At 33.9% G+C, this 68,429-nt stretch overlaps 1 protein-coding gene and 2 long non-coding RNA genes across 4 annotated transcripts; all 3 read left to right on the forward strand.

The window, feature by feature from the left end:
• The first annotated feature begins 1,327 nt into the window (after positions 1-1,327).
• On the forward strand, positions 1,328-4,196 carry LOC136031525 (uncharacterized). Its single transcript, XR_010618527.1, has 2 exons — positions 1,328-1,480; positions 3,584-4,196. It is a non-coding gene; the product is annotated as an uncharacterized LOC136031525 (long non-coding RNA).
• Positions 4,197-22,476: 18,280 nt separating this feature from the next.
• LOC136031524 (E3 ubiquitin-protein ligase NRDP1-like) lies at positions 22,477-48,202 on the forward strand. 2 transcript variants are annotated; one of them, XM_065711195.1, is made up of 5 exons: positions 22,477-22,665; positions 32,374-32,516; positions 33,583-33,964; positions 41,131-41,241; positions 43,348-48,202. In XM_065711195.1, exons 1-5 carry the CDS (start codon positions 22,576-22,578, stop codon positions 43,684-43,686), a joined length of 1,065 nt encoding a protein of 354 aa, XP_065567267.1. In that variant the 5' UTR covers positions 22,477-22,575; the 3' UTR covers positions 43,687-48,202. The 2 variants fall into 2 exon arrangements, with proteins under 2 accessions (XP_065567267.1, XP_065567268.1); XM_065711196.1 differs by lacking the exon at positions 41,131-41,241.
• Positions 48,203-58,008: 9,806 nt separating this feature from the next.
• On the forward strand, positions 58,009-68,296 carry LOC136031591 (uncharacterized). The gene is made up of 2 exons (XR_010618537.1): positions 58,009-58,198; positions 68,249-68,296. It is a non-coding gene; the product is annotated as an uncharacterized LOC136031591 (long non-coding RNA).
• The last annotated feature ends 133 nt before the right edge of the window (positions 68,297-68,429 follow it).

Raw genomic sequence — 68,429 nt, forward strand, 5'->3', positions numbered from 1 at the left:
TCATTAAAGCAAAAAGGGCATGGTCCCAGCTAATACCTTTTTGGTAACCAAATTGGTGGGGTGTGACATAACATTTAGAAACAATTTTATCTAAAATAACTGAATCAATTAATTTAAAGATAGTACGAGAAACTGTTATTGGTCAGAACGAATTACACGCTGTAAGGTCCTTTTTGCCTTTTTTCGGGATAGGGGTTATTTGACCATTTAAAAATTGATAAGGAACAACTCTATTTTCAATAGACATTTGAAGAAGTAGAGATAAATAGTTAAAAAGAAAACACTTGCATAATCAAAATGTCTGGGAGTAATTCCATCAACTCCCGTGGAGTTTCTTTGCTTCAGTTTTTTACAATAAAACAATACATCACTTGACTTAATTATGAATGTCGAAGTTTTATTGCGTTTTTTCAGACATGTACTTACATCTTTTTCAAATTTTGATTCAGGAATAGGCAGGACAAAAAACTCATGTTTATAATAGTTTATCCACTCAGACTCAGGAATATTATTGGCACAAATGTATTCACAAGGGCGTTCAAAATTTTTTCCAGAGCTTTGAAGGGTTCTCTGCAATTTTATGAGCGTTTTTCTCAATAAGATCAGCCTTATGTTTTCTTAACATTTTAGCAAAAAACATTTAGAATGTAGCCGCAAACTATGAACAGTCTCAGACTTTGGCCTACCACAATCCCTCCAAATATTCAGCCGATTTTTTAAAATACTCGCACGTGGATATAAGGGAAGGGTTTTTTGACCAACCTTGAACTTGACAGCCTTACCTAACCCGCTTGCACGGGACAACTGAAGCTTCAGCACACTTTAATGCATGGTTAATTTCTGCAAGATAGGTGGTAAGTCCAAGGGCTATTTCTTTTTCACTAAGGCCTCAGTGTGTGCACAGCAAATGAAAGGATACTTTTTTTTATTTAATATTCTGTCGCATTCAAAACGAAAGCTCTCGTGGCTAACTTTTTTCCAGTCTTATACATGTACTGTATACTTACGTATATGTTATATTATATTATACTATGTTATATACTATGTTTTATTATACTTATATATATATATATACAGTAAACACTTTTTATCTGGCTGTTTAGAGGTATTAAACGAAGCATCTATTTTCAACTTTATTGGAAGGTGAACCGTATAAAAGCCGTCACTATTTACCTCAACAGTTTGATATATATATATATATATATATATATATATATATATATATATATATATATATATATATATATATATATATATATATATATATATATATATATATATATATATATATATACTTGTAAACACTCGTGGACGAATATTACTTAATAAGCAGCTAATATTTTTATGTTTTCAGGGGACAGTACTTCCAGATAGCAGATGGTTAACAAAATTTAAGACTGTTCAGGGGTTGAACTGGTTTCAGAGTGGTATCTGGCACCATCATCGACTTGGTATCAACGCTTCCGATAAGATTTTAGAGGTAATTTTACTTCTTGTATATGCCAGCCACGTTTCTAAATTGTCAAAGTTGTCTTCCTCAGAAATCTCACATGCAAAACTCACTCATATGAAGTGCAATTACTTCCAATAAGGGAAATTTTGAAGATTATTATCCCAAAGATTGCTTTTCTAACCAAAGTCTTTAAAGAGCTGTCTCATTATTCCTGAGAACTCTAATAGAAGGAATAGTTTCAGCCAACCGCAACAGTCATATATATTGTGCAAATTTGAATTTTCTAATTGCACTGAAGTTTAGATATTAGCTTGAATTAAGCTTCTTAAATGAGAGCGTATTTATTTTGCTCAATAACATATTGTCATAACAAAAAATTTAGAGAATTAAGATATATCCTTTCGGTATGTCATTCTGAGTTGTTTTGAATTAATGCAATGTAAGGGCAATAATGATGACTTTGAACTACCAGCCGAATAAACTATGGGAATTTGACATTGAACAAAAAGTTACAGGAATTGAAAAATCAACCACTCATTATATTAGTCTCTGGCCAAATCCTCTGGCAAATTTGTGAAAGACCAACACCATCCACAAATTGTGAATAATGTTGTTACTATGTTTGTGTTCCTTGCTGTTTATAATGTAAGCCCCATGGTTAATATTGTATATATTCCACTTTTCTTTAATTATTTTCTTGTTATTGATAACATATGTTTTGAATTTTAATTGTTTCTATCCTAGTACCAAGGACTGTGAAAACAAAAAATTATTGGACCAAGTAGCTCAAGAAGGTTAATTTTGCTTTGAAGTATAGATGTCTTTAAATACTAGCCCCCAACAGAGAGCAGAGCTTTTAAAGTTGGATATATTAAATAAGAGTCAATAGAAAACACAAAATAAATGGAACGTCCCACCTCTTGATTGTAAGGGAATAGAGAGACTGTCAATATTTGAGTTTTTAATGTATATAAACTGTTGTAGAGTTTAAATGATTAATTCTGCCTATTTTCATGGCCTAATCTGGTAACACTGACAAAAGTGTAGCATTCTTCTAAAATTTTAGTAATTTTCAATAACTTGAAAGAAAAATTGTTGCAAATAGCACTTTTCATGTGCGAATATACCTAAGGAATAGAGTATATAATACTATATATTTAATATATTTAAACAAAATTATACAAAATAAAATATATTGTATTTTGATAGCCTCGGTAGTTACGTGCTCGCCTTTAAGTATTCATATTTTATTACAGCTTTGAGTTCTATGGTGTAGACATTGATGCTTAATAATCACTCCTTAGGAGCAACAAACAAGTAAATATAGGGCTTAAGTAAAATGCCTACATAAATGTTTCTGCTAGTATCAAGGGAATCTATGATTGAAATTTATGCCACAGTGTTTATTAGAGGTGAGAAAGAGCTGTAATACAGTGTGCCACAAAGCTTAAAGAAATAACATAACTTTTAATATCATTGGTTTTCATGTTTCCCTTGTTAACTCACAATTCATGGAATATACAACTTTTGGAGTATGGGTTAGAATTTTCCGCTATTAAATTGATTTATTCCTTCATTGACCTTCAGTGATGCTAATTTAAAAAACATAAAATTCATTAGGTTATAGGTTACCTATCAAATGTTACCTATCACCCCCAAAAACTCGAGGGATCTTAATGAAAATGTAACTAACAGTTTCAGCATAATATAGAACTTTACAAATATTATAGGCCAACTAGCCCCCCATCCAGACCCCTTTTTTCCGAAATAAGTACTTCAGAAATGAGAAAATTGTACCCCCCCCCACCCAAAAAATACCTTAAAACTGTTGATACTATTTTGTAACATACTCTGCAACAATATAAGGGACAGAGCGACGCTCGGTTTCTTTGTACTATTTTTATTCTTTATCAATTTTTAATGCTGTCTTTTTTTTTTCTTTGAGTGGACTCATCCCAATCAGTCAGGGGCGTGATTTGCCAGGACTTGGAGACAACTGCCCCTCCCTGAATTTGGTTTAAGTATAAGTTGGTTAGACTGAGCTTTTTGCAAATAGTGAGATTTGCTTCAGCCGAGTTTTATTTTGTTAAATATTGTTCTAAGAATCTCAACGGATTTTTCTTTTTGAAGCGAGTGAAAGAGCAGCTATCCGGTTCAGGATGTCCTTTTGAGATGGTTTAGACTCTGATTGAGAATTCAAATGAAAGTCGATGGCCTCTTGGCCTACGCTCTCATGAAGCTCGAAGAGCAAACTGGAATCGATTAAAGGACTATGGCCGTCGTGATGGGGACCTTGTTACTGTACCGCAATGTTGCTATAAAGCAAATCGTCGTGTTGGGGACAATGTTACTATACGGAATGTTCCTAGACTGAAAGCAGGAATTAATCTTATAATGGCATCAGATAATGCTCACATGGACCAAGACTTATTTGTAATTAATCCTGGATTTTTAGTCTTAAGCATGGTGCACAATTCAAACAGTTCCTGGTAAAGGTGTAACGCACAGTTTAGTTGAAACAATTTGACACAGTTTTGTGACAATGAACTGTTTGATAGTCACTGACAAAAATGAAAGGTTTTTGATAACAAGTATTACATCAAGATAATCTGCGTTTTAACCTAATTCCAAATATATAAGAGTCAATAAGTTTTAAGTTCGAGCCTGAGAAAATGTGTTTGATCTTTTCGTGTTGGTATAGTTTCATATTTGCGTTTGAAGATAATAAAATTGATCACTTCAAGTGCTTACCTCGAATTTTTAGTATTCCCGCTTTGTTTGTGTTTCATACTTGCATTTGAGGATAGTAAAGTTCATCTCTTCAAGTGTTTACCTCAAATTTTTAAAGTGTTGAAACGGACTTTAAAGCGTGTTTGGACTTCTGTGCATTTTATGTCCTAACCAATAAAACTAAGCGCAAAGAATTTTCAGTTTCTCCAATTAGTTTCAGCAAATATTCATAGTTATTCTGTTTTTTTTTTACAGAATTACATAAAAAAAAACTAGTTTTTTTAACTGAAAGTAAGGAGCGACATTAAAACTTAAATCGAACAGAAATTACTCCGTATATGAAATGGGTTGTCCCCTCCGCAATCCCTCGCTCTTTACGCTAAAGCTTTTAATTGTATTAAAAAGCAGAATTGTGGCAAAGAGTCAAACTTTAGCGTAAAGAGCGAGGGATTGCGGAGGGGACAACCCATTTCATATACGGAGTAATTTCTGTTCGTTTTAAGTTTTAATGTCGTTCCTTACTTTCAGTTAAAAAAACTAGTTTTTTTTATGTAATTTCTGAACGTTTTTGAATTAATGCATGTTTGATTTTGGCTCTCCACACATAAATTATTAAAATGAAATTTGCATATTAATTCCTTTTTTGGCTAAATGGCTTTCTCTTAGTTTTGATCAGACGATTTTGAGAAATAAGGGATGGGAAAGGAGGCCTAGTTGCCATGCAATTTTTCGGTTACATAAAAAGGCAACTATAAATTTTTATTTTTAACGAATTTTTCTATTAGTAAAAAATATACGTAACTTAAGAATTATCTTACGTAACAAACTTTTATATTCTTTAATTTTTATTATGTATATGAGAGGGTTTGTACCCTCGTTAATACCTCGTTCTTTACACTAAATCGCAAGTTTTGTCCCAATTCTTTAAGAATGACCCCTGAATCAGAAAGGCCGTAGAATGAATAGTTGAAATTACTAAAAATACTATAGCATAAAGAGCGAGGTATTTATCTCCTCCTAAATACCTCGCTCTTTATGCTAAAGTATTTTTAGAACCCCTCACATGCGTAATAATCTCTGTTCGTTTTAAGTTTCAATGCTACTCTTTACTTTCAATTGAAAAAAAAAATTTCCATGTTTATTTTTTCATTGTTTTTTTATAGTAATTTTAGAAAATCCTGCGCCCTTTTCATTGAATTTCTGTTCCCCCATGACACATTTCTCCATGGAAAGATCCTCCCACATAGCCCCCTCCCCTCAACCCCTCCCCCAAAACCAAAAAAAATCCCCTGAAACCGACTGTACACTTCCCAATAACCATTATTATATGTAAACACTGGTCGAAGTTTGTAAGTTGCAGCCCCACCCCCAGGGACTTTGGGGGAGTAAGTCATTCCCAAAGACATAGTTATTATGGTTTTTGACTATGCGGAACAAAATGGCTATCTCAAAATTTTGATCTGTTGACTTTGGAGAAAAAATGAGCGTGGGAGGGGGCCTAGGTGCCCTCCAATTTTTTTGGTCACTTAAAAAGGGCACTAGAACTTTTCATTTCCGTTAGAATGAGCCCTCTTGCGACATTCTAGGACCACTTGGTCGATACGATGACCCCTGGGAAAAAAAAAAAAAAAAAAAAAAAAAAAAAAAAAAACAAACAAACAAATAAACACGCACCCGTGATTTGTCTTCTGGCAAAAAATTCAAAATTCCACATTTTTGTAGATAGGAGCTTGAAACTTCTACAGTAGGGTTCTCTGATACGCTGAATCTGATGGTGTCATTTTCGTTAAGATCCTACGACTTTTAGGGGGCGTTTCCCCCTATTTTCCTAAATAAGGCAAATTTTCTCAGGCTCGTAACTTTTGATGGGTAAGACTAAACTTGATGAAACTTATATATTTAAAATCAGCATTAAAATGCGATTCTTTTGATGTAGCTATTGATATCAAAATTCAATTTTTTAGAGTTTTGGTTACTATTGAGCCGGATCGCTCCTTACTACAGTTCGTTACCACGAACTGTTTGATAGATAGATGGATAAGTGTATTTCAAAAACCCATGGGCCATATACACACAAAAATATAAATAAATAACAAACAAGCAAGGAAATAAACAACAGTACGAACACGCACAAAAAACAGAATTCAACGCAAAAAGTGCCTAATCTAACAACAAAATAAATTAGTCATATAAGAATTTTTCTTCTTATAAGGATTTATCTATATATGGTCCCACTTGAAATATTGTGGTTGGGTTACTATTTTGTACAATGCCCAGAAGCATCCAATTAATCCCATGCAAATAAATTTCCCGTAAATTCAAGAGCACCGGGCATTTCTGGAGAAAATGATCCAAGTCTTCATCATCATCTTTACAAAGGGGACAAACATACCGCCTATCAGGACCAACTATCATTTTATTTTTGTCGAACGTTTTTTGCCTGTTCTGGATTGGAAGACAATTCGCCCTAAGCTGAATCTAACGACGTAGAATCATAGCCGGTAAATTAAATCTAAAATAAACTTACTCTCCAAAACTAGGTTTTGCCTGATTATAATGTTGTAGGGTTGTAGAATCTAAAACCAGCCCTTGTCAATGCTGAATTTCCTGACTCTCTAATATAAATCGTACCTGGCTTTCTAAATTTGTTGGTACATCACAAGAGCAAAGACCATTATTCCATAAATAAGGCATTCCTACTTTTTCTAGTAATGATTTAATTTGGGATGGCCGCGAGGTTTTTAAACCACATTTCAACATCTCTTCATATGCCGCTCTTACTAGTCTATCTTCATTACTCTTAGTTAATATCAGCCAGAATCTAAACATTAAAATATACCTACGTAGATTTAAAGAAAACAGGCCCATATGCCCTTTCAGAATCTGTGAATGAGTTGTCTGATGTAGACCAAACACTCTTATATAATACTGGAGCTGAAGGGACTCCAGTTGCTGCACCGTTTCTCCACCCCATATCTCTGCTCCATATTCTATCACGGGTAAAATTTTTGTATTAAATATTCTTTTATGCATTTTTAGGTTGTTAATCCCCATTATCGTCGGGTTTCTAAATATTGCTGACATGGCCATTTTACCTCTCTTAATTATTTCATCAACATGGCTCCTTAGGCTTCCATTTTCCGATAAGATAAAGCCTAAATATTTTATTCTTTTACTTATAAATAGTTCCTTATTATTAAATTTAAATGTATATGAATAATTTATTCACCAATATGATTGTTTACACATAAATATCTGTAATTTATCATTTATTTATTATTATTATTTAATAATAATAAATAAACGACCAGATGACCTTCAATGACCAGAAGTAGGTTTACCGTGTACTTTATACCTGTAACATGTTTGCTAGAAAAGTATTTATCTCTATTTGTTAGAGGTATTTATCTCTAACATATCAAACATATGCAACATTCGACTTGTTGCACATGTTTTTCTTATGTAAATGGGGTTTTCATTCTGCAAACCTATTTACAAGTTCGTATCCATTTTCTTAAATTTGCATAAATAATTTTTATGAATAAAACACTATAAACATTTTTGATACAAATCAATTTACAGAACACTATGCTAAACTTCATGTAACTAAATGGTAGCTTTTAGCCTCTTTAATGAGTAGAACCACAATTTCAGTCCTTTTGTAAGCCTTTTAAAGTAAACAGAAAATATATTTAAACACATATTTAATATTAAAGAGATTGCCTAGCGTCTCTGGCAGCTTTCTTCTGTTTAAGCAACTATAGAATCCTAAACTTTGACATTACTTTAACAAGATTATATCAAAGTAGTTAGCAATACCTGAAAAACATCTATAAAGTCGGACCTTCAAGGGTAAGTTACGGTAGACCCTGATCTAACAAGAAGGCACTATATATATTTAATGCTAACAATACGGTTACTGGAACTAATGACGCTAAGGATATTGAGGTGAAACTTTTTGGGGGAGTTTCAAAAAGAAAAAACTATATGCATGCAGGTTTTCAAAAGAGTATATAAGGACAAAGAGTTGGAACAAAATTCTAACATTGCGTAAAAGTGAGGTATTGACGAGGGGGCGAACCCCCTCATATATGTAAAAGCATTATCATAAGGCAGTGTCCCTCTTCAATAGCTAGAGATATCATTGACTTTTGAATGAATTAGTTCGATTGGAAATTAAAAAATTCAGTACTCTTTGAGAGTCAAGAGATCGAAGGGTAAGCAGCCTTCCTCAGAGGCCCATTCATTTTTCATACAGATCCAGTCAAAAGATTTAGAGAGCCATTTTGTTCAGTATATTAGAACAGTCCAGTAACTATGTCTTTAGAGATGCTAAATATGTCCCCCACACAATTAAGCAATTAGTCCATAATGTTCTAACATTAAATGTTGCTTAACAATTAATCAAAAGGAACTGCGTGTATGGCTGTCAATAAGACACCACAGCAACATATCGAAAATTACTCTTACGTTGAAACTTTCGAGGCTACTGCTATTACCAATTCTGCTCTTACAATTTAAATATTTAAAAAGTTGTAATTGTATCCAGTTTGTCAAAGAGCATAGATAGAATTTTTTGGGAATGGTATTAAGCTTTGTTTTTCAGGTCAAGTTGAGGAGACATAAAATTAGATGACACAATACTATTTGTGTCAGGATTAAAAATGGTTGAAAAATATTCTCCAACACACAAACAGCAAGGCAAACTATGAATTCTTATAGAAAAAAAACAAAGATATAAAATATTTATCTTTCCAAAAAAAAGGCAATGCCATTAAAATGGAACAGAAATTAATTTTAAACCTTTTTTCAAAAAACAATATTTTCAAAGAAAAGTAAAGAGATGCCTTAAGCCAAAAAATAAATTCAAAGTTTTTCCAAGCGTAAAACTTCTACAAATTGCCATGAATAAATAAATGAAACCCAGAATTAACAGAAATTAAATAGCCAAATCAACCTCAAAACCGGCAAAAATGAACATGAATAGGGCTGAAAACCTCCATTACTTCTCTAAACAATGAGATAATTTGCACTTTACTAAAAAACGAAAACGGAATACATTTTAAATGTTTTTACTTTGTTAACTTAATAAATTAAAAATTATAAGGATAAAATATCGGTAAATGTATATTGAATAAACAACTCACGTTTAAATGTTTTTTGTTTTTTTTTTTTGCAATGTAATGTTAGTTAATACGATGTTAGGTTGTTCAAAATGATGATTATTTTCGTGTGGAAACTGGGAAGGGTTTCCATAAGATATTTTGTTGGGGTTATTGGGAGGAATTCTTTGAGTTTCTTTGTCACCTTTCTATTATGTATCTCTCTTTCTCGTTTGTCACTTTATCTTGCTCTATACTCCTCTTAATACTTTTTGTATCTATAGAGGGTTCAAATATGTTATATCTATTTGGCTTATAAGTAATATTTTGAGGTCGTATGCCTGAAACATAATTTTCACGAGGTAAGTTCATCGCAATTAAATATGACTTGTAAAGGAATGGCTTACTAGCAGTTTTACTTTTCAAAAAAAAATATTTTTATAATATTCAGATCAATACTGCTATTTAAAATGACACCCAAATTACAAAAAAAAACACTAAAATTAAACTCGAGTAATCGATAAAAATTACATGCAGAGTGATTCCTTATCGGAAATTACGGACCCTGAGGGTAATGACAGTTTACATCTATAAGTATATTTGTTGATTTGTATAATCGCGGGCATGATTGTAAATGTTCAGATTGGCGAGTCCGGCTCAAACCCACAACAAAGTGATATTCATAGTTTAAATTTGTCAAAGATTTTTAGTTGTTTTCTTTTTCAACTTCTGCACTGTAAATTATCAGTTTGCATATGATTGGTGGTTTTGGCAATAAGCTATTTGAATGCTCCAAAATGTTTTGTTATTCAGACCAAGGTCTTCAAACACATTTTTTTTTTATAAATGGCTAAACAGTTTGAAATTTCAGAGTATAACCCTTTGACGGGATACTGTGGGCCAGAGAGGTGTCATTTGTCAGCCATAGATTACCATGGAGGCAGCCGTATACAAAATCTTGGAATTTGGAGTGGAATTGACGGGATCAGAATTGTGGTATCGGAGGGTAGAAGTGGGAAATCTGGAACTGATGTAACCAGAGCCATATTTGGAGTTGGTATCGGGAGGGGCATTGTGGGAACTGGAATTGGTTGAACCGGGGATGGAAGCCAGTGGAATCGAAGGGAGAACGTATGTAACCAGTGTCAGAAATGGTTGAAGTTGAATTGACATCACGATATTAAAAAAAATATCTAAAAATGTCGTAGGAGTGAAGAGGGGTGCAAAAGGGGCAATAATGCTTTACGGTGACACATTCGTTTCTAACGGTGCAAATAATCCTACAAAATAAACGGTTATTATAGATATTTATTTTGGCCGAAAAGACTGTTCCATAGCAAAGTGGCATTTTTCAAGCATTTTGTGGTGAAAACAACGATTCAAGCCAAAAAGCTATTGTGTGAAAATTCTGAGATAGTCAATTGATTTAGAATTGCCGAAAAAATATACGCGTATTGAGCCTCCTATTTCAGAGGCAGTAATGACGTACTTATTGGTTTCAAAAAAAGTACTGTTAGTCCTACAAAAAATGGTTAAAATAGACATTTATATTTTTCAGAGTAAGGTGTTATTTGGTGCTGTATTCATGAATTTGCAAATATATTCTATGTTTTTCCATTATTTAGGATAAATATATTCCTATATTTATCTGAAGGCGCATTGAGAATCGGGCAATTAAATTTGCTCTTTTAGAAAAGTATTTTGTACTTTCTTTTAAGCTTTACTGGCTCTTTACGAATATAATAATCGCTTCTATCGCAGATTCAAATTTAAGGGCTTTTTTACCTAACCCAACCTATCCTAACCTAACTATCATTAATTTTGGCACTGAGAAAACGTAGTATTATTTTGTCGAAAACGACTGAGAAAACGTAGTATTATTTTGTCGGAAACGATCAATACAACAACTAGAACTACTAATGACTCACTTCAGCACCAAGCCACCTGAGGCCAACATAGCTACGCACGCTTCTCTTCCAACATAATCTATTAAGGCCTCCCTCTTTACACCCTCACAGGAAGTTCCTATTTCCTTTAAATCTTTATTTATGACATCCTTTCAACCCAGACGAGGACGACCTGCTTTCCGTGTAGCCCCAGACGGTTGGTCAAAAATGACAATCTTCGGCAATCTTTCATCCTTCATCCACAAAACGACCGATAACTCATACTTTAACTGAAAATGTTTCATTTTGAATAGATCAAAAAGGGCTTAAATTTGAATTTGCGATAGAAGCGATTATTATATTCATGGTACGTTCACTTTATTGTACGTTCATTATATAGTGGTACGTTCACTTTATTGGTAAGTCGATTATATGAGCTCTGAAATATTTACCCAGTGAAAATGACACCTGATTGTCTGAATCGGTAAGGTGGTGCCAGTGGTAGTTCTGACTTTTTGCATCCGGGGTAAAAAATATTGATTAGCTCCTATCTCGTCTACCAAAAACTTATAGGCCAAATTTCAATAAATTTTTTTGATCTATTTAAATCTGACTTTTTTTTACTCTAGCCTCGGCAAAGTCATTGATTATTTCCTCGCAATTGATTGCTTATAATTATTCAAATCTGTCCACTTACGTTTTGCTTGAAATTTAATTTAAAATTGCATACATTCGGTCTACTTTCTGTTATTTCCAAAGAATGGTGATGAAGATATGGGAATACTGAAAACGTCGAAATCAATTTGCTGACATAACCAATACACCCTCTACTTTACTTTAATAAAAATCCAAAAACTAAAAAATGGTTGTCTTTTCAGAAGAGAATCAAATGCCTAAGTTATATCGGAACGGGCATAAACTATCGGAACGGGCATAAACTATCGGACGGGCATAAAAAGAAACGCATGCTCTCCAACGAGAGGGAAAGCTACTGACTGGATACAAAGAAATACTCGCTTTGCTATTGGCGCCCGCTATATAACGCCGGGTTATCATTTTCAGATTAGTGAAAAGATTTACTTGTTATATGATGAATATGCGAAACATGCGTAAATAAAAAAAAAACACTTAATCTCCTACAATAAGGGAAAGGTACTGATTAAATGATAAGAAATACTCGCTTGGTTTCAGGTACTCGATGAGTTTTCATCGTTGATAAGTTTATTTCTTCTTGTCTTAGGTTCAATTGTTTAACCCTTTCTTAATAAAACAATCAAATCCAAGAAATTTTGCCGAATATATTAGACAGTATTTATTCATATTTTCGGAAAAACCTACATGTATTCCCAACCCTTCGTTTTTGTATAACTTTTGTATTTTATTTGCTGCAAATCTATCGTTTTTTATGTTTTTTTTTTTTGACAAATGGCGCACTTTCACTGGATAGTTGACACAAGTCCGTTTCACAAAGAAATTTTGTCTTCCTTCAAATGAAAAAATGAGATTAAATTAAATTCAGCCTCACTATTTTAGTGTTGGATATTTATTACCTATGATACAAGAAAAAAGTCAAAATAAATAATAATCACGATGGTTGTCTATGATAAAACCATTTCCCAAGAAAAGGAATATAATTGTCGAATATATGTGAAGATAGAACAGAACTTCGCTTCCTAGGACTCTTCCCCTCAACAAAATTGAAACATAATGATTTAAAGTATAATTTAGTAGGGTTTTATTCACAGACCCCTCCCCCTTACTCCACTCAAATATCATCAGATCTAGGAAAACTTTTTTTTTACAGGGAAAAGTAGTAAGCTTGTCGCCCAGCCTTGCTGCAACGGGAATCAAACCTCGGTGCTCCGTATTGCCAAGCAGAGCATCAATCCACTGTGCTACAACAGGCTATGAAAACTGAACAAATCATAATTAAAAAATTTATACCTATTGCGGGAAAAACATAAATATTCCAAATTCTGTATACAGAAACCCTTTACTAAGTGACATTAGTGAATAATAAAATGAATTCTTGACAAGAAGAAAACGAGGAAAGAAGGAGCCAATTATTGGCCACAAAAAGCCTAAAAATAAGTTGTTATTAAAAATGTGGAAATATCTTAAAACCCGAACCCTAATTGTTAAATATATATCCAAAGAAAAACTAATTCAAAAATTAAAGTAAATAAAATTAAATACGCAAATTATATTAAGTAAAACTACAAAATAAAAAATGTTTGATAAATTAAAAATTCTGTCAATAGAAAGGATTGTCAATGAGGAAAATGAAAAAGAGGACACGTTAATGCCACCCATGTAAAAACTGATATTCTTTTCTGTTGAAGGGGGAGGAGGAAGACAATTCCCATTAATTGGTTATCGCTATAAGCTTTAACGTTAAAATCAATCGGAAAAATAAGTTACTATTCCTGAATCAACTCTGAATTCCAATTTGCTGCCGCAAGTAAGAGACTTAATAAAACAAGCAAATAATATATTGTAACCCCTTCATTCTCCACAAGACTTCATTTCAGCATTAATTTGGGATTTTTAGTATGACTTCATTATGGGTAGAGTTACATTTGTGCGTTGACGTCATTGTATGAGCATCGAAGTACGTACGTTACGACATCGTATGAGCATCAAAGTGGTGTGATAAATATGACGTCCTCTTTACTATATATTTTGTAATCCCCATGGTTTGGTAGTTAGTTATTACTTGGCATTTGACAAAGTATATTGCAATGTTTAGGATGATTTTTTAAGTTCTTGTTGTTGGAGTTCCAATTTCTGTTGCTACAGTATCAGTTTGCTGGTGGGCTTTTAAAAAATACACAGAATCTGAAATGAAGGCATGCTCAGGTCAAGATATTATATTTGACAGTGCCTTTCTGAAAGACAGTAAGAATTTAAGCACAACGCCTGTTGAAGAAGAAGAGCCGACACCTTTTGCTCCTGTGACCAAACTAGAAGAGAACACCAGTAAAGGTGAAAAAAGGTCATCCAATTCATCAGTAAGCAGTCCAGCAGGAAGTCAGAATGAAGGTTCGGAAAATATGCACTCTTCCTATAAAGGTCAAAAGAGACAAACGACAAACCAAAGTGATACTAACTTTGACAATACCATTCTGATTCATAAACGCATAGACAGTAGAAATGTAACGACATCACCTGTTGAAGAAACCACTAAGGACGAAGAAAAAGAAAGTGACGCAAAGCCTTCATCCGCAAAAATTGCAAATAAACTTTTTATTCAACCATCTAATGCATCGATGGCCTTGATCACTGAGCAAACCAAGACTCCAGTTTAAAAAGCTTTACATGAGGGGGAAGAAGAATATTTCCCATTTGTATGTCTATAAACAACAAAGAGAGATAAAACTCTTCAAAAAAAAAAATTCAAACGAGACGACGGCCAGTAGAGAGGAAAGACTAAAACAACGTGGATATTTCGCTTGTATCCAAACATGGCGTCCTCAGAACAAGAAAAAAAACTAATCTAAAAACAAATAAAGCCACCACCAATAATAATAAATACAATTGTCGCTTCTTATCCACGTAGGGAAAAGAAGCTATTCGACTTACTTCAATGAGAACATCAAAGCAACTCAAAGCAACATCAAAGCAATGTTCTCATTGAAGTAACTCGAATAGCTTCTTAACTTCTATTTCTGGTAACTTCTATTTCTTTTAAAGTTTTTTGTTAAATTCAGAATAAAGGACGATGAATAGACAGCTAAAAAATAAACATAGCACTTTATTCAGAATTTAATGTTCTATCTAAATCTAGCAATCATTATCTCTACAGAAAAAATTCTTGAGATTTAGATACTTCTGGATTTTCTTATTCTGGAATTTAAAAAACCTACTTGCAGAATAGCTTATTGCTTACTAAGAATGTATTGTCTTGGCAAGTTTTTTTTTAAGATTGATTTTGAGAAAAGATTGTTGAACAAATCGGAGAATAATTACATCTGAACCGACGAATGTGGGTACGCAGTAGCCTTTAGCCATCTGATTTTCATTTTGAAGTTGTGGGCTTAACTTTACTATTGAACATCTATTTTTGGGCTGTGGTGCTAGAAAGCAGAGTTTTTTTCAAAGATATCGGAATTGGTACGGTGAGATTGAAAACTTATTTCCAAACATTCCTATCCTTAAAAAAAGCTATCGTTTAAATCTGAGAAAGGTTCTGAATTACATGTATAAAGGAATATTCTCAAACGTGACTGAAGAATGCTTGTTCAGGACTCTCGATAACACGAAAATGGATAAAGCAAACTCTTTGGCAACAATTTCAGTAGTCAAACAGTTCGTGGTAACGAACTGTAGTAATGAGCGAACCGGCTCAATAGTAACCAAAACTCTAAAAAATGGAATTTTGATATCAATAGCTACATCAAAAGAATCGGATTTTAATTTTGATTTGAAATATATAAATTTCATCAAGTTTAGTTATACCTATCAAAAGTTACGAGCCTGAGAAAATTTGCATTATTTAAGAAAATAGGGGAAACACCCCATAAAAGTCACAGAATCTTAACGAAAATGACACCATCAGATTCAGCGCATCAGAGAACCCTACTGTAGAAGTTTCAAGCTCCTATCTATAAAAATATGGAATTTTGTATTTTTTGCCAGAAGAAATGGAATATGAAATGGGTTGTCCCCTCCGCAATCCCTCGCTCTTTACGCTAAAGTTTGACTCTTTGCCACAGTTCTACTTTTTAAAACAATTAAAAACTTTAGCGCAAAGAGCGAAGGATTGCGGAGGGGACAACATATTTCATATACGGAGTAATTTCTGTTCGTTTTAAGTTTTAATGTCGCTCCTTACTTTCAGCTAAAAAAATTAGTTTTTTTTCTTTAATATCTATTGGTATCTACCAGTAGAAAAGCAAATTGAGAAATAAATAGTTGTATGTAGATTCATCTTCTCCTGTCATGAATAGCGAGATGATGAAATCGTTGTCATGAATCAACGCTTCAAAGACTTATTAAGAAACAGTGATGATTGTCTCCAGAGCCTCAGTTTTATGCTACACCTAATCTATCTATCTATATATATAAAAATAATGTGTCTGTGTATGTGTGTGTGTGTGTGTGTGTCGATTGACGTCATGTTTGTGTGTCGACTGACGTCATGTTTATCGACTGACGTCATTATAAGGATTGAGCTGTATGCGTCATGAAGTTGTTTGTCGACTGACGTCATATTTGTCAACTGATGAAATTACATACCGGGACGCAAATGACGACCGGGACACAGGGAATATAAATGACGACCGGAAATCTCAAAGAGAAATTACAGACTGGGACACCCGGACACAAATCACGACCGGGACACAGGGAGTATAAATGGCGACAGGGACATAGGGACACAACTACAACGGGGAGGCCGGGGGCACAGGCGGGATATATAAATGACGACTGGGACACAGGGATTGTTTGAATAGAAATTACAGACCGGGACACAAATGACGACCGGGACCGAGGGAATATAAATGACGACCGGGACACTCAAAGAGAAATTACAAACTGGGATACCGGGACACAAATGACGACCGGGACACAAGGAATATAAATGACGACCGGGACACTGGGACACATCATTAGAATAATGAGGTATAGATCTGAATACGGATTGTTTATCCCATGGACAATTATATGTTGCTTGTTCAAGAGTCAGTAAACTTGACAATCTATGTATATGCACAGACAATGGGACAGCGAAGAATGTTGTATATTCGCATGTTTTACGTAGTTCAAAACATATATATATATATATATATATATATATATATATATATATATATATATATATATATATATATATATATATATATATATATATATATATATATATATCTATATATATAAAAATAAGTTGTCTGTCTGTGGATGGATGGATGGATGGATGGATGGATGTGTCAGGTGACGTCACCTGAAAAAACTGGATTAGGTGACGTCAAAACTGAAAAAACTAAAAAAAGGCAAAAACTACAAAAAAAACTAAAAACTAATAAAAAAAATAAAAAAGCTAAAAAACTAAAAAAACTATAAAGGTAAAAACCAATAAAAAACTAAAAAAAAAACTGAAAAAACTAAAAAAAGGCAAAAACTACAAAAAAAAACTAAAAACTAATAAAAAAAGTAAAAAAGCTAAAAAACTAAAAAAACTATAAAAACTAAAAAAAGGTAAAAAACTAAAAAAAAATAAAAAATAAAAAAAAACTAAAAAAAAGGAAAAAACTGAAAAATAAGCTAAAATAAAGGTAAAAACCAATAAAAAACTAAAAAAAAGGAAAAAACTAATAAATGACGACACTCAAAGAGAAAGCGACCAGGACAAAAGGAATGTTCGATTAGCAATCAACAAAGCACCGGGACACAGAAAAAATCTAAAAATCTAAATAAGCTAAAAAAGAAAAAAAAGGAAAAAAATAAAGGAGAAAAACAAAACTAAAAAACGAATGTATATACAGACCGGGACACCGGGATACAAATGATGACCGGGACCCGGGACACAGGGAATATAAATGACGACCGGGACACAGGGACACAACTACAACGGGGACACCGGGGGAAACAGGGGGATGTAAATGACGACCGGGACACCGGGACAGGGAATGGTCGATTAGCAATCACCATCAACAAAGCTCAAGGGCAATCATTAGAATCATGAGGTATAGATCTGAATACAGATTGTTTTCCCATGGACCATTATATGTTGCATGTTCAAGAGTCGGTAAACCTGACAATCTATTTATATGCAAAGACAATGGGACAGCAAAGAATGTTGTATATTCGCAAGTTTTACGTAGTTAAAACCATATATATATATATATATCTATATTCACAGGTGGGACATAGGGACACAACTACAATGGCGCGTAACTATTATGGCGCGTAACGACTTACGCGCGCGGGGGGGCTTGGGGGGGGCGCGAAGCGCCCCCACCAACTAGGTGTTGGGGTGGCGCGAAGCGCCACCCCAACAGCTAGTATATTATATATATAGTATATAGTATATATATTATATATATATACTAGTATATATATAGTATATATATATACTAGCTGTTGGGGTGGCGCGAAACCCCAACACCTAGTTGGTGGGGCGCTTCGCGCCCCCCCCAAGCCCCCCCGCGCGCGTAAGTCGTTACGCGCCATATTAGTTACGCGCCATTGTAGTTGTGTCCCTGTGTCCCACCTGTGAATATAGATAGATTTATATATGTGTTTCAAACTACGTAAAAATTGCGAATATACAACATTTTTGGCTTTCCTACTACTGGGAGCTTTCCGTTTCCAATTGCCAGCAATTGATCTGAAAATGTTTGACCAGAGTCATCGTTTTGCAATCGGACACGCATATTTGTAGTTAATTTTAATATTTTTACGTGTGCCCATAAATTAGAATTTTTCAGGCAAGCATTCATTTCGTCTGCAGGAGTTAAACTACGTAAAAATTGCGAATATACAACATTCTTGGCTTTCCCATTGTCTGTGCATATACAAAGCCGTATGTACTAATAATGACGTCATATGCAAACGCTCTTTTTACAAACAAACAAACATGCATACTTAACCGCTTCATTTGGTTCCAAAACTGTGTCGATTGACTTGTAAAGGACTGCCTGGTCTCGAATCTTGGTCAGAACAATATTGTTGATTTCGTGGACGTCTATATTTTTGGGTGCGAGAATCGCTCTTTCACTTAGCCATTTATTATTTTTATAATTTTTTAGAATATTCGGAAAAACTTTTTCAATCAATTCATTTTTGGACGTCACTAAATTACAGAAATCAGCAGGTAGTTGTATACGTCCTGAAATTGAGTATCGTATCATAAATGTTTTTTTGTTCCGACGTTAACTTGGAAATGTTATTTTGTACATACGACAATAGATCACTCGTACTGTAACTTTGTTCACGATCCAATTCTACACATGTCGAAACAGCAGCGATACGGTTAGATGAAGGCATTCCCAAATCCTGAAGAGGTTTGTTTGCCATACGTACGCACAAATCTTCTATAATAACTAAAGTGTAGTTATAAATTTCTGATGTAAAATCAAAAGTCATATCTGACGTCTCTAACTGTTTTCAATGGAGTATATCTACGGACATTTTTGACTTATATTTTCCCCATAACTCTGTAGGAGCTGATGGAGAGCAAGTTGTTAAAATGATGCCAAACAATGCACGAATTTCACTTGGGGTTGACGTTTCGCACGCGTCATTGATGCAGTTATCCCAGCGTTGGTCATTCTCCAATAAATTCAGAGCTTGGCATGCACTACGGTAAGTGTCATGTATAGTACCGTTTACAGTTCTCAAATACTCAAAGGATGTCGGACCGGGTACATTCACCAAAAGCAGGCGTAGAAAGAAGCATTCATGTTGATTGGGGTGACCGGTGTAGAGTCTTCCTATCGTGGTATCTTTGAAGATGGTAGGTTGGCCGTCGACTGACTTACCCTGTTTTCGATGTTCAAATACTTTATTTTTAGTATTCCACGTGTAATACGAAGGCACTTCAGTATACAGCAGTTTTTTTGCAAAAGAATCATTTTTGCAAAGCGAATAAAAAGCTGTTAATTTTGTATCCGGTGGATTCAGGGCTCTTTGTTGCACGTTGGTTTCCGAGAAATAAACACGTTGACCATTCTGTAAATGTACCGCTAAGTGAACAACAGCTGGACTACGTTCATGTATCGGAAATGAAAGAATTCGCCAAACAGCTTCATTACTGCTTATGTATCTTCCAGCCTGATATTTTACGATTTCGTCGAAATCTTTGATTTTGGGCTGCAAGCCAAAAACTGCCATGTCACTGCCTTTGTTGACGTATTTACATATGTATTTGATTGCCTTTACGGAGTTACAGTATTCAACGTTTATGTGTGCATTAAATGTTTTTGATAATAATGAGGAATATGGAACAACCCACTGGTTATCTACTTCGATGGTGGTACCGTTGCCATTGTAGGTTCTTCAGTCATTTTACAATTAGAAATTTCTCTTTCAACGGTCTTCTTACAATTAAAAATTTGTCTTTGAACGATATTCTTAAATACCTCTGGTCGTCATTTATATTCCCTGTGTCCCGGTCGTCATTTGTGTCCCGGTATCCCAGTCTGTAATTTCTCTTTGAGTGTCCCGGTCGTTATTTATATTCCCTCTGTCCCGGTCGTCATTTGTGTCCCGGTCTGTAATTTCTCTTTGAGTGTTTTTCTTTTTAGTATTTTTTAGTTTTTTACATTTTTTCTTTTTTCAGTTTTCTTTTTCTTCTTTATTTTTCAGCTTCACTATGAAATACATATCGCCGAACCTTTGTTTTTTTAACTAAAATCTGGTAGGCATTGATGACCTTATCCAAGTCAAAATCCCAAACCCAATCATCATCGCTATCATTTTCAGTTTTGATATGTTTTGACTCTCGCTGTCCAGGTGGATCTTCATCTAACTGCGCGGTTTTGCGTTCTTTAGCCTCAATTGTGTTTCCTTGCTGTTCTTTTGATTCCTCGGCACGCTTTCTTTTCTGACTTTCTCTATCAGCAGCAAGTTTTTTGGCATAGACTCTTTGAGCATCTTCATCGGCTTTTGCCATGGTAAGTTCATCAGTCATTATAAACTTAAACATTAATAGATTTCTACGTGAACATATGTCTTAAATATCTTGAATGACGTCAACGTCAAAGCAAAAATGACGACAACTAATTTCATGACGTCAGTGGACACAGAACCATGACGTCACCTGATCCACAGACAGACACGCAGACAGACAACTTATTTATATATATATATATATATATATATATATATATATATATATATATATATTTATATATATATATATCTATATATATATATATATATATATATATATATATATATATATATATATATATATATATATATATATATATATATATCTATTCACAGGTGGGACACAGGGACACAACTACAATGGCGCGTAACTAATATGGCGTGTAACGACATACGCGTGCGGGGGGGCTTGCGGGGGAACGCGTGCGCCACCCCAACAGCTACTTTACTATACTTTTCTAGTTTTTCTTGTTATAAGTCACTCTTAAAGAAATTCACAACCATTTTGTTTTTGGTAAACCAAAAAAAAAGACAAGAATCATTTTTGTGATTTTCATAGCTTTATATTCTTTGCTTATATTAGCATCATTCCAATTATAAGTTCCTGTCCATTTGTCGAAGAATGCTCAATATTTTTGAATTAATAAAAATATGGTTGGCCTATGTTTGATTATTGCCCTTATATGATTTATTTTAGTCATCTTTCTTAAAATAAACACAAAAAAGCTACGTTTTCGGACTAAAAAAAGTAACAAAGATAATGTATATACAAACATAAGGTAATAGATTATGAGAGTTCATTTCAGCAATATTTAAAACACATTTGTATTTTTTGTAACAATATCAGCAAAATCCATTATCAGCTAAAAGTTCCAATTCTAGGCTTTCATTCTAGAATCTACTTTGTAAAAGCATTTAATTTTTTTATGAATATAAAAGCCCTGCTGAGCAGGAAAACAAAACTGGAGCAAGCTTATGGTCCGTTTAGACACATAGAAAACTTATTCGTACAAGGACAACTAGGTCAAGTTATGATTGAAAAATTGAGAGCTAGGACTAATTAGACTAAAACCAAGACAGACAGTTTCTGTGAGATATAAAGCTGGCTTTACTTTTTTGGAGATGTATAAAATTTATTATTACCCCCCCCCCCCCCCTAATGATGATATTTTATCATCCTAGGGCAAAAGTAAAGTTGATAGACATACATTAAAAGTAATTCAAATCGGATTCTTCTTTGGCAAAAAGCATTTGGACTCATCTTTTGGGGTCCTTGTGGCTTTGAAGTTGGCTGATCCTCCTCTATGGTATTGATTTTTATACTTCCAAAACGGAAACAAAACTACTTCGGCTATTTTCAATGGGATAAACTGAGGGCTATTAGTTCTCTGGACTATTTAAAGGCGACTAGAAATATTTTCAGCTTTTTTTTTATCTCACTCCAAACTCAAAACCTCAGCTTAGCCCCTCTTTGCACGTTGCAAGTCTCTAAGTCAAGTTTATTTTTTACAATGTATCTTCCTATTGCATATTATTTTTACATATAGGATTTTTGAATTGGATATCAAATATTGGTTTTGGATAAGAACCATGAAATCTTGAACTTTCGTGTGCTTCCTGTAATACTTTTTCGCACCCGAATTCCCCGAAACTCCTGAATTTAAAAGTTCGTCAGAATACAAACACTGTTAGAATTTGGGAAAGAAAGGATTACTGGGAACCAGTTGGCGTGACTATTGTATAAATTTTCATTGAATTTATCTGAATTAATCCGTATAAGTTAGCATTTGAAATGGGAATAGATACAGCAAGATTTTCGGGAGACATTGATGAAGATCTGCTGTGTTCTATTTGCACATTTGTTTTGGAAGACCCTGTTCAGGTTTGTAGGTTATTTGACCATCTAACAGGCTACTTATTTAGCAAAGGCTGTTTTAATTTTTTTTTTTTTTTAATATGGCATACGAACTAATAGAACTTGAAGTTTTAGTCTGATTTTCCTTACTTTTGACTTGAATTTTGCTGGGTTGTTGGCCAGTTGCAAAGGAGACATTATAATTTGAAATAGCCTAGGTGTATGGTATTAGAATCTCTTTAGATTTTGAATTAGCCACCACACAAGGGGACATGTTAAGAAAACAATTCCTACTTCATAATATACAGAATAATCCTAGTTAGTCTAATATATTTTGGGTAAAATTCTAGTTAATTGACTTCTTGCTATCTTGGAAAGGGTTTAGGTTAAGAAAATAAAACTTTCAGGGAGGGGTCTACAAGCTAAAGTATGTCCTGGGAAGGTATTTCAAAGTAACCACCTCCACTCCTTCTCCCTCTAGAGGGCCCTTAAATTTGCCTACATGATAGGTCTATACCTATTTCAATTTTTGACAAAACAACATTTTACCTTAATTTTCAGTTACTAGTTGTTTTTTCTGTGCCTTTAGTTCTGAAAATGCAATTCATGTTATTTGAGAAGAATTTTGAGCCATAGGCTATCAATGTTTTTTTTTTCAACATTTAGGAAAGGTAATTGCATATCTTTAAAACCTAATGAAATGGAATTGAGTAAAGTTATGAAGCTGAAAACAATTTTGTTGTACTTTAATTAAGTGGAAGATCTATTTTGTAAGGTTTCACTTTTATAACACACATATTTTTAAAGGTCATCAAAAGTCAGGGCCCTCTAGAGGGAGGAGTAGAGGACATTGCTTCAAAATACCTTCCTGGGACATACTTTAGTCTTAACATAAACCCTTTCTGAGATAGCAAGAATTCAACTAACAAGAATTTTACCATATTTTGCAGCAGAACCTTCATCTTTACTTTTTTCCTTGATTTTTATGACAAATTAATGAGTTGTTCAGAACATATATATAAACAAAATATATACCTCCAATCCCCTTATGTGGTAATATATAAATACTCTTAATTACATTCTGAATTATAACCTTTATTTGCATAACAAATGAACTTTACCCCCACCCCTAAGTATATCCAAATCTGGGAATACACTTGCACTTTGTAGGGGTAAAGCTCATTTGTCATGCAAATGAAGGTCATATTTGGATTCAGAATTAAACTTTGGGGTTGTATTTGCACATGAGGGGATAGAGTATAGCCAATACTCTGTTAAAATGTAGGTTCTTACAAATTCATGAATCTCTTAGAAAAACTAGATAAACAAGGAAAGAAGTGAAGATAAAGGTTCTCCTGCTGCAAATATATTAGCTAAGATTATAATGCATATTATGAAGTAAGAATTACCTTCTTAACATGTATCTCTATAGAGTGATACTAGTTGTACAATACTGTTTACCCTTTAAGGGTATCAAACATAGCCCTAGTAACAAGACCTCCTATGCTATTTTTTGATAGACCATCAGGCTACTAAACCAGTTACTCATTACCTGCTAAAAGCTAGGAAATATTTCAATATATGACCTGCAAATAAAGGTAGCATTCCAATTCATGCTTCATTTATATTCTTTCCAATTGTTTTGGCATTAATTCAATTCTAAGCCCCCTATAAACACTAAAAGATGATATGCTTTTTTCTTATTTCAGATATGGCTTATATAGCATACCTCTTTTGGCATCACTCTTATTTAGACTATTTTTCCTGTAACTAAATTGAGGTTAAAATTCTAGATAGACTACTTAAATCCTAGCTACTTCATGTTGTGAATTTCCCAGGCTTGCTCTCTGCTGTCAGAACCTTTTCCTTCAAAGGGTTTTATCAGTATACCTAGAGGTTGGTATATTCAGCTCTGGTATATTATGAGTGTCTCTCCTTTGTACACTGAATTAACCTAATTAAGATAAACACATCAAAGAATTTTGGAATTATTGTACATTTTCCTGGTTTGATTGTAAACCTAGGGTTCATTGTTTATTTCAGTCATTAATTTTTTATTGTACTTCTTTGTGGGTGTCAACCTTTTCTTTGTCTCTGGTGTTGTTCTCTGAGATACATGGCAAAGCAAGGAGCCTTATCCTTGAAACAAACGCTTCTACAAATAAGCTGTTGCTTGATTAGAAGTCTTTTTGTATTTTTTCATGTGTGTATTTTGTTTTCTTCAACCCCATTGTGGCAGTCGTTTGGCCTTCAGAACTAGTCTATCTTTTGCCTGATCATTTTAATTGTCATATTTATAGATCTGACTACATTCAACTTCCATTAGTAGCTTAAATCTTACTAAATCTACTTAGCTAATTTAAGCTACTAGATCTTCTACTTAAATGAAGCATAAGAAGTGTTTTTAGCTTTAAAAATTTGCTCAATCCCACTATATTATGCTTCAAAGACTTTCAAAATACATTTCGTAAATTTAGGAAAATCCATTGACATGGCCTAGTATTCCACTCCAGTTCTAGTTCCAAAAATTATAGAGAGGTATATGGACTATCATCAAGTCCTTTCACCTCTTTGACTACTTCATTTGAAAAGCTAGCTGCTGGAAGCACTATTCTCCTCCAGTCAGCAATCAATGAGTACAAACTGTTATATACAATAATACACTATTATTGATGATGGGAAGTATGGGTACCTGAGCTACCTGTCCCCAGCAGTTTTAGGCCACTAGGCTGGCCAGTACAAAAATGGCTCTTCTTACTCTCCTGCTCTCTTCTGCTCAATCAAAATCTAAACCTAAATCATATCCTTTTAAATTGATATCTTCATGCTTTAATATACACTAAACAATATTTCTCTTCTTTAATATATTAATATATGCCTTAAATATCTTGCAATCAATATCTCAGGAGAGGTTAGAATTCAGGATAGCTGTATAAATATTTGGAATCCTAGCCAAGGAGCAGAAACACTTTAGAAAAATAGTCTCCTCACTCTGAGCCTGACAATCAAATAATGCATGTTGAATTGTTTCATCTGTTGAGAAGCAGATTTGGCATAAAGGGGAATGATGTAGTTTCCAATTAAATAACAAGCTGTTTAGAAATAAGGCACCTGATCTCATTGGTTATATAGCACAGTATTTAATCTAGTATGAAATGGGGATAAAAATAATTTACTGTGATTAACATTGGATCTTTGCCTGATAATTTACTGCTAGAGAATAAGCCATATCACTATATTTGATGCCTTTATGACTTGGAACATGTTGGAAATACATATCATTGCCTTTAGTCATAAGATAAAGAAGCTGTCTTCTAATATTATTTAAATCCTTGTCATTGCCAATTCTATTAATATTTTAAAGCAATAGTAATTATGATTTGGAGTCAGAGAGACAGTGTATATTTTCAAATTCTATTTTATAATTTATAATATTTATCCAAGGCCAGGCAAATGGCACATAATTCAGTAGACAAAATAGAAGATGCTAACGGGAGAGTAGATGTTCAAGTTCAGGGATGGGATACATTCTCCTGCTCCAGCTCTCTCCCTCTGGACAAATCCATCTGTATTTATTTTTCTCCAATTAGGGTATGCCTTTGAGATCTGTTCAGCCAAAATAGTCCAGATCTTATAGTTAGGCATCAGGTTTTATCAATTGATATAAGTTCTACTTGACAACTTGGTGGACTCATTTCCCATTGAGGGGACTCAGTAAAGGGATATGCATAGTGTATGCATAGTGTATCTTGCATAGTGTAGGCTGGCGTACAAATATTAGGAGAAGCTACCACTCCTTCAGACCAAGATTTAGGATTAGTTCTAGGATTGTGGAGGGCTGGACTTGCTATAACAACATTAAATAATAATTTATTTATAACCCACAAAATATATTAAACTGTGGAGTAAACACAAAAAAAAAAAAAAATAATAACATAAATAACATAACAACATGAATAAATTACCTCAATTCAAAAAATGGCCAAAGAGGGTCAAAAACACCAATCATTTGCTGAGTTTTAAGAGACATATCTTCAGATAAATGTTTCAGTCGCAAGGGCGCATCAATGATGTCAAATTTAGAAACAACCGCATGATTCTGATGCCACCAAGGCAGACACAGCAAATAATTGCAATACTTAAAATATTCTGAGCGTAATTTCTTTGTATCCTTTTTGCAAAGGAGGAAAGCAAAACCAGAAAGATAAAAAACAGCAGGGCACAAAAACTAGAATAAAGACAGCATAGTCCTTTTTGGTTATACCAGCCATGATTTGGTGAAATTTTTCTGTAACCAACCCGCATACTTTTCAGCACGCTGGACGTAATAGCAGAGCAAGTAGACAAAAGTGACATGGAAAAAGAGAGACCCAACCATTTACTACCTGCTGAACATGGTATAGTTGAAGAACCCAAGCAAAGAGGTGATGCTGGTAGAGGACTCCCAAAACACAAAAACTCACATTTGGAGGCATTAACTGAAAGGCCTACTATGGATAGTGTGGCTGAAAGCTGGTCAAAGTTGGTAATTAGACTATGTTTTGTCCGGCTAAGAAGCAGAACATCATCAGCATATGCAATGTGACTAATGCCTAAATTATCATTATAAAAAATTAACAATTGAAGCTGTTGGAGACACAAAGCTAAAACCCATTTAAATATGCTGGGGGATAACACAGCTCCTTGCAAAACACCTTTTTTAACAGGAATATACTCCCCTACAGTATGATTCCTCTTCACCTCAACTGAAGAATTAGCATACCCATACTTAAGCACAGAAACAATAGAAAGGTTGCTGCTAGGCTGCTAGAGAAAACAAAGCATTTGAATGAATTACATTGTCAAAAGTACTAGATATGTCAACAGTCAAACAATACAGGGTACTTTTTTGACAACAGTTTGTTTCATTAGCCAACCCACAATATGGTGAGCTTGAACGCAGCCCATACCTTTTCTAAAACCAAGATGAAAGGGCGTAATATTGCACTTGTAGTTAATGGCCGGTAGCAGTACATATTCAAATAGCTTACTAACAAGACACAGTGATATGACGGTAATTAGAGCAAACACTGGGGTTTGCTCTACCCCTCTTGACTATGGGAGATATACAACCGGACAAAAAGCTATCTGGCACAATGGACTGTGCCAAACACATCTGAAACAATAACTGCAAATGCTTCAGCAGTTCAGGACAATCATAAGAAAAAAAGTTGAAGCAAAGACCATCACTATTGAGAGACTCAGACTTATTCAATTGGTTAAGAGCTCGGAGTATAACACCAGATTTCACCAATAACACTTGAGATTGGTTGATATGAATTGGGAGGATTGAGTTGACAAGCTTTGTAAAATGATTTTGGAGATTAATATTAAATGAAAGCAAAATATTTTTATAATGAGAAATGAAGTCACATAGCCAAAGAGACAAATTAATTGGAGGTGAATGCTTTACACTGTTTATAACATGATCCCAGGATTTCTTGTCACAAGGACCATAGGGACACAAAGCTAAACAGAGTTTGAGCATTCATTTATCAGCATTGTTGAGAGCTGATCAGAGAACTTTGCATTTTGGACTAAAACTGAATTGTTCTATAGTACAATTTGCACATTTTGTCAAGGGTTTTCCTTGGAATTCACATGAGGGCCAGAACATCTGGAACACTTGGGATGTGCTGGTGAGCAGGGACAAGTTCCAATCAGGTGATCAGCACTTTGACAGCAAAGTATTGACTTGGAATGGATTGAAAGGGCTTAGCGCGAAAAATTTCGTTCCCAATACGGATTTCCGAATCCAGTATCGCGTTCAGAGCGGCTTTGTTGATAAACCTCAATGCGAAAAGTGCGAGAATTGCCGATTTGATTAGCACTAATAAGTCCCTCTACTGTTGCCTCTAAATCAGCTCTTGAATAGTTATGGGGTATTTCACGGACAACTGCTAAAGGCTTTTCATCAATTACTTTGATTTCAATATTTGGAATGGAGCTAGTAACAGTTGCAGCCAGCGTATTGACTGAGTGCTTATCACATACCATCACAACCTAGCTTCTGCTGTGTGGCTTAGATTTCAGAGTCACAATCCTGTTGTGACCATGCAACGTTTTGAGCTTCTTCATGCAAAGGATAGGGTCACTGAGCTCCAGTGGTGGGTTTCTTACAATGACAGTGTAGGATGTTTTTTTTGTATTTTGAGTTGGGGTTACAAGCTTAGACTGTCCCTCAGTAACCTTGGACGCAATATCACGCAGCTGTTCAAGACAAGAGTTCACCTAGGCACTGATGGTACTGAAGGCATCAACAGGGATCATTGGCACTTCACTGGGACATTTGATAATAAAGTCCAGAAGCTTCATGTTCTAGGAATCGCACTTTACAAGCAAAGAAATAATGTCCAAAGCACAGTTCAATGCAGCATTGGCTCCTACGCGCTTTGATGGGACTTCATTTGGAAAAACCTTTAAAAAAAAGCAATATACGGGTCTCACATAGAGAAGAAGACTTGAAGAAATCGGCCATGTACTCTTTTTTTGTATTGGGTAAAATTCCGTTAGCAAGATTTTTCTGTACAAAGCACAGGATAGGATTGTAGAAAAGTTCATCTTTGCACCAATTACCAGTTCCCATTTTCTCTAGATTGAAGGTTCACTTGCGAGACAAGTAAAGGAAGCGTTGGAGGGTGTCTATCTTGTCCCTGCAATTTAAGGGACAAGCCTGGTGGGTACCACGGTTCTTGCGAACAGCTCTCCCCCACCCTTCTGCTTACTTCTCTCCTCTCCCCTTTATTGTAACGCAATTGTCTATAATATCGAAAATTATAATTATTTTCGCAACTGCTTAATCCTGACCTATATCATACATAGGTCATGAAAATATCAGTAAGAGAATTCACAGTTCCCATGGGAATTTTCACTAAAGTCTGAAAATAATCCGCTTATTTTTTATTCTTTGGGCAGTGAATTAATTACTATGAAAATATTGGCTATGGGTCAGGTAGTTATGATAATCCTTTACCAAATATTAGTAATAGGTTCAATCCAAAAAGATGTCCTCAAACCTTGAACCCTGAATCAATTGAAACATTGATTGCAATGTTTGATTGAAAGAGTTCAATTGAATCAATTGAACTCTGAAACATTAGGTTGCTCCCTAGCCAACTGTGGGAGAGATGTCTTTATAGGAGGTATTGGTGCCTGATCTTGTTTTTTTGGGGGGACCTGTAGCTAGGGCTTTGGAGGAAGGGGTAAATTCACTTCCTTAGCCTCATTAGATCTTAGACCTGATAGGACTTTGGAGAGCTTGGCCAGCTCCTTTACAGCTATAGGGAAAGGAACATTTTCTTGCTGGGCAATCCTTAAAAGTTTACCCCATTGAACATGTTTTGGACATAAATTGTGATCTGTTGATTGATGACTAACATCACAATTTGTACATTTAGGACCTTCAGTACATAAACTTTCTGTAAACTAGAAATGATTACTGAGGCAATTGGGGCGCCCCAATTCAGGGCAAGAACAGTACTTAGATGAGTGACCAAGCTTAAAATATTTTGAGCATTGGAGAGGCTTTTCTTTGTATGTTTTATGAGCTATTAGCTGACCAAAAAGGAAAATCGGGTCAAATTGGGAACTGACAGGTAAGATAAAGAGGACACTCTTACTGCTTATTAGTTCATTAAAATCTGGCTTGCCCATGCAATGAACTTCAAGAACCTCCAGTATTTCCCCCTTGTTGTTCATAGAACCATCTTTCAAGTCTTCAGTTAAGAGTTCTAATGGTATGTTATACAATACTATTTTCTTTGAATATTTCTGTGGTTTCCACCATTCTTATGTTTCAGAGATATTACCAATTTTGTATAGGTTAAGAACTTTACAGGCTTCATTTCTGTCAAAGAACATAACTGTTAACAAACCATCTCTGTTTACATTCACAATGAAGATACATCTAAAAGTTTTGAAAAGATTCATTCGAATGTTGGATACATTTTTGTTACAAAATGTTTTGTCTTTTACTGTTGGAGTAAAAAGGATAATGGGTTTGTCCTTTATCTTCATAGGTGGGACTAAGTTTGAGATTCCAATTATTTCAGGAGGACTTTTAGAAGGCTTTTTACGTTTCTGTTTTCTGCTCTTTGTCTGAAAATCATCATTTGGCTGGGTATCAGTTTTGGAGATTTGGGACTGAGACAGTAATCTTGATATCATTCTGGCTATCATCATTGGATATTGGAGATACAAAATAGGAATATCAGATTCTGAAAGCCAATTAGATGATTGGCCCCCTTCCCTGAAGGGGCTTGAAGAACTTGGGAACATTGAGTTAAGAAAAGAAAATTGCGGAATCTCCTACCACAGAATAAACTTAGAGGAAAAACCAAAAATATGCCTCTAAAAAAAGGAATATTAAGAGCTTCAGCTCCCTTCACTCAGAAAATAAATGAAATCAATAATTTAGCAATTTAGCAGGTTCTTAGCAAATTACAATAGGCATAGACATGGGTAGAACATTTTGAGAATGTATAAAACCAAGCTAAAGATGCAAAAAAAGATGTAAAGGAAAATGAAAAGTTCATAATTCCTTTGATCTGAAGGAAGATGTGTTTTGCAAGGTAGATTTAGAAACAGTACTATAACGATTAAAGAATAATAAGGCCCTAGGTACTGGTAATGTGGTAAATGAGTTTCTTATAGTGACTGCAAGGACAAAAGAGTCTGAAACTCATTACCTTACCTTAAGTTACCTTAAATTGCAGCTTGGAGCAATCTTGACAAATTTAGAGTTTGATTCCTTTGATACAGTTAGATACAATTAGATTCCTTTGATACAGTTTGATACAATTAGAGGATTGTTTGATTCATTTGATACAGTTCATACAGAGCTTTAGTGAATGTCTTATCCTTGCATGGTATACCAGATATATACATTAAAGTGATTAGTGATGAGTATGAGAATAGTTCTGTTGTAGTTAAGGTAGGGAATGAGGTTAGTTGCTGAATTTGTATTAAATCAGGAGTTAAGCAGGGTTGTGTTATATCCCACTTTCTATAGATCACTTTTGTGGACTTTTTCTTAAGAAGCACAGGAAAAGCATTGGGAGAACAGAATTGAACAGGGAGGAAAATTTTATGGACTTAGATTATGCTTATGATTTAAGAATTCTAGATGAAAGTATGAACAAAATTCAATGATCTTCAAAAAATATCCAGAATCAGGAAAATCTTTAGTATTGTCTGATCCCTAAGTTAAATATTCTACATAAAAATTTACATTTTACCTGCCAAAAATTAAGTACACAAGGATCAACTCTTAGAGGTGAAAGTTTGTCAACTACAAGAGATGAAAAATGACAAGATTTTTATCCCAATCATTTTGCTTGAATGTGGGATGGATTCTATGGATAATCAATGCTTTCTTGGCAAGTATTGAAACTTATTATAAAAATGAACAATCAGTGGAAGTGAAACTCATATCCTCCTACATATGAAATGGATCACACTGATCCCCTTGCTGCAACATTCTATCAAAACTTGTTAGTTAATTTATCTGTTTTATTTTTTTTTACTTTATTGGTCATAAAAACAAATTGGACTTTTACCAGACTAATATACCTTAATGCGTTTCAGTGCGTACTTGTATATATTTGTAGTTTTAATACTGGGAGATTCCTTGAACTTTACTTCAATTCTTAATGTTTCTCCATATGCCTCTGTATAATTGATGTATTTATATTCAAGGCTCCAATATGTGAACATGTGTTTTGTAATACTTGCATTACTGAGTGGTTAACATCAAGCCAGACTTGTCCTATAGACAGAACCAATTTAACTATTGATGCTCTGAAGCCTGCTCCAAGGATCTTGAGAAATTTTCTGTCTAGGTATTTATTTAATTCTATATATTCCAGATATATACAAACTGATTTTTAAAAGACCTTAGGCTAGATGAGTTTTGTGAAGTTTATTTTTTTTTTACCTTTTATTTAGTGTATTAAGGTTGATTTATTTTAATCAAAGTTTAAGTGAAGTTTATTCTTTCTTCCTTGCAACTCTACTTCAAAAAGTGTAAATGAATAGTACCTCTCAATCAGTTTTTCATGCTGATTTCTATAGATTAACTTGTTTTGCAAAAGATTGACTGTATTCCTGTGAAAATAGGCTATTTCTTTATATACATTGTTTCTAAAATGTGCTTTAGAAAGTTTTGTGCAGATACACTGGTTATACACCATAAGAAATATAATAGGAAACTCAGACCACCCTTTTTTTTGTGATACTGATTATATTCAATAAATCAATAGAATGGACATCAGCCACTTTAACAAGGTCTGAAAACAAGCCAAACTCAGGTATTTCGAGTTGAAACTGATTTCTACTTGGGGGTATTACAGAGATCAGTCATTTGACAATTTTTGATTTCTTATCAGAATTTATCCCAGTACTGATTTTTCTAGGTGGTAAAGGGGTATTCAGTCTCGATTTCCGTTTCAAGAGAAGTCATAGTCTACATTGGAATTGTCAAGTCCGTCGTAATTTCCACTGATTTTGTTTCTTTTCAAATTAACATTCAACTGTGTCATATAGGTTACAGGGAAAGTTCTGAGTTCTTTTTCAATTTTCAAATCGCTGAAATCTTTGGGTGCCATTTCTTGGCAAGTTATGTTTATTTAGAGGGATTAAATACCTCTGCGTCTTAAATGCCTTCTTGGCATGTATGTTATTCCCAATATTTCCTTGGACTCAGTCAGCAATTTAGAGTTGCTGCAACCATGCAAAGATTTAGTAAATATATAGGGCATGCAAAGCCAGAACAAGGGAAGATTTTACAATTATCAGAACAGTCATAGATGACTCTCAAAGTTAGAAGTTTTTATTATTGCTCTAAGCTAACATTGCTATCCTGCGTAATAACATTCATATTTTTACCATATATTTCTTTTTACGTAGATTAACCTTGAGCTGTAGCAACCAGACACATGGATGTCCTGCCTCATTGACATTGGAAAGATTTGCAGCACACCTTCGCGAATGCACTTTTAACCCCAAAAGACCTGTTAATTGCCAATCTGGATGTGGAATGACAATACTCTTTGAAGAACATGGCAATCATAACTGTATACAAAGTCTGAAGATTGAATTGGCAATAGTTCAAAAAGAAAATAAAGAAAAAAATAAAGAACAGGAAGAAAAAATATCCAAGATGCAGTCTGAATTAGACTTACTTAAAGCAGAAATTGATGCATTAAAAAAAGTAAACCAAGAGAAGAAGCCAACCAGTTCAGATTTGCAACTGTTACCAACAGTTGGACAAAGTCAAGCAGTAAATCAGGTGATTCTTTATTTTTCAATTCAATTTAGTTTATTTACAACTCATCTTTTACGAAAAGTGGGTGAAACGCCCTTAAGATGGAGTAATAAAAAAAATATAAATGAATACAAAACAAATCAACACCAAGAGACAATCAAATAAATAACGCAGACCAAGGATGAGAGACTATCAACATAGAAGAATGAATACAAGGCACTCTTTTATCAATAACACATATAGGCGAAACTAGACGGATTTTATTCATTAAGTAACTATTTCTAATCCAAGGAGGGTAACGGAAAAAGAACTTAACATAGCGAAAAAATATTCTACAAACAGATAGTTTCTGAGGTTCACTTAAACACTGCCAAACTGGACAAAGAGAAAGGAGATGAGGTGCAATTTGGCTATTATAAATCTTTGCGAGATTTAATTTAACTATGTTCTAATATAATATACAATTGAAGCATAAGCAATTCTCTGTTTTTTCTTCAAATTTTCAAGGGATAGTTTCATTGTTTCTTTCTTATTTTTTCCAAGGTAAACTAATTTTTGAGAAAAGGGACTTGAGCATTAGCTTAAGATAAAAAAGTGGGGGCCATTTGTCTCTTTAAAATTGAAAGCTACAATGGCAGTTTTTTCTATGTTGAAAGAAAATCCAATATCCTTATATTCATTATAAAGCTGATGAAACGTGTTTTCACGTCCACTAAAAGTACGACCTAAGGTCAAAACGTCATCTGCAAATGTCATTAATGACAAATTAAATCCTCGGTAAATATAACTAAAATTAACAGAATTTTAGGCATGTAAAACAGAGTTATTAAATAAAGAAGATGAGGTAAGGCCACCTTGACTGACTCTTTCAAAATATCAGAAAGAGAAGATCCCCCCTTTAACTTAAGGTGATGGTACTTGTACAGAAGGCATTTTAATATACAAATATTTACCCCTCTTTTATACGCTTCAAGTAAAACTTGGGAAAAAATGCCAGAGTCAAAAGCTCAAGCAATATCTAAAGCACAAAGGATAATTTAGGATCTACTTCTTTCTTCATCAGCAAGAACATTCATTAAAGCAAAAAGGGCATGGTCCCGGCTAATACCTTGTTGGTAACCAAACTGATGGGGTTGGACATAACATTTAGAAACAATTTCATCCAAAATAACTGGCTCAAATAATTTAAAAATAGTACGAGAAACTGTTATTTTCAGAACGAATTACATGCTGTAAGGTCCTTTTTGCTGTTTTTTGGGAGAGGGGTTATTTGACCAACTAAAAATTGATAAGGAACAGCTTCATTTTCAATATACATTTGAAAAAGTAGAGATAAATGGTAAAAAGAAAAGGACTTGCATAATCAAAATGTCTGGCAGTAATTCCATCAACTCCCGCGGAGTTTCTTTTCTTCAGCTTTTTACAATAAAACAATACATCACTTGGCTTAATTATAAATGTCGCGTTTTAATTATAAAGTTTTGTCGCGTTTTTTCAAGTACTTAATTCTTTTTCAAATTTTGATTCAAGGGCAGGATCGGGAGAAAAAAAAACTCATGCTTATAATAGTTTATCCACTCAGGCTCAGGAATATTATTGGCACAAATGTATTCACAAGGGGGTTCAAATTTTTTCCAGAGCTTTGAAGGGTTTTTTGCAATTTTATATGCGTATTTCTCATTAAGATCCGCCTTATGTTTTCTTAACACTTTAGCAAAAAATATTTAGAACGTAGCCGCAAACCATTAGCAGTCCCAGACTTCGGCCTGCCACAATCCATCCAAATATTCAGCCAAATTTTAGAATTTTCGCACGTGGACATAAGGGAAGGGTTTTTGACCAACCCTGAAATTGAGAGCCTTTCCTAACACGCTTGCACGGGACAGCTGAAGCTTCAGCACACTTTAATGCATGGTTAATTTCTGCCAGATAGGTGGTAAGTCCAAGGGCTATTTCTTTTTCACTAAGGCCCCACCGTGTGCACAACAAATGAAAAGACACTTTTTTTTTATTTAATATTCTGTCGCATTCAAATGAAACCTCTCGCGGTTAACTTTTTTCCAGTCTTTTATATAAAGCCACTTTTTATCTGGCTGTTTAGAGGCATTAAACGAAGCATTTATTTTCAACTTTATCGGAAGGTGAACCGAATAAAAGCCGTCTCTAATTACCTCGACAGTTTCACAGGGGAAAGATGCAATAAAATGATCAAGGTTAGAAGTTGCTGACAGGACACCTATAAACGTTAAAGTTTCTGTTTTGGCAATAACTGAGTAGGAAGGGAGGAGGGAATTCAGAAGGAGTTGTGTTTTTATTTGCGATGAACTATCTTAAGTCACAATTGAAGTCTCCTGCGATCAAAACTCGAGCGTTTGGGTGCTTTGAAACTCTCTTGACAAAACTCGCTAGCCTTTTGCAAGCATTTATGAACTTATTCTCTGATTCCAAAGAGCAGTAATTAATTTGCTGGTAAACTTTTATACAGATTTGGTCCGAAAATTCAGCAGCAATGAAATGGTCATTCGATTCAAGGAGTTTTAGTGGAATTGAGTGGAGTAAATTCATAGAAATTTGGTGGGAGGCAAAATGTGTTTTTCAAATTCTAGGGTTGGGGTTTTTTGTTCTTTTTTCTGAAAATATAAAAAATATCTTTATGAATAGTAATAAGGAAAAAGTTACTTATCGAAATCTTTGGAAGGTTTAAATACCATTGTTCCCCTGAATTGAGTTCAATGTTACTGTTTACCATTGGACACTAAGTTACTTTTTATAATTGCAATGAAACAGAAACCCTTTTGAAGAGTAATCTTTTCTATACTTATTATGAGAAATTGCAAGAATAAAAAATGCATAGGTGAAACAAATTCGTTTATTGTTACTGGTTAAAAGCAACAAATTCTAAAGTTGGAAGTGGTTAAAATGGGAGAATAGCTAACATTTGTCCTAATAAGAAAGTAAAGCTACCCTTAAGCAATCAATTTTACTATTTTATTTATTAACAAGCACTCTTATTTGAAATGAAAAGATGACTTTGTTGTGCCTTTCTTTCTACATCCAATGATGTAAGACAAGTTTAATTTTGAGTTCAATTAGAGTTATTTTGCTGACAGCAAAATTTTTGCTTGATTTTTTTTTAGAAACGTAAGAAGTCAGGTTTTTTTTTTTTTTCGTGATAGCAAGTTATAGCGTGGTAAGGTAACAACTACAATATCTATTGCCAGTGTGTAATAAACCGTTTGGTAAAAACAAAAATCTGATGAAGCTATTTGGCAACCCCCTGTGATGACTCTATTTTTGGGATCTTGAAGTCCCAGTTTGCAGGGACGTTGAGTGGTGGCAACAGTAAAGTCCCCCCTTGACGAAGTTGGTAAAATTATTTTAGAAAGTTTGCAATTTCTAAAGCAAAATTTATCTTCGAATTGTTTTCTTCTGGCTGATTTTGATTTCCTATGGACCCATTTTGCATTGACTAACCTTGCTGATCACACACGCCTTCTGCATTTGTTTTTCCTTCTCTACCATTTGATCTCATACTTTCTTGTTTAGTAGAGGAATAACCGCACTATTATCAAACAAAACCAACGTTGGAATTGCAATAAAATTACTATGCATTCATTACAAGAAGACCATAAAATTATATATGAATAACTGCATTTCTTAAATAAACTTTATTTATGTATGCAAGGACTCATTTTAAAGTTCGTAGGAGTGGACACTGGTCTATGAGGGACATAAGGGTTTTTGAAAAAAAAGGGAAAATATAAGGAATTTTGGTTAAAAGTTTTAGATTCCTGGCATCCTTGATGCAGTACTTGTGAATAGATGAGAAATCATCACGCAGAGATAGAAAAATCTATTAGAATGTGATTTTGTCTTGTCTGACAGAAAAGGGAGAAAATTGATAACTAGAAAAAACTGCAAATAGTTTTATAGCTTGTTCTTCTGTATAAATATGTCTTATTAAATCAATTAAATCTTATTAAATGAATTATTAAATCAGTTAAATTATTAAATCTTATTAATAATTAAATCAATTAATTATTAAATTAATTATTAAATCTTCTCTGTTTTTTGATGTGCTGCTGTTCAATATTGCAGCAAATATATATACATGCTTCAAACAAATATCAATATAAAAACGTAATGAATATTGAATTCAACATGGAACATGTATGATATATTAAGAAAAATTACAGAGCCAAGAGGCTTTGATGGTGTACATACAAGAACTTCACCTAGCTGACTTGCTTGATTGGAATAAAATCTAATGAAACGAAAATGTATTTTGGAAATAAAATCCTCTTTGGTTTTGAATTGCTTTTATTGTTTATGGTTTTTAATTTCTTTATTATTGTTTTATTGTTTTTAATTGCTTTTATTGTTTTATTGTTAAACTGTAAAAAGATTTTTAGATTTTTGTGGTCTTCAGCTTTAGGAAAAAATTAATATTCTGTCATAATGTTTGATCGCCTTTAATTGTGTCCAATAACTTACAAGGTTAATATTAATATTTAGAATATTAAGGCATAATAATTTTGCGACAAGCATTGATGCTTACCGCTATTCGTAATAATAAATAAATGAATAATGCCGACATGGATATTTAATAGGATTGAAACACGCTGTCAAAATTGAGGAGGATTTTTAATCACAAAATTCTATTGGCTAAAGTAATTCTGACGTTGTCTTTTAAACACCCTTGAACATGCGGGAATTTTGATCCACCTTTTATAATTCTTGCTAAAAAGATTGTTTTAATTTCTCTTTTCTAACAGTTAATTTGTTTAAGTAATTGCATGCCCAGTTAATTTTAAAAACGATTTTGTTTCCTTCAACAAAGAGATGAATATGCATAGCCAGCACTGTGTTCAATCGTTATTTATTTGGTACTATTAAAAACTTTTGAAAAATGCTTTTTTGACCCCCCCTCCTCTCCAAAATTTTCATCAATTGCCACCACTGAGACTTGTGAGTATGTACAGGTTTGAAATCTGTGCGTGTCGAGGACCTCAGTCTGTCCATATAAATATATATATATATATATATATACTAGCTGTTGGGGTGGCGCTTCGCGCCACCCCAACACCTAGTTGGTGGGGGCGCTTCGCGCCCCCCCCAAGCCCCCCCGCGCGCGTAAGTCGTTACGCGCCATAATAGTTACGCGCCATTGTAGTTGTGTCCCTATGTCCCACCTGTGAATATAGATAGATATATATATATATATATATATATATATATATATATATATATATATATATATATATATATATATATATATATATATATATATATGGTTTTAACTACGTAAAACTTGCGAATATACAACATTCTTTGCTGTCCCATTGTCTTTGCATATAAATAGATTGTCAGGTTTACCGACTCTTGAACATGCAACATATAATGGTCCATGGGAAAACAATCTGTATTCAGATCTATACCTCATGATTCTAATGATTGCCCTTGAGCTTTGTTGATGGTGATTGCTAATCGACCATTCCCTGTCCCGGTGTCCCGGTCGTCATTTATATCCCCCTGTTTCCCCCGGTGTCCCCGTTGTAGTTGTGTCCCTGTGTCCCGGTCGTCATTTATATTCCCTGTGTCCCGGTCGTCATTTGTATCCCGGTGTCCCGGTCTGTATATACATTCGTTTTTTAGTTTTGTTTTTCTCCTTTATTTTTTTCCTTTTTTTTCTTTTTTAGCTTATTTAGATTTTTAGATTTTTTAGTTTTTTTATTAGTTTTTAGTTTTTTTTTCTTTTTAGTTTTTTTGTCCCGGTCGTCATTTATATCCCCCTGTTTCCCCCGGTGTCCCCGTTGTAGTTGTGTCCCTGTGTCCCGGTCGTCATTTATATTCCCTGTGTCCCGGTCGTCATTTGTATCCCGGTGTACCGGTCTGTATATACATTCGTTTTTTAGTTTTGTTTTTCTCCTTTATTTTTTTCCTTTTTTTTTTCTTTTTTAGTTTATTTAGATTTTTAGATTTTTTAGTTTTTTTATTAGTTTTTAGTTTTTTTTTTCTTTTTAGTTTTTTTGTAGTTTTTACCTTCTTTTTAGTTTTGTTAGTTTTTTTTTTTACTTATGTCCTGGTCGTCATTTATACTCCCTGTGTCCCGGTGCTTTGTTGATTGCTAATCGAACATTCCTTTTGTCCTGGTCGCTTTCTCTTTGAGTGTCGTCATTTATTTTTTTCTTTTTTAGTTCTTTTAGTTTTTACCTTTTTTAGTTTTTTTTAGTTTTTTAGATGAAAATTTTTTTTAGTTTTTTCCTTTTTTTCTTTTTAGTTTTTTATTGGTTTTTACCTTTATTTTAGCTTATTTTTCAGTTTTTTCCTTTTTTTTAGTTTTTTTTTATTTTTTATTTTTTTTAGTTTTTTACCTTTTTTTAGTTTTTTTAGTTTTTTTAGTTTTTTAGCTTTTTTACTTTTTTTATTAGTTTTTAGTTTTTTTGTAGTTTTTGCCTTTTTTTCAGTTTTTTCAGTTTTTTTTTAGTTTTTTATTGGTTTTTACCTTTATTTTAGCTTATTTTTCAGTTTTTTCCTTTTTTTAGTTTTTTTTTAGTTTTTAGTTTTTTTTAGTTTTTTACCTTTTTTAGTTTTTTTAGTTTTTTTAGTTTTTTAGCTTTTTTATTTTTTTTATTAGTTTTTAGTTTTTTTTTGTAGTTTTTGCCTTTTTTTTAGTTTTTTAGCTTTTTTATTAGTTTTTAGTTTTTTTTGGAGTTTTTGCCTTTTTTTAGTTTTTTTAGTTTTTTGGCTTTTTTATTTTTTTTATTAGTTTTTAGTTTTTTTTGTAGTTTTTGCCTTTTTTTAGTTTTTTCAGTTTTGACGTCACCTGATCCAGTTTTTTCAGGTGACGTCACCTGATCCATCCACAGACAGACAGACAACTTATTTTTATATATATAGATATATATATATAGATATATATATATATATATATATATATATATATATATATATATATATATATATATATGTATATATATATATATGTATATATATATATATATATATATATATATATATATATATATATATATATATATATATATATATATATATATATATATATATATATATATATATATATATATATATATATTATGTATATATATATATATATATATATATACTTCTAAACACTCGTGAACGAATATTACCGAATAAGTAGCTAATGAATATTTTTATGTTTCCAGGGCACAGTATTTGCAGATAGCATCTGGTTAACAAAGTTTAACACTGTTCAGAATGTTCAGGAATTGTTTAATTCTCTCGTTGTTCCCCAACCTTCCGATAGGGTGTTAAAGGTAATTTTATTTCTTGAATATGACAGCCTTGTTTCAAAATTCTCAAACATATTTTCCTCAGAAATCTCACATGCAAAACTCACATATCAATTGCAAATACTGGCGATAAATGCAATTTGGATGATTATTATCCCAAAGATAGCTGTTTTAACCAAAATCTCTAAAGAGCTGTCTGAATATTCCTGAGAACTCCTAGAATGAATAGCTTCAGCCAAATGTAACAGTCATATATATTTTGCAAATTTGAATTTTTTAATTGCACTGAAGTTTAGATATTAGCTTGAATTAAAGTGCTTAAATGAGAGCATATTTATTTTGCTCAATAACATATTGTCATAATAAAAAGTTTAGAGAATAAAGATATATCCTTTCGGTATGTCATTCTGAGTTGTTTTGAATTAGTGCAATGTACTAACAATAATGATGACTTTGAACTACCAGCCGAATAAAATATGAGAATTTGACATTGAACAAAAAGTTATAGGAATTAAAAAATCAACCACTCATTATATTAGTCTCTGGCCAAATCCTCTGGCAAATTTGTGAAAGACCAACACCATCCACAAATTGTGTTTAGTGTTGTTACTATGTTTGTGTTCCTTGCTGTTTATAATGTAAGCCCCATGGTTAATATTGTATATATTTCGCTATTCTTTAATTATTTTCTTGTTATTGATAACATATGTTTTGAATTTTAATTGTTTCTTTCCTTGTACCAAAGACTGTGAAAACAAAAAAATAATTGGACCAAATAGCCCAAGAAGGCTAATTTTGCTTTTAAGTATAGATGTCTTTAAATACTAACCCCCAACAGAGCTTGTAGCTCTGTTGAGAGAAGAGCTTGTAAAGTTGGATATATTAAATAAGAGTCAATAGAAAACACAAAATAAATGGAACATCCCACCTCTTGATTGTAAGGGAATCGAGAGACTGTTAATATTTGAGTTTTTAATGTATATAAACTGTTGTAGAGTTTAAATGATTAATGCTGCCTATTTTCATGGCCTAATCTGGTAACAACGACAAAAGTATAGCACTCTCCTAAAATTTTAGTATTTTTCAATAACTTGAAAGAGAAATTGTTGCAAATAGCAGTTTTCATGGGTGAATATACCTAAGGAATAGAGTATATAATACTTTATATTTAATATTTTTAAACAAAATAATATGAATTTTATTTTGATAACCTCGGTAGTTACGTGCTCGCCTTTAAGTATTCAAATTTTATTACAGCTTTGAGTTCTATTGCGTAGACATTGATGCTTAATAATCACTCCTTAGGAGCAACAAACAAGTAAATATAGGGCCTACGTAATATGCCTACATAAATGTTTCTGCTAACATCAGGGGAATCTATGATTGAAATTTATGTCCCAGTGTTTATTAAAGGTGAGAAAGAGCTGTAATACAGTGTGCTACAAAGTTTAAAGAAAAAAAAACCTTTTAATATTATTTTTTTTCATCTTTCCTTTGTCAACTCACGATTCATGAAATATACAACTTTTTGAGTATAGGTTAGAATTTTCCGCTATTAAATTGATTTTTTCCTCCAGTGACCTTCAGTGATGCTAATTTAAAACACATAAAATTCATTAGGTTATAGGTTACCTATCAAATGTTACCTATCACCCCCAAAAACTCGAGGGATCTTAATGAAAATATAACTAACAGTTTCAGCATAATATAGAACTTTACAAATATTATAGGCCAGCTAACCCTCCATCCAAACCCCCTTTTCCAAAGAAGTACTTAAGGACTGAGAAAATTGTCCCCCCCCCCACCACCCAGAAAAATCCCTTAAAACTGCTTGATACTATTTTATAACATACTCTGCAACAATACAAGGGACAGAGCGACGCTCGGCTTCTTTTTACTATATTTATTCTTTATCAATTTTTAGTGCTGTCTTTTTGTCTTTTAGTGGACTCATCCCAATTAGTCAGGGGCGTGATTTACTAGGACTTGGAGGCAACTGCCCCTCCCTGACTTTGGTTCAAGTATAAGTTGGTTAGACTGAGCTTTTTGCAAATAGTGGGATTTGCTTCAGCCGAGTTTTATTTTGTTAAATATTGTTCTAAGAATCTAAACGGATTTTTCTTTTTGAAGCGAGTGAAAGAGCAGCTATCCGGTTTAGGATGTCCTTTGGAGATGGTTAAGACTCTGATTGAGAATTCAAATGAAAGTCGATGGCCTCCTGGTCTACGCTTCCCTGAAGCTCGAAGAGCACACTGGGATCGATTGAAGGACTATCGCTGTCGTGTCACATTATTTCAGTTCATGCCAGATACTATAAAAATGATTATTATAATGGCATCAGATAATGCTCACATGGACCAAGACCTATTTGTCATTAATCCTGGATTTTTAGTCTTAAGCATGGTGCACATATACAACAGTTCCTGGACAGATCAAACAGTTGGACAGATCAAACAGTTCCTGGTTTAGGAACTGTTTACAGTTCCTAAACCACAGTTTTAGCACAGTTTAAACGCACAGTTTAGTTGAAACAATTTGACACAGTTTTGTGACAACGAACTGTTTGATAGTCACTGAAACAAATGAAGGGTTTTTGATAACAAGTATTGCATTAAGATAATCTGCGTTTTAACCTAATTCCAATTATATAAGTGTCCATAAGTTTTAAGTTCGAGCCTGAGAAAATGTGTTTGATCTTTTCGTGTTGGTATAGTTTCATATTTGCGTTTGAAGATAATAAAATTGATCACTTCAAGTGCTTACCTCGAATTTTTAAAGTGTTGAAACGGACTTTAAAGCGTGTTTGGACTTCTGTGTATTTTAGTGTCCTAACCAATAAAACCTTGCGCAAAGAATTTTCAGTTTCTCCAATTAGTTTCAGCAAATATTCATAGTTATTCTGTTTTTTACAGTATATGAATAATTTATTCACAAATATGATTGTTTACACATAAATATTTGTAATTTATCATTTATTTATTATTATTATTTAATAATAATACATAAATGACCTTCAATGACCAAAAGTAGGTTTACCGTGTACTTTATACCTCTAACATGTTTGCTAGAGAAGTATTTATCTCTATTTGTTAGAGGTATTTATCTGTAACATGTCGAACATATGCAACATTCGACTTGTTGCATATGTTATTCTTATATAAATGGGGTTTTCAGAGCAAACCTCTTTACAAGCTCGTATCCATTTTCTTAAATTTGCATAAATAATTTGATGAATAAAACACTGTAAACATTTTTGATACAAATCAATTTACAGAACACTATGCTAAACTTCATGTAACTAAATGGTAGCTTGTAGCCTCTTTAATGAGTTGAACCACAATTTCAGTCCTTTTGTAAGCCTTTTAAAGTAAACAAAAAATACATTTAAACATTAATTTAACATATTTAATATTAAAGAGATTGCCTAGCGTCTCTGACAGCTTTCTTCCGTTTAAGCAACTATAGAATCCTAAACTTTGACATTACTTTAACAAGATTATAATCGGACCTTCAAGGGTAAGTTACGGTAGATCCTGATCTAACAAGAAGGCACTATATGTATTTAATGCTAACATTACGGTTACTGGAACTAATGCCACTAAGGATATTGAGGTGAAACTTTTTGGGGGAGTTTCAATAAAAAAAAAACAACTATATGCATGCAGGTTTTCAAAAGAGTATATAAGGACAAAGAGTTGGAACAAAATTCGAACTTTGTGTAAAAAGTGAGGTATTGACGAGGGGGCGAACCCCCTCATATACTTAAAAGTAGTATTATAGGCAGCGTCCCTCTTTAATAGCTAGAGATATAGAGATATTGACTTTTGAAATTGCTAGTTCGATTGGAAACTAAAATTTTTAGTACTCTTTTTAAGAGTCAAAAGAGATTGAAGAGCAAGCAGCCTTCCTCTGAATCCCATTCATTTTCCATACAGATCCAGTCAAAAGTTTTAGGCATACATTTTGTTCAGTATAGTAGAACGGTCCAGTAAATATGTCTCTAGAGATGTTGAATGTGTCAACCCCCACAATTAAGCAATTAGTCCATAATATTTTAAAATTAATGTTGCTTAAAAATTAATCAAAAGGAACTGTATGTATGGCTGCCAATAAGACACCACAGCAATATATCGAAAATTACTCTTACGTTGAAACTTTCGGGGCTACTGCTATTACCAATCTTGCTCTTACAATTCAAATATTTAAAAATATGTAATTGTATGCAGTTTGTCAAAGAGCATAGATAGAATTTTTTGGGAATGGTATTAAGCTTTGTTTTTCTGGTCAACTTGAGGAGACATAAAATTAGATGACAAAATACTATCTTTGTCAGGATTAAAAATAGTTGAAAAAGATTCTCCAATACACAAACAGCAAGGCAAACTATGAGTTCTTATAGAAAAAAACAAAGATATAAAATATTTATCTTTCCAAAAAAAAGACAATGCCATTAAAATAAAACAGAAATTAATTTTAAACCTCTTTTCAAAAAACAATGTTTTCAAAGAAAAGTAGAAACCCTTAAGCCAAAAAATAAATTCAAAATTTTTCCAAGCGTAAAACTGCTACAAATTGCCATGAATAAATAAATGAAACCCAGAATTAACAGAAATTAAATAGCCGAATCAACCTCAAAACCGGCAAAAATGAACATAAATAGGGCTGGAAACCTCCATTACTTCTCTAAACAATGAGATAATTTGCACTTTACTAAAAAATGAAAACGGAATACATTTTAAATGTTTCTACTTTGTTAACTTAATAAATTAAAAATTATAAGGATAAAATATCGGTAAATGTATATTGAATAAACAACTCACGTTTAATTGTTTTTTTTTTTTTTTTTTTTTTTTTTTTTTGTAATGTAATGTTAGTTAATCCGATGTTAGGTTGTTCAAAATGATGATTATTTTCGTGCGGAAACTGGGAAGGGTTTCCATAAGATATATTGTTGGAGTTATTGGAAGGGATTCTTTGAGTTTCTTTCTCTCTTTTCTATTATGTATCTCTCTTTCTTGTTTTTCACTTTATCTTGCTCTATACTCCTCTTAGTGCTTTTTTGTATCTATAGAGGTTTCAAATATGTTATATTTATATCTATTTGGCTTATAAGTAATATTTTGAGGTCGTATGCCTGAAACATAATTTTCTCGAGGTAAGTTCAGCGCAATTAAATATGACTTGTAAAGCAATAGCTTATTAGCAGTTTTACTGTGCAAAAAAATATTTTTGCTAAATTCAGATCAATACTTCTATTTAAAATGACACCCAAATTACAAAAAAACACTAAAATTAAACTGAAGTAATTAACAAAAATTACTTGCAGAGTGATTCCTTATCGGAAATTAGGGACCCTGTATGTCAGAGGGTAATGACAGTTTACAGATATAAGTATATTTGTTGATTTGTATAATCACGGGCATGATTATAAATGTTCAGCTTGGCGAGTCCAGCTCAAACCCACAACAAACAGGTGATATTCATGGTTAAAATTTGTCTAAGATTAAAAAAGAAAAAATTCAACTTCTGCGATGCGAATTATCAGTTTGCATGATTGGTGGTTAATGATTGATTGGCAATAAGCTCCAAAATGGTTTTATTCTTCAAAACATATTTTCAAAACATCTTCAAACATATTTTTCTTTTATAAATGGCCAAAAAGTTTGGAATTCGAGAGTGCCGGACATCTTATTTAGCTCAAGAAAACTGTTGTTTTAAGAACCACTTGAAACTCTTGCCTAAAACTTGAGAGAAGAATCTTAAATAATACCAAGGTCTTCAAACACATTTTTTTTTTAAGTGGCTGAACAGTTTGAAATTTGAGAGTGTCGAACATCTTGTTTAGCTTAAGATAGACTGTTGTTTTAAGAACCACTTGAAACTCTTGCTTAAAACTCGTAACAAGAATCTTAATTCTTATTTCAATACCAACTACTAATGTCATCTCATTCTGCTAAGAGCTTTAATCTTTACATCGTCCTGTGAAGATCCCCTTACTTTACGTAACGTCACCATAAAATGAAAATTTAGCAGAAAAACTGCTTTTTTTCAACCCCCTGGGAGTCGCCAAAGAAATTTACTTTAGATGGAGAAAAGGGGGGATGAAGTGCTACAAGGTTTTTCACTGAGACTAAAATATCAATATCTATCTTTTTCTATTTATACATAATAAAACAACTGAAAAGATCTGAAAAGATCTTTTCATGAAAAACTGAAAAGATCTGCTATGTTCTTTTTTTACCAACGAAAAAGGTTAAACTATCACCTCAAGACCTCAGTTTCTCTGCTCCTTCAGCTGAAATTTAGTTTCTACAAAAAAAAAAAATCCCGTCAAAACTAAGATAAGTCTGTATAATTCACCTATCCAGAGAAGCAGGTATATCTTTGGCTTTATGATAATAAATGGATAATTTTTTAGTTTTCACTGTCATTTTCACTTGATTTGGAAAAATTGCCTCTCAACAATTTAAAATTTAATCCCTCAACGGTGGAACCGTTGTAACCAGTGTCAGAAGTGGTTGAAGTGGAATTGGATATCATTATATTAAAAAAAAAATATCTAAGAATGTCTTAGGAGTGAAGAGGGGTGCAAAAGGGGCAATAATGCTTTACGGTGACACATTCGTTTCTAAGGGTGCAGGTAATCCTACAAAATAAACGGTTATTATAGATATTTATTTTGGCCAAAAAGACTGTCCCGTAGCAAAGTGGCATTTTTCAAGCATTTTGTGGTAAAAACAACGATTCAAGCCAAAAAGCTATTGTGTGAAAATTCTGAGATAGTCAATTGATTTAGAATTATCGAAAAAAATATACGCGTATTGAGCCTCCTATTTCAGAGGCAGTAATGACGTACTTAATGGTTTCTAAAAGTACTGTTAGTCCTACAAAAAATGGTTAAAATAGACATTTATATTTTTCAGAGTAAGGTGTTATTTGGTGCTGTATTCATGAATTTGCAAATATATTCTATGTTTTTCCTTTATTTAGGATAAATATATTCCTATATTTATCTGAAGGCGCATTGAGAATCGGGCAATTAAATTTGCTCTTTTAGAAAAGTATTTTGTACTTTCTTTTAAGCTTTGCTGGCTCTTTACGAATATAATAGTCACTTTTATCGCAAATTCAAATTTAAGTGCTTTTTTTTTACCTAACCCAACCTATCCTAACCTAACTATAAATAATTTTGGCACTGAGAAAACGTAGTATTATTTTGTCGGAAACGACCGATACTATTACTAGAACTACTAATGACTCACTGCAGCACCAAGCCACCTGAGGCCAACACAGCTACGCACGCTTTTCTTCCAACATAATCTATTAAGGCCTCCCTCTTTACACCCTCACAGGAAGCTCCCATTTCCTTTAAATCTTTATTTATGACATCCTTCCTACCCAGACGAGGACGACCTATTAATCTATTAAGGCCTATTAATCTATTAAGGCCTCCCTCTTTACACCCTCACAGGAAGCTCCCATTTCCTTTAAATCTTTATTTATGACATCCTCCCTACCCAGACGAGGACGACCTGCTTTCCGTGTAGCCCCAGACGGTTGGCCAAAAAGGACAATCTTCGGCAATCTGTCATCCTTCATCCGCAAAATGACCGATAACTCATACTTTAATTGAAATTTTTTCATTTTGAACAGATCAAAAAGGGCTTAAATTTGAATTTGCGATAGAAGCGATTATTATCTTCGTAAAGAAAATAAAAAAAGACATCAGGTGGTACGTTCACTCTATTGGCAAGTCAATTATATGAGCTCTGAAATATTTACCCTGAGAAAATGAAACCTGATTGTCTGAATTGGCAAGGTGGTAACAGTGGTAGTTCTGACGTTTTGCATCCGGAGTAAAAAATATTGATTAGCTCCCATCTCGTCTACAAAAAACTTATAGGCCAAATTTCAATAATTTTTTTTTATTTATTTAAATCTGACTTTTTTTACTCTAGCCTCGGCAAAGTCATTGATTATTTCCTCGCAATTGATTGCTTATAATTATTCAAATCGGTCCACTTACGTTTTGCTTGAAGTTCAATTTAAATTCGGTCTACTTTCTGTTATTTCGAAGGAATGGTGATGAAGATATGGGAATACTGAAAACGTTGAAATCAATTTGCTGACATAACCAACTACACCCTCTACTTTACTTTAATAAAAATCCAAAAATTAAAAAATGATTGTCGTTTCAGAAGAGAATCAAATGCCTAAGTTATATCGGAACAGAACTATCGGAACGGGCATAAAAAGAAATGTATGCTCTCCTCCGAGAGGGAAAGCTACTGACTAGATACAAAGAAATACTCGCTTGGCTATTGGCACCCGCTATATAACGCCGGGTGATCATTTTCAGATTAGTGAAAAGATTTACTTGTTATATGATGAATATGCGAAACATGCGTAAATAAAAAAAACACTTAATCTCCTACAATAAGGGAAAGGAAAGATCTTTTCATGAAAAGCTGAAAAGATTCAGAGAAAAACTGAAAAGATCTGCTATTTTCTTTTCTACGCACGCTTTTCTTCCCACATAATCTATTAAGGCCTCCCTCTTTACACCCTCACAGGAAGCTCCTATTTCCTTTAAATCTTTATTTATGACATCCTTCCTACCCAGACGAGGACGACCTGCTTTCCGTGTAGCCCCTGACGGTTGGCCAAAAAGGACAATCTTTCATCCTTCATCCGCAAAATGACCGATAACTCATACTTTAATTGAAATTTTTTCATTTTGAACAGATCAAAAAGGGCTTAAATTTGAATTTGCGATAGAAGCGATTATTATCTTCGTAAAGAAAATAAAAAAAGACATCAAGTGGTACGTTCACTCTATTGGCAAGTCAATTATATGAGCTCTGAAATATTTACCCAGAGAAAATGACACCTGATTGTCTGAATCGGTAAGGTGGTAACAGTGGTAGTTCTGACTTTTTGCATCCGGAGTAAAAAATATTGATTAGCTCCCATCTCGTCTACCAAAAATTTATAGGCCAAATTTCAATAAATTTTTTTGATTTATTTAAATCTGACTTTTTTTACTCTAGCCTCGGCAAAGTCATTGATTATTTCCTCGCAATTGATTGCTTATAATTATTCAAATCGGTCCACTTACGTTTTGCTTGAAGTTCAATTTAAAATTGCATACATTTTGGTCTACTTTCTGTTATTTCCAAGGAATGGTGATGAAGATATGGGAATAATGATTACGTCGAAATCAATTTGCTGACATAACCAACTGCACCCTCTACTTTACTTTAATAAAAATCCAAAAACTAAAAAATGATTGTCTTTTCAGAAGAGAATCAAATGCCTAAGTTATATCGGAACGGAACTGGCATAAACTGTCGGAACGGGCATAAAAGGAAACGTATGCTCTCCTCCGAGAGGGAAAGCTACTGACTAGATACAAAGAAATACTCGCTTGGCTTTAGGCACCTGCTATATAACGCCGGGTGATTATTTTCTGATTAATGAAAAGTTTTACTTGTTATATGATGAATATGCGAAACATGTGTCAATAAAAGAAAAAAACACTTAATCTCCTACAACAAGGGAAAGGTAGTGATTAAATGATAAGAAATACTCGCTTGGCTTCAGGCACTCAATGAGTTTTCAACGTTGATAAGTTTATTTTTTCTTTTCTTAGGTTCAATTGTATAACCCTTCCTTAATAAAACAATCAAATCCAAGAAATTTTGCCGACTATAATAGACAGCATTTATTCCTATTTTCGGAAAAACTTACATGTATTCCAAACCCTTCGTTTTTGTATAACTTTTGTATTTTATTTGCTGCAAATCCATCGTTTTTTATGTTATTTTTTTTTTGACAAATGGCGCACTTTCACTGGGTAGTTGACACAAGTCCGTTTCACAAAGAAACTTTGTCTTCCTTCAAATGAAAAAATGAGATTAAATTAAATTCAGCCGCACGATTTTAATGTTGGAAATTTATTACCTATGATACAAGAAAAAAGTCAAAATAAATAATAATCACAATGGTTGTCTATGATAAAACTATTTCCCAAGAAAAGGAATATAATTGTCGAATATATGTGAAGGGAAGGAATAGAACAGAACTTCGCTTCTGAGGACTCTTCCCCTCAACAAAATTGAAATATAATGATTTAAAGTATAATTTAGTAAGGTTTTATTCACAGACCCCTCCCCATTACTCCACTCAAATATCATCAGATCTAGGAAAACTTTTTTTTTACAGGGAAAAGTAGTAAGCTTGTCGCCCAGCCTTGCTGCAACGGGAATCAAACCTGGGTGCTCCGTATTGCCAAGCAGAGCATCAATCCACTGCGCTACAACAGGTTAGGAAAACTCCACAAACCATAATTAAAACATTTATACCTATTGCGGGAAAAACATAAATATTCCAAATTCTGTATACAGAAACCCTTTACTAAGTGACATTAGTGAATAATAAAATGAATTCTTGACAAGAGGAAGACGAGGAAAGAACGAGCCTATTATTGGCCACCAGATGCCTAAAAATAAGTTATTATTAAAAATGTGGAAATATCTTAAAACCCAAACCCTAATTGTTAAATATATATCCAAAGAAAAACTAATTCAAAAATTAAAGTAAATAAAATTAAATACGCAAATAATATTTAAATCTGTTGCCTTTTTTTAAAGCTTTTTAGATTGCTGTCAAAATTCCCATTAATTGGTTATCGCTATAAGCTTTAACGTTAAAATCAATCGGAAAAATAAGTTACTATTCCTGAATCAACTCTGAATTCCAATTTGCTGCCGCAAGTAAGAGACTTGATAAAACAAGCAAATAATATATTGTAACCCCTTCATTCTCCACAAGACTTCATTTCAGCATTAATTTGGGATTTTTAGTATGACTTCATTATGGGTAGAGTTACATTTGTGCGTTGACTTCATTGTATGAGCATCGAAGTACGTGACATCATCGTATGAGCATCAAAGTGGTGTGATAAATATGACGTCCTCTTTACCATATATTTTGTAATCCCCATGGTTTGGTAGTTATTTATTACTTGGCATTTGACAAAGTATATTGCAATGTTTAGGATGATTTTTTAAGTTCTTGTTGTTGGAGTTCTTGTTTGCTGGTGGGCTTTTAAAAAATACACAGAATCTGAAATGAAGGCATGCTCAGGTCAAGATATTATATTTGACAATGCCATTCTGAAAGACAATAAGAATTTAAGCACGCCGCCTGTTGAAGAAGAAGAGTCGACCCCTTTTGCTGAAACAAAACCAGAAGAGGTAACAGAGTAAGTAAAGGTCAATGACTGTACTCTAGAGCCTGCAACAAAGGAAAAAAAAGAGAACTGGGAGCTTCTGGACGAAGAACAAATAACCCCACCAGAAAAGAACAGCGTCAAGACAATGCTCCTGTGACCAAACTAGAAGAGAACGCCTGTAAAGGTGAAAAAAGGTCATCCAATTCTTCAGTAAGCAGTCCAGCAGGAAGTCAGAATGAAGGTTCAGAAAATAAGCACTCTTCCTATAAAGGTCAAAAGAGACAAACGACAAACCAAAGCGATACTAACTTTGACAATGCCATTCTGATTCATAAACGCATAGACAGTAGAAATGTAACGACATCACCTGTTAAAGAAACCACTAAGGACGAAGAAAACGAAAGTGACGCAAAACCTTCATCAGCAAAAATTGCAAATAAACTTTTTCTTCAACCATCTAATGCATCGATGGCCTTGATCAGTGAGCATACCAAGACTCCAGTTAAAAAAGCTTTACATGAGGGGGAAGAAGAATCTATTTCCCATTTGTATGTCCATAAAAAACAAAGAGAGATAAAACTCTACAAAAAAAAATTTCAAACGAGACGACGGCCAGTAGAGAGGAAAGACTAAAACAACGTGGATATTTCGCTTGTATCCAAACATGGCGTCCTCAGCACAAGATAAAAAAAACTAATCTAAAAACAAATAAAACCACCACCAATAATAATAAATACAATTGTCGCTACTTATCCACGTAGGGAAAAGAAGCTATTCGAGTTACTTCAATGAGAACATCAAAGCAACTCAAAGCAACATCAAAGCAATGTTCTCATTGAAGTAACTCGAATAGCTTCTTCTCCCTACGTGGATAAGTAGCGACAATTGTATTCTATTTCTGTTAACTTCTATTTCTGGTAACTTCTATTTCTGTTAAAGTTTTTTGTTAAATTTAGAATAAAGGACGATGAGTAGACAGCTAAACCATAAACATAGCACTTTATTCAGAATTTAATATTCTATCTAAATCTAGCAGTCATTATCTCTAGAGAAAAAATTCTTGAGATTTAGATACTTCTGGATTTTCTTATTCTGGAATTTAAAAAACCTACTTGTGGGATAGCTTATGGCTTACTAAAAATATATTGTCTTGGCAAGTTTTTTTTTTTAAGATTGATTTTGAGAAAAGATTGTTGAACAAATCGGAGAATAATTACATCTGAACCAACGAATGTGGGTACACAGTAGCCGTTAGCCATCTGATTTTCATTCTGAAGTTGTGGGCTTAACTTTACTATTGAACATCTATTTTTGGGCTGTGGTGCTAGAAAAGCACAGTTTTGTTCAAAGATATCGGCATTGGTACGTTGAGATTGAAAACTTATTTTCAAACATTCCTATCCTTAAAAAAAGCTATCGTTTAAATCTGAGAAAGGTTCTGGATTACATGTATAAAGGAATATTCTCAAACGTGACTGCAGAATGCTTGTTCAGGACTCTCGATAACACAAAAATGGATAAAGCAAACTCTTTGGCAACAATTTCAGTAGTCAAACAGTTCGTGGTAACAAACTGTAGTAAGGAACGACCCGGCTCAATAGTAACCAAAACTCTAAAAAATGAGATTTTGATATCAATAGCTACATCAAAAGAATCGCATTTTAATTCTAATTTTAAATATATAAGTTTCATCAAGTTTAGTCTTACCCATCAAAAGTTACGAGCCTGAGAAAATTTGCATTATTTAAGAAAATAGGAGGAAACACCCCCTAAAAGTCGTAGAACCTTAACAAAAATGACACCATCAGATTCAGCGTATCAGAGAACCCTGCTGTAGAAGTTTCAAGCTCCTATCTATAAAAATGTGGAATTTTGTATTTTTTGCCAGAAGAAATGGAATATGAAATGGGTTGTCCCCTCCGCAATCCCTCGCTCTTTACGCTAAAGTTTGACTCTTTGCCACAATTCTACTTTTTAAAACAATTAAAAACTTTAGCGCAAAGAGCGAGGGATTGCGGAGGGGACAACATATTTCATATACGGAGTAATTTCTGTTCGTTTTAAGTTTTAATGTCGCTCCTTACTTTCAGCTAAAAAAATTAGTTATTTTTTATTTAATATCTATTAGTATCTACCAGTAGAAAAGCACATTGAGAAATAAATAGTTCATCTTGATTGTAGATTCATCTTCTCCTGTCATGAATAGCGAGATGATGAAATCGTTGTAATGTATCAACGCTTCAAAGACTTATTAAGAAGCAGTGATGATTGTCTCCAGAGCCTCAGTTTTATGCTACACCTAATACTATCTTATATATAAAAATAAGTTTTCTGTGTGTGTGTGTGTGTGTGTGTGTGTGTGTGTGTGTGTCGAGTGACGTCATGTTTGTGTGTCGATTGACGTCATGTTTGTCGACTGACTTCATTATAAGGATTGAGCTGTATGCGTCATGAAGTTGTTTGTCGACTGACGTCATGTTTGTCAACTGATGAAATTACATACCGGGACGCAAATGACGACCGGGACACAGGGAATATAAATGACGACCGGGAACCTCAAAGAGAAATTACAGACTGGGACACCCGGACACAAATCATGACCGGGACACAGGGAATATAAATAACGACCGGGACATAGGGACACAACTATAACGGGGACGCCGGGGGCACAGGCGGGATATATAAATGACGACCGGGACACTCAAAGAGAAATTACAAACTGGGATACCGGGACACAAATGACGACCGGGACACAGGGAATATAAATGACGACCGGGACACAGGGACACATCATTAAAATAATGAGGTATCGATCTGAATACGGATTGTTTTTCCCATGGACAATTATATGTTGCATGTTCAAGAGTCATTAAACCTGACAATCTATTTATATGCACAGACAATGGGACAGCAAAGAATGTTGTATATTCACATGTTTTACGTAGTTAAAAACATATATATATATATATATATATATATATATATATATATCTATCTCTATTCACAGGTGGGACACAGGGACACAACTACAATGGCGCGTAACTAAAATGGCACGTAACGACTTACGCGCGCGGAGGGGCTTGGAGGGGGGGGGGCGAAGCGCCCCACCAACTAGGTGTTGGGGTGGCGCGAAGTGCCAACCCAACAGCTAGTTTACTATACTTGTAATGGCGCGCGGGGGGGCTTGGAGGGGGGGGGGCGAAGCACCCCACCAACTAGCTGTTGGGGTGGCGCGAAGCGCCACCCCAACAGCTAGTTTTCTATACTTTTCTAGTTTTTCTTGTTACAAGTCACTCTTAAAGAAATTCACAACCATTTTATTTTTGGTAAACCAAAAAAAAGACAAGAATCATTTTTGTGATTTTTATAGCTTTATTTTTTGGGTTAATGAACCAAATATCTGATGATTTTCTCTGATAAACATATCAGTCGATTAACTATTATATTCTCTGCTTATATTAGCATCATTCCAATTATAAGTTCCTGTCCATTTGTCGAAGAATGCTCAATAGTTTTGAACTGATAAAAATATGGCTGTCCTATGTTTGATTAAATAAAAAAAAAACTAATTTTTTTAGCTGAAAGTAAGGAGCGGCATTAAAACTTAAAACGAACAGAAATTACTCCGTATATGAAATGGGTTGTCTCCTCCGCAGTCCCACGCTCTTTACGCTAAAGCTTTTAATTGTTTTAAAAAGTAGAATTGTGGCAAAGAGTCAAACTTCAGCGTAAAGAGCGAGGGATTGCGGAGGGGACAACCCATTTCATATACGGAGTAATTTCTGTTCGTTTTAAGTTTTAATACCGCTCCTTACTTTCAGCTAAAAAAATTAGTTTTTTTTTTATTTAATTTCTGAACGTTTTTGAATTAATGCATGTTTGGTTTTGGCTCTCTGCACATAAATTATTAAAATGAAACTTGTATATTAATTCTTTTTTTGGCTAAATGGCTTTCTCTTAGTTTTGATCAGACGATTTTGAGAAATAAGGGGTGGAGAAGGAGGCCTAGTTGCCCTCCAATTTTTCGGTTACTTAAAAAGGCAACTAGAACTTTTAATTTTTAATGAACGTTTAAGTAAAAAATACACGTAAATAACTAAAAATAACTAAAATAACGTTACTAAAAATAACGTTTTTAGTAAAAAATACACGTAACCTAAGAATTAACTTACGTAACAAACTTTCATAACCTTATTTTTTTTATTATGTATACAAGGGGGTTGGTACTCTCGTTAATACCTCGCTCTTTGCACTAAATCGTAAGTTTTGTCCCAATTCTTTAAGAATGACCCCTGAATCAGAAAGGCCGTAGAATAAATAGTTGAAATTACTAAAAATACTTTAGCATAAAGAGCAAGGTATTTATCTCCTCCTAAATACCTCGCTCTTTATGCTAAAGTATTTTTAGAACCCCTCATATGCGTAATTATCTCTGTTCGTTTTAAGTTTCAATGCTACTTCTTCCTTTCATTTGAAAAAACGTTTTCATGTTTATTTTTCATTGTTTTCTTATAGTAATGCTAGAGAACCCTGCGCCCTTTTCATTGAATTTTTCTTCCCCCATAACAGATTCCTCCAAGGAAAGATCCTCCAACATAGCCCCCTCTCCTCAGCCCCACCCCCAAAAAAAATAAAATCCCCCTGAAAACGTCTGTACACTTCCCAATAACCATTACTATATGTAAACACTGGTCAAAGTTTGTAACTTGCAGCCCCTCCCGCAGGGATTGTGGGGGAGTAAGTCATCCCCAAAGACATAGTTATTATGGTTTTCGACTATGCCGAACAAAATGGCTATCTCAAAATTTTGATCCGTTGACTTTGGGAAAAAATGAGCGTGGGAGGGGGCCTAGATGCCCTCCAATTTTTTTGGTCACTTAAAAAGGGCACTAGAACTTTTCATTTCCGTTAGAATGAGCCCTCTTGCGACATTATTGAAAAATTGAGAGCTAGGACTAATTAGACTAAAACCAAGACAGACAGTTTCTGTGAGATATAAAGCTGGCTTTACCCCCCCACCTAATGATGATATTTTATCATCCTAGGGCAAAACTAAAGTTGATAGACATACATTAAAAGAAATTCAAATCGGCTTCTTCTTTGGCAAAAAGCATTTGGACTCATCCTTTGGGGTCCTTGTGGCTTTGAAGTTGGCTGATGCTCCTCTATGGTATTGATTTTTATACTTCCAAAAGGGAAACAAAACTACTTTGGCTATTTTCAATGGGATAAACTGAGGGCTATCAGTTCTCTGGACTATTTAAAGGCGACTAGAAATATTTTCAGCTTTTTTTTTTATCTCACTCCAAACTCAAAACCTCAGCTTAGCCCCTCCTTGCACGTGCCAAGTCTCTAAGTCAAGTTCATTTTTTGAAATGTATCTTCCTGTTGCACATTATTGGTACATATAGGATTTTTGAATTGGATATCAAATATTGGTTTTGGATAAGAACCATGAAATCTTGAACTTTCGTGTGCTTCCTGTAATACTTTTTCGCACCCGAATTCCCCAGACTCCTGAATTTAAAAGTTCGGCAGAATACAAACACTGTTAGAATTTGGGAAAGAAAGGATTAATGGGAACCAGTTGGCGTGACTATTGTATAGATTTTCATTGAATTTATCTGAATTAATCCGTATAAGTTAGCATTTGAAATGGGAATAGATACAGCAAGATTTTCGGGAGACATTGATGGAGATCTTCTTTGTTCTATTTGCACATTTGTTTTGGAAGACCCTGTTCAGGTTTGTAGGTTATTCGACCATCTAACAGGCTACTTATGTAGCAAAGGCTGTTTTAATTTTTTTTTAATATGGCAAACGAACTAATAGAACTTGAAGTTTTAGTCTGATTTTCCTTACTTTTGACTTGAATTTTGCTGGGTTGTTGGCCAGTTGTAAAGGAAACATAATAATTTGAAATAGCCTAGGTGTATGGTATTAGAATCTCTTTAGATTTTGATTTTGAATTAGCCACCACACAAGGAGACATGTTAAGAAAACAATTCCTACTTCATAATATACAGAATAATCCTAGTTAGTCTAATATATTTTGGGTAAAATTCTAGTTAATTGACTTCTTGCTATCTTGGAAAGGGTTTAGGTTAGGAAAATGAAACTTTCAGGGAGGGGTCTACAAGCTAAAGTATGTCCTGGGAAGGTATTTTAAAGTACCCACCTCCACTCCTTCTCCCTCTAGAGGGCCCTTAAATTTGTCTACATGACAGGTCTATACCTATTTCAATTTTGACAAAACAACATTTTACCTTAATTTTCAGTTACTAGTTGCTTTTTTTATGCCTTTAGTTCTGAAAATGCAATTCATGTTATTTGAGAAGAATTTTGAGCCATAGGCTATCAATGTTTTTTTTTTTTCAACATTTAGGAAAGGTAATTGCATATCTTTAAAACCTAATAAAATTGAATTGAGTAAAGTCATGAAGCTGAAAACAATTTTGTTGTACTTCAATTAAGTGGAAGATCCATTTTGTAAGGTTCCACTTTTATAACACACATATTTTTAAAGGTCATCAAAGGTCAGGGCCCTCTAGAGGGAGGAGTGGAGGTAATTGCTTCAAAATACCTTCCTGGGACATACTTTAGTCTGTAGATTCATCCCTGAAAGTTTCATTTTCCTAATATAAACCCTTTCTGAGATAGCAAGAATTCAACTAACTAGAATTTTACCATATTTTGCAGCAGGACCTTTATCTTTACTTTTTTCCTTGATTTTTATGACAAATTAATGAGTTGTTTAGAACATATATAAACAAAATATATACCTCCAATCCCCTTATGTGGTAATATATAAATACCCTGAATTACATTCTGAATTATAACCTTTATTTGCATACCCCACCCCTAAGTATATCCAAATCTGGGAATACACTTACACTTTGTAGGGGTAAAGCTCATTTGTCATGCAAATGAAGGTTATATTTGGATTCAGAATTAAATTTTGGGCTTGTATTTGCACATGAGGGGGTAGGGTATAGCCTATACTCTGTTAAAATGTAGGTTCAAACAAATTCATGAATCTCTTAGAAAAACTAGATAAACAAGGAAAGAAGTGAAGATAAAGGTTCTCCTGCTGCAAATATATTAGTTAAGATTATAATGCATATTATGAAGTAAGAATTATCTTCTTAACATGTATCTCTATAGAGTGATACTGGTTGTACAATACTGTTTACCCTTTAAGGGTATCAAACATAGCCCTAGTAACAAGACCTCCTATGCTATTTTTTTATAGACTATCAGGCTACTAAACCAGTTACTCATTACCTGCTAAAAGGTAGGAAATATTTCAATAAATGACCTAAAAATAAAGGTAGCATTCCAATTCATACTTCATTTATATTCTTTCCAATTGTTTTGGTATTAATTCAATTTTAAGCCCCCTATGGACACTAAAAGATGATACCCTTTTTTCTTATTTCAGATATGGCTTATATAGCCTACCTCTTTTGGCATCACTTTTGTTTAGACTAGTTTCCCTGTAACTAAATTTAGGTTAAAATTTTAGATAGACTACTTAAATCCTACTAGCTACTTCATTTTGTGAATCTCTTAGGCTTGCTCTCTGCTGTCTGAACCTTGTCCTTCAAAGGGTTCTATCAGTATAACTAGAGGTTGGTGTATTCAGCTGTGGTATATTATGAGTGTCTCTCCTTTGTACACTGAATTAACCTAATTAAGATAAACATTTCAAAGAATTTTGGAATTATTGTACATTTTCCTGGTTTGATTATAAAACTTTGGGTTCATTATTTATTTCAGTCATTAATTTCTTATTGTACTTCTTTGTGGGTGTCAACCTTTTCTTTGTCTCTGGTGTTGCTCTCTGAGATACATGGCAAAGCAAGGAGCCTTATCCTTGAAACAAATACTTCTGCAAATAAGCTGTTGCTTGATTAGAAGTCTTTTTGTATTCTCATGTGTGTATTTTGTTTTCTTCAACACCATTTTGGCACTCCTTTGGCCCTCAGAATTAGTCCATCTTTGTCTGATCATTTTAATTGTCATATTTGTAAATATGACAACATTCAACTTCCATTAGTAACTTAAATCTTTCTAAATCTACTTAGCTAATTTAAGCTACTAGATCTTCTACTTAAATGAAGCATGAAACAAGTGTTTTTAGTTTTAAAACTTTGCTCAATCCCACTATATTATGCTTCAAAGATCTTCAAAATATATTTCCTAAATTTAGGAAAATCCTTTGACATGGCCTAAAATTCCACTCCAGTTCTAGTATCAAAAATTATAGAGAGGTATATGGACTATCATCAAGTCCTTTCATCTCTTTGACTACTTCATCAAAAGCTAGCTGCTGGAAGCACTCAATTATATACAATAATAAACTATTATTGATGATGGGAAGTATGGGTACCTGAGCTACCTGTCCCCAGCAGTTTAAGGCCACTAGGCTGGCCAGTACAAAAATGGCTCTTCTTACTCTCCTGCTCTCTTCTGCCCAATCAAAATCTAAACATAAATCATATCCTTTTAAATTGATATCTTCATGCTTTAATATACACTATAACAATATTACTCTTCTTTAATATATTAATATATGCCTTAAATATCTTGCAATCAATATCTCAGGAGAGGTTAGCATTCAGGATAGCTTTATAAATATTTAGAATCCTAGCCAAGGAGCAGAAACACTTTAGAGAAATAGTCTCCTCACTCTGAGCCTGACAATCAAATAATACATGCTGAATTGTTTCATCTGTTGAGAAGCAGATTTGGCATAAAGGGGAATGATGTAGTTTCCAATTAAATAGCAAGCTGTTTAGAAATAAGGCACCTGATCTCATTGGTAATATAGCACAGTATTCAATCTAGTATGAAATGGGGATAAAATTAATTTACTGTGATTAACATTGGATCTTTGCCTGATAATTTACTGCTAGAGAATAAGCCATATCACTATATTTGATGCCTTTATGACTTGGAACATGTTGGAAATACATCTAATTGCCTTTAGTCATAAGATAAAGAAGCTGTCTTCTAATATTATTTAAATCCTTGTCATTGCCAATTCTATTAATATTTTAAAGCAATAGTAATAATGATTTGGAGTCAGAGAGACAGTGTATATTTTCAAATTCTATATTATAATTTATAATATTTATCCAAGGCCAGGCAAATGGCACATAATTCAGTAGACAAAATAGAAGATCCTAACGGGAAAGTAAATGTTCAAGTTCAGGGATGGGATACATTCTCCTGCTCCAGCTCTCTCCCTCTGGACAAATCCATCTGTATTTATTTTTCTCCAATTAGGGTATGCCTTTGAGATCTGTTCAGCCAAAATAGTCCAGATCTCATAGTTAGGCATCAGGTTTTATCAATTGATATAAGTTCTACTTGACAACTTGGTGGACTCATTTCCCATTGAGGGGACTCAGTAAAGGGATATGCATAGTGTATCTATAGTGTATGCATAGTGTATCTTGCATAGTGTAGGCTGGCGTAGAAATATTAGGAGAAGCTGCCACTCCTTCAGATCAAGATTTAGGATTAGTTCTAGGATTGTGGAGGGCTGGACTTGCTATAACAACATTAAATAATAATTTATTTATAAACCACAAAATATATTAAACTGTGGAGTAAACACACACAAAAAAAGAAAAAACAAGATAAAAATAACAACATAAATAACATACAACATGAATAAATTACCTCAATTCAAAAAATGGCCAAAGAGGGTCAAAAACACCAATCATTTGCTAAGTTTTAAGAGATATATCTTCAGATAAATGTTTCAGTCGCAAGGGCGCATACATGATGTCAAATTTAGAAACAACTGCATGATTCTGATGCCACCAAGGCAGACACAGCAAATAATTGCAATACTTAAAATATTCTGAGCGTAATTTCTTTGTATCCTTTTTGCAAAGGAGGAAAGCAAAACCAGAAAGATAAAAAACAGCAGGGGCACAAAAACTAGAATAAAGACAGCATAGTCCTTTTTGGTTATACCAGCCATGATTTGGTGAAATTTTTCCGTAACCAACCCGCATACTTTTCAGCACGCTGGACATAATAGCAGAGCAAGTAGACAAAATTGACATGGAAAAAGAGAGACCCAACCATTTACTACCTGCTGACCATGGTATAGTTGAAGAACCCAAGCAAAGAAGTGATGCTGGTAGAGGACTCCCAAAACACAAAAACTCACATTTGGAGGCATTAACTGAAAGGCCTACTATGGATAGTGTGGCTGAAAGCTGGTCAAAGTTGGTAATTAGACTATGTTTTGTCCGGCTAAGAAGCAGAACATCATCAGCATATGTAATGTGACTAATGCCTAAATTATCATTGTAAAAAATTGACAATTGAAGCTGTTGGAGACACAAAGCTAAAACCCATTTAAATATATTCGGGGATAACACGGCTCCTTGCATAACACCCTTTTTAACAGGAATATACTCCCCTACAGTACGATTCCACTTCACCTCAACTGAAGAATTAGCATACCCATACTTAAGCACAGAAACAATAGAAAGGCTGCTGCTAGGCTGCTAGAGAAAACAAAGCATTTGAATGAATTACATTGTCAAAAGTACTAGATATGTCAACAGTCAAACAATACAGGGGACTTTTTTGATAACAGTTTGTTTCATTAGCCAACCCACAATATGGTGAGCTTGAACGCAGCCCATACCTTTTCTAAAACCAGGATGAAAGGGCGTAATATTGCACTTGAAGTTATGGCCAGTAGCAGTACTTATTCAAATAGCTTACTAACAGGACACAGTGATAGGACGGTAATTAGAGCAAACACTGGGGTCCTTACCCCTCTTGACTATGGGAGATATACAACCGGACAAAAAGCTATCTGGCACAATGGACTGTGCCAAACACATCTGAAACAATAACTGCAAATGCTTCAGCAGTTCAGGACAATCATAAGCAAAAAAGTTGAAACAAAGACCATCACTATTGAGAGACTCAGACTTATTCAATTGGTTAAGAGCTCGGAGTATAACACCAGATTCCACCAATAACACTTGAGATTGGTTGATATGAATTGGGAGGATTGAGTTGACAAGCTTTGTAAAATGATTTTGGAGATTAATATTAAATGAGAGCAAAATATTTTTATAATGAGAAATGAAGTCACATAGCCAAAGAGACAAATTAATTGGAGGTGAATGCTTTACACTGTTTATAACACGATCCCAGGATTTCTTGTCACAAGGACCATAGGGACACAAAGCTAAACAGAGTTTGAGTATTCATTTATCAGCATTGTTGAGAGCTGATCAGAGAACTTTGCATTTTGGACTAAAACTGAATTGTTCTATAGTACAATTTTCACATTTTGGCAAGGCTTGGCAAGGGTATTCCTTGGAATTCACATGAGGGCCAGAACATCTGGAACACTTGGGATGTGCTGGTGAGCAGGGACAAGTTCCAATCAGGTGATCAGTACTTTGACAGAAAAGTATTGACGTGGAATGGATTGACAGGGCTTAGCGCGAAAAATTTCGTTCCCAACTCGGATTTCCGAATCCAGTACCGCGTTCAGAGCGGCTTTGTTGATAAACTCAAGGCGAAAAGTGCGAGAATTGCCGATTTGATTAGCACTAATAAGTCCCTCTACTGTTGCCTCTAAATCAGCTCTTGAATAGTTATGGGGTATTTCACGGACAACTGCTAAAGGCTTTTCATCAATTACTTTGATTTCAATATTTGGAATGGAGCTAGTAACAGTTGCAGCCAGCGTATTGACTGAGTGCTTATCACATACCATCACAACCCAGCTTCTGCTGTGTGGCTTAGATTTCAGAGTCACAATCCTGTTGTGACCATGCAACATTTCGAGCATCTTCATGCAAAGGATAGGGTCACTGAGCTCCAGTGGTGGGTTTCTTACAATGACAGCGTAGGATGGTTTTTTCGTATTTTGAGTAGGGGTTACAAGCTTAGACTGTCCCTCAGTAACCTTGGACGCAATATCACGCAGCTGTTCAAGACAAGAGTTCACCTAGGCACTGATGGTACTGAAGGCATCATCAGGGACATTGGCACTTCACTGGGACATTTGATAATAAAGTCCAGAAGCTTCATGTTCTAGGAATTGCACTTTACAAGCAAAGAAATAATGTCCAAAGCACAGTTCAATGCAGCATTGGCTCCTACGCGCTTTGATGGGACTTCATTTGGAAAAAGCTTTAAAAAAAAAGCAATATACGGGTCTCACAAAGAGAAGAAAACTTGAAGAAATTGGCCATGTACTCTTTTATTGTATTGGGCAAAATTCCGTTAGCAAGATTTTTCTGTACAAAGCACAGGATAGGATTGAAGAAAAGTTCATCTTTGCACCAATTACCAGTTCCCATTTTCTCTAGATTGAAGGTTCACTTGCGAGAAAAGTAAAGGAAGCGTTGGAGACTGTCTACCTTGTCCCTGCAATTTAAGGGACAAGCCTGGTGGGTACCACGGTTCTTGCGAACAGCTCTCCCCCACCCTTCTGCTTAATTCTCTCCTTTCCCCTTTATTGTAACGCAATTGTCTATAATATCGGAAATTATAATTAATTTCGCAACTGCTTAATCCTGACCTATATCATACATAGGTCATGAAAATATCAGTAAGAGAATTCACAGTTCCCATGGGAATTTTCACTCAAGTCTGAAAATAATCCGCTTATTTTTTATTCTTTGGGCACTGAATTAATTACTATGAAAATATTGGCTATGGGTCAGGTAGTGATGATAATCCTTTACCAAATATTAGTAATAGGTTCAATCCAAAAAGATGTCCTCAAACCTTGAACCCTGAATCAATTGAAACATTGGTTGCAATGTTTGATTGAAAGAGTTCAATTGAATCAATTGAACTCTGAAACATTAGGTTGCTCCCTAGCCAACTGTGGGAGAGATGTCTTTATAGAAGGTATTGGTGCCTGATCTTGTTTTTTTGGGGGGGGACCTGTAGCTAGGGCTTTGGAGGAAGGGCTAAATTCACTTCCTTAGCCTCATTAGATCTTAGACCTGATAGGACTTTGGAGAGCTTGGCCAGCTCCTTTACAGCTATAGGGAAAGGAACATTTTCTTGCTGGGGAATCCTTAAAACTTTAGCCTATTGAACATGTTTTGGACATGAATTGTGATCTGTTGATTGATGACTAACATCACAATTTGTACATTTAGGACCTTCAGTACATAAACTTTCTGTAAACTAGAAATGATTACTGAGGCAATTGGGGCACCCCAATTCAGGGCAAGAACAGTACTTAGATGAGTGACCAAGCTTAAAACATTTTGAGCATTGGAGAGGCTTTTCTTGGTATGTTATATGAGCTATTAGCTGACCAAAAAGGAAAATTGGGTCAAATTGGGAACTGACAGGTAAGATAAAGAGGACACTCTTACTGCTTATTAGTTCATTAAAATCTGGCTTGCCCATGCAATAAACTTCAAGAACCTCCAGTATTTCCCTCTTGTTGTTCATAGAACAATCTTTCAAGTCTTCAGTTAAGAGTTCTAATGGTATGTTATACAATACTATTTTCTTTGAATATTTCTGTGGTTTCCACCATTCTTATGTTACAGAGATATTACCAATTTTGTATAGGTTAAGAACTTTACAGGCTTCATTTCTGTCAAAGAACATAACTGTTAATGAACCATCTCTGTTTACATTCACAATGAAGATACATCTAAAAGTTTTGAAAAGATTCATTTGAATGTTAGATACATTTTTGATACAAAATGTTTTGTCTTTTGCTGTTGGAGTAAAAAGAATAATGGGTTTGTCCTTTATCTTCATAGGTGGGACTAAGTTTGAGATTCCAATTATTTCAGGAGGACTTTTAGAAGGCTTTTTACGTTTCTGTTTTCTGCCCATTGTCTGAAAATCATCATTTGGCTGGGTATCAGTTTTGGAGATTTGGGACTCTGAGACAGTAATCTTGATATCATTCTGGCTATCATCATTGGATATTGGAGATACAAAATAGGAATATCAGATTCTGAAAGCCAATTAGATGATTGACCTCCTTCCCTTAGGGGGCTTGAAGAACTTGGGAACATTGAGTTAAGAAAAGAAAATTGCGGAATCTCCTTCCACAGAATAAACTTAGAGGAAAAACCAAAAGTATGCCTCTAAAAAAAGGAATATTAAGAGCTTCAGCTCCCTTCACTCAGAAAATAAATGAAATCAATAATTTAGCAATTTAGCACGTTCTTATCAAATTACAATAGGTATAGACATGGGTAGAACATTTTGAGAATGTATAAAACCAAGCTAAAGATGCAAAAAAAGATGTAAAGGAAAATGAAAAGTTCATAATTCCTTTGATCTGAAGGAAGATGTGTTTTGCAAGGAAGATTTAGAAACAGTACTATAACGATTAAAGAATAATAAGGCCCTAGGTACTGGTAATGTGGTAAATGAGTTTCTTATAGTGACTGCAAGGACAAAAGAGTTTCTGAAACTCATTACCTTACCTTAAGTTACCTTAAATTGCAGCTTGGAGCAATCTAAAGATTTTTCTTGGTATAAATATGATTTTTGAAAAAGAAGAAGTACTGTACCTAGTAATTTTAAGAAAACACTAATTAAACAACTGTAAGAAAGGTGATTCAATTGAAGATGGTGTAATTATAAGGCATTAGCCTGGTCGCTGTGGGTGGCAAATTACTTAGTAGTGTGATGCTTTTTAGACTGAGACAGTGTAGACAAATTTTAAAGAAAAGAACAGTGCAGTTTTGGAAATTGTAGAGGATTGTTTGATTCCTTTGATACAGTTCATACAGAGCTTTAGTGAATATCTTATCCTTGTATGGTATACCAGATATATACATTAAAGTGATTAGTGATGAGTATGAGAATAGTTCTGTTGTAGTTAAGGTAGGGAATGAGGTCAGTTGCTGATTCTGTGTTGAGTCAGGAGTTAAGCAGGGTTGTGTTCTATGCCACTTTATATAGATCACTTTTGTGGACTTTTTTTTAAGAAGCACAGGAAAAGCATTGGGAGAACAGAATTAAATAGGGAGGAAAACTTTGTGGACTTAGATTATGCTTATGATTTAAGAATTCTAGATGAAAGGGTGAACAAAATTCAATGAACTTTGAGAGGTTTCCCTCTATGCTCCTCTTATCTTCTGAAGTATTTATATTTCAGTCTTCACTAAATCATTTTTGTTGACTGAATCAAATGCCTGTTCATAAAAAAAAGAAATGATTTAAATTGGGAGGGTGCAAATTAACCTTTTGATCCCCTATGATCTTCAGAAAAATATCCAAAATGAGGAAAATATTTAGCATTGTCTGATCCCTAAGTTAAATATTCTTCATAAAAATTTACAGTTTACTAGCCAAAAATTAAGCACACAAGGATCCACTCTTAGAGGTAAGAGTTTGTCAACTACAAGAGATAAAAAAATTGCAAGATTTTTACCCTAACCTTTTGCTTGATCGTGGGAAGGATTCTATGGATAATCACTGCTTTCTTGGCAAGTATTGAAACTTATTATAAAAATGAGCAATCAGTGGAAGTGAAACTCATATCCTCCTACATATGAAATGGATCACACTGATCCCCTTGCTGCTACATTCTATCAAAACTTGTTAGTTAATTTATCTGTTTTATTTTTTTTTACTTTATTGGTCATAAAAACAAATCGGAGTTTCACCAGACTAATATACCTCAATGCGTTTCAGTGCGTACTTGTATATATTTTTAGTTTTGATACTGGGAGATTCCATTAACTTTACTTCAATTCTTAATGTTTCTTCATATGCCTCTGTATAATTGATGTATTTATATTCAAGGCTCCAATATGTGAACATGTGTTTTGTAATACTTGCATTACTGAGTGGTTAACATCAAGCCAGACTTGTCCTATAGACAGAACCAATTTAACTATTGATGGTCTGAAGCCTGCTCCAAGGATCTTGAGGAATTTTCTGTCTAGGTATTTATTTAATTCTATATATTGCAGATATATACAAA

The sequence above is a fragment of the Artemia franciscana genome, chromosome 9 (assembly GCF_032884065.1).
Source record: "Artemia franciscana chromosome 9, ASM3288406v1, whole genome shotgun sequence".
Taxonomy (NCBI): Eukaryota; Metazoa; Arthropoda; class Branchiopoda; order Anostraca; family Artemiidae; genus Artemia; species Artemia franciscana.

Bases quoted from the DNA above. Each gene is read 5' to 3' on its own strand.
- LOC136031524 (XM_065711195.1), top strand. From the start codon at position 22,576: ATGGGAATAGATACAGCAAGATTTTCGGGAGACATTGATGAAGATCTG. The intron at 32,517-33,582 runs GTATTTATTTAA...CTTTTTACGTAG, and splicing joins TTGAGAAATTTTCTGTCTAG to ATTAACCTTGAGCTGTAGCA. The intron at 41,242-43,347 runs GTAATTTTATTT...TTCTTTTTGAAG, and splicing joins CTTCCGATAGGGTGTTAAAG to CGAGTGAAAGAGCAGCTATC.